The sequence below is a fragment of the Bombina bombina genome, chromosome 1 (genome assembly GCF_027579735.1).
Source record: "Bombina bombina isolate aBomBom1 chromosome 1, aBomBom1.pri, whole genome shotgun sequence".
Taxonomy (NCBI): Eukaryota; Metazoa; Chordata; class Amphibia; order Anura; family Bombinatoridae; genus Bombina; species Bombina bombina.
This window is the reverse complement of record NC_069499.1, coordinates 1461288451-1461360539: the sequence shown is the minus strand read 5'-3', so window position 1 is coordinate 1461360539 and position 72089 is coordinate 1461288451. Positions and strand designations below refer to the sequence as shown.

General features: G+C 38.8%; 1 protein-coding gene across 1 annotated transcript; it reads right to left on the bottom strand.

The window, feature by feature from the left end:
• Window positions 1-39922: 39922 nt before the first annotated feature.
• On the bottom strand, window positions 39923-63867 carry CBX2 (chromobox 2). The gene is made up of 5 exons (XM_053706389.1): window positions 63729-63867; window positions 63600-63643; window positions 62101-62166; window positions 61949-62018; window positions 39923-46962 (listed from the first exon to the last, which is right to left on the bottom strand). Exons 1-5 carry the CDS (start codon window positions 63798-63800, stop codon window positions 45790-45792), a joined length of 1425 nt encoding a protein of 474 aa, XP_053562364.1. The 5' UTR covers window positions 63801-63867; the 3' UTR covers window positions 39923-45789.
• Window positions 63868-72089: the final 8222 nt, after the last annotated feature.

The window sequence follows — 72089 nt, the reverse complement described above, 5'->3', positions numbered from 1 at the left end:
GGCATCTTCTATCTTCATCCGATGAGGACCGGCTCCATCCTGAAGACCTCCACCGCGGACCCATCTTCATCCGGCGACGTCCAACTGAAGAATGATGGTTCATTTAAGGGACGTCATCCAAGATGGCGTCCCTCGATTTCCAATTGGCTGATAGGATTCTATCAGCCAATCAGAATTAAGGTAGGAATATTCTGATTGGCTGATGGAATCAGCCAATCAGAATCAAGTTCAATCCGATTGAATCAGATTGAGCTCGCATTCTATTGGCTGTTACGATCAGCCAATCGGATTGAACTTGATTCTGATTGGCTGATTCCATCAGCCAATCAGAATATTCCTACCTTAATTCCGATTGGCTGATAGAATCCTATCAGCCAATCGGAATTCGAGGGACGCCATCTTGGATGACGTCATTTAAAGGAACCGTCATTCTTCAGTTGGACGTCGCCGGATGAAGATGGGTCCGCGGTGGAGGTCTTCAGGATGGAGCCCGTCCTCATCGGATGAAGATAGAAGATGCCGCTTGGAAGATGATGGTTGCTGGTCCGGATCTACTCTTCTTCCCGGATAGGATGAAGACTTTGGAGCCTCTTCTGGACCTCTTCAGCCACCGGATGATGGATCGCCAGCCCCCGCTTGGGTTGGATGAAGATTTTGGAGCCAGGACCGATCGGTGATACCCGGTGAGGTGAAGACAAGGTAGGATGATCTTCAGGGGCTTAGTGTTAGGTTTATTTAAGGGGGGTTTGGGTTAGATTAGGGGTATGTGGGTGGTGGGTTGTAATGTTGGGGGGGTATTGTATGGTTTTTTTTACAGGCAAAAGAGCTGAACGTCTTGGGGCATGCCCCGCAAAGGGCCCTGTTCAGGGCTGGTAAGGTAAAAGAGCTTTGAACTTTAGTAATTTAGAATAGGGTAGGGCATTTTTTTATTTTGGGGGGCTTTGTTATTTTATTAAGGGGCTTAGAGTAGGTGTAATTAGTTTAAAATTGTTGTAATATTTTTCTTGTTTGTAAATATTTTTTTATTTTTTGTAACTTAGTTCTTTTTTATTTTTTGTACTTTAGTTAGTTTATTTCATTGTAGTTATTTGTAGGTATTGTATTTAATTTATTTATTGATAGTGTAGTGTTAGGTTTAATTGTAACTTAGGTTAGGATTTATTTTACAGGTAAATTTGTAATTATTTTAACTATTTTAGCTATTAAATAGTTCTTAACTATTTAATAGCTATTGTACCTGGTTAAAATAAATACAAAGTTACCTGTAAAATAAATATTAATCTTAAAATAGCTATAATATAATTATAATTTATGTTGTAGCTATATTAGGATTTATTTTACAGGTAAGTATTTAGCTTTAAATAGGAATAATTTATTTAATAAGAGTGAATTAATTTCGTTAGATTAAAATTATATTTAACTTAGGGGGGTGTTAGTGTTAGGGTTAGACTTAGCTTTAGGGGTTAATACATTTATTAGAATAGCGGCGAGATTCAGTCGGCAGATTAGGGGTTAATAATTGAAGTTAGGTGTCGGCGATGTTAGGGAGGGCAGGTTAGGGGTTAATAAATATAATATAGGGGTCGGCGGTGTTAGGGGCAGCAAATTAGGGGTACATAGCTATAATGTAGCTGGCAGCGGCGTGCGGACGGCAGATTAGGGGTTAATAAGTGTAGGTAGCTGGCGGCGACGTTGTGGGGGGCAGATTAGGGGTTAATAAATATAATATAGGGGTCGGCGGTGTTAGGGGCAGCAGATTAGGGGTACATAAGGATAACGTAGGTGGCGGTCGGCAGATTAGGGGTTAAAAAAATGTAATCGAGTTGCGGCGATGTGGGGGGACCTCGGTTTAGGGGTACATAGGTAGTTTATGGGGGTTAGTGTACTTTAGAGTACAGTAGTTAAGAGCTTTATGAACCGGCGTTAGCCCAGAAAGCTCTTAACTACTGACTTTTTTCTGCGGCTGGAGTTTTGTCGTTAGATTTCTAACGCTCACTTCAGACACGACTCTAAATACCGGAGTTAGAAAAATCCCATTGAAAAGATAGGATACGCAATTTACGTAAGGGGATCTGCGGTATGGAAAAGTCGCGGCTGAAAAGTGAGCGTTAGACCCTTTTTTGAGTGACTCCAAATACCGGAGGTAGCCTAAAACCAGCGTTAGGAGCCTCTAACGCTGGTTTTCACGGCTAACGCCAAACTCTAAATCTAGGCCTTAGTTTGTAATCATAAGGGCCTATTTTAATACCACAACTTTTTTCATTTTCTCGAATATGTGCCGCCAAACCTTCCATGGAAAGTGCAAACAAGAGCGGGGACAATGGACATCCCTGCCTCGTCCCGTTATGTATCTGAAAACTATCTGACATGGAACCGTTAGCCTTCACTCTCGCTGTGGGGTTATTATAAACACTGAAGATTCTATCTATTATTTTATTACCAAATCCAAATCTCACCAAACATGCTCTAAGGAACCTCCAATCTAAGCGATCAAACGCCTTCTCAGCATCTGTTGATATAAGAATTGTAGGCTCCTTAGTCCTATTTACGTGTTCAATAAGGTGTAATGTCCGTATAGTATTGTCCCTAGCTTCCCTGCCTGGGACAAAACCGGATTGGTCGACATGTATAAGCTTAGGCAATATAGCATTTATTCTTTTAGCTAAGATCTTCGTAAAAATCTTAATATCTGAATTGAGTAAAGATATAGGCCTATAATTTTCTACCATAGTGTTGTCTTTACCAGGTTTTGGTATAATCGATATATGGGCTTCTAAAATATGCTTAGGCCAATCAGCACCTTCATCTACTGCAGCAAATAGTTCTGTGAGGTGTGGGGCCAGTATCTGTTTAAACTGCTTATAATAGGCATTGGAGAAGCCATCCGGCCCAGGGCTCTTATGGAGCGGTAGGCTGTTGATTGCAGACAATACTTCTTGTTGTGTGATAGGATTTTCTAATTCTTTAGCGATTTCCAATGGTATAGTGGGGAGGTCTACCTCGTTTAAGTAAACTATATGGTCCTCAGCGCTGTTCGGGGGAGTTGTTGGTAGAAGATTATACAGACTTTGATAGTATGTTTTAAAACAATCAACTATACTAACTGAGTCTTGGAAGTATCCTCCTCCAGGAGAGCGAATTGTATGTATATACAAATTATTTCTTTTTGTGCGCAGCACAAGAGTACCTGCTTTGTTTGACTCCGTATAATATAATTTTTTTAGAAAAAATGCCTTATCCTGTGCTTCCTTATATAGTAAGTGATTAAGGTTTCCCCTAGCTTGTTGCAGTTGCTGACTAAGTATAAGATCTCGAGGGTTTTGTTTATGTTGAGCTTCATATAATTGTAATATGTTTATAGCTTCCATGTAGGCAGTTCGGTATTGTTTTTTGAGTATAGCTTTTTGCTTGATTAATTCACCCCTCATTACCGCTTTATGTGTTTCCCACATATTAATGGAGGATGTTTGGTGAGAGTGGTTAAAGCTAAAGAACTCCCTCAAAGATACAGTGAGTTTATCCAATATTATCGGTTTATGAAGGAGTGTTTCATCTAGCCTCCACATGTAAGGTGTGTATGATCTCTCTAGCCACTTTAAATCAACACTTACTGCTGCATGGTCAGACTAGCTGGTATGTTCTATGTTTGAGTCTGCAATTAAACTGTATGTAAGTTGGTCAATGAAGATATAATCAATGCGGGAGTAACTTTTATGAGGATAAGAGTAAAAGGTGAAATTTATTTGTCCTGGATGGTTAGTTCTCCATACATCTATCAATGATAATTTCCTTAAATTCGCGCAAATTCTACGGATTGACACAGGGGATACTTGGCTACGCCCAGTTGAGCAGTCTTTGTCTGGTTCTAAAGCAACATTGAGATCCCCCGCCAGAATCAGTGCACCCTTTTGAACTGCCAACACTGAGTTTGTGAGTTTCTGGAAAAATCTTGACTGTCTATTGTTTGGAGCCTATACATTAACTAATGTAATAAAACTATGGTACAATTTGCCTACCAATATAATCCATCTACCTTCAGTATCCTCAACTTTGTGCTGTAACTGAAAAGGAATCTTTCTGTGAAATAATATGCCTACTCCATTTTTCTTTTTCATATGTGACGCAAAATACCCTATGGGAAACTCCTTATTATGAAAAAGGGGTACCTTATCTCTGGCAAAATGTGTCTCTTGGACGAACACTATTTCTCCCAATAATTTTTTAAAACTAGATAAGGCTACAGACCTCTTAGTAGAGTTTACCCTTTTGCATTCTGAGAAATTAGTTTAATCTTAGTGTTAGCCATCAGCGCTGAAGGGGATGCGGAATTGCACTATCAATTCTATCAGGCATTCATACCAAGTAGTCACATACCTGCATGTCATTGCTTCACTTATCAGTCTGTACCCAACTGTCGAAATTGTGGTTTGTGGTAGGGAAAGAAGAAAAAAGACGGAAAAGGGTAAAGGGGGAAAGAAGAGAAGAGAGATAAGGCATTCATATTGCTCGCAAGGTCTTTGTAGAAACTGCAAGAACAGAAGAACATTAATATTCATAAAAACTTTCTGATTAATATACAAAAGCATATCAAGAGATAAGTAATTTGTAAGAAACCTCCCACACTTGGGGATCTCATACTGAACTACATCAACAAAAGAGGGGTTCATGTCACACAGTTTTGGTGACATAACAACCTATGGATTTAGAATAAAACTATCTAAGCAAATTTGCAACCATAAACAACCTTTAAACTTAAATGTAGCGATACATCTGGGAATCTGATAAACATATAAGTTTACTAAGTATAGCATATAACTTCATGAATGTAATTTTTGTAGTACCCCTATTAACAAGGGACTTAAAATACAAAGATACTGTAACCTCCTTTTAAGCTTTCCGACTTCAGGTAGGATCTCCTATTATAGTGGATGGAACAGGTCCCACCGCTTGGTTCTTATTTTTTCTCTTCTTGGCGACTTTGTTCCAGCCGGCGTAGGATGGTCTTGACAGCTTTTCCAGAGTATCTTCGTTATGTGCTATTCCATCTTTCAGGCTCGGTAGAGTAGGTTTTGATATTCCCAATTGTTCACAAAAGTGGTCAATGTCCTCCTGTGACTTGTATATGGCAACAGCGCTTCCTTTGATTACCTTCAGGCAAAATGGAAATCCCCATCTATATGGGATCCTCAAGTCTATAAAGTGTAGAGTGAGGTACCTTGCCTCCTTTCTTTTGGAAAGCTTCATGGGACTGAGGTCAGCAAAGAATAGGATAGCATTATCTTCAAATAAGACCGGGTGTTTTTTCCTAGCCGCAGACAATATATTTTCTTTATCTTTAAAGCTAGTAAACTTAATGACTATATCACGAGGCGGTGCATTCTCTTTTGGGACCGATCGTAAGGCCCTATGATATCTGTCCATAGGAAACTCAATCTATTCCTTATCATCTGAAATAAAATTGAACAGTCTCTGTAAATATGGGAGAAGTTGTCCTGTCTGGACCGTTTCAGGGACGCCTCGCAGTCTGACATTCTGGCGCCGGCCCCTATTGTCCAGGTCCTCAACCTGATCCTATAGCTGTTCTATTAAGGTTTGGTGATGGGAGGACTGCCTGGCGTGTTGGTCAAGATATTTGTTAGTCAGTTCAGCATCTTCTTCCAGCGCAGCTATTCTATTACCAATTTCATTGACATCTTTTTTAACCTCTGCTATGCTGGATTTGATTATCTGACTCATTTGTGCGATTAGGGCCGTGAAATCTTCTTTAGATGGTAGTAGTCGGAGATCCGCCTTTGTCAATGGGGCCTGCGCCTCAGTTTCCATATCTGAGTCTATGGTGTCATGTGCAGTATCCTCCTCTCCCCTAGACTCCATAGTTGTAGTGTCGTTAAGCTTAAAAAAAATTATGCATCTTAGGGTTAGGAGTACCCACACTTTTGGCAGATTTGTCTGCTCTAGGGAGTTGCTTAGATGCCATATTTAGCGCTTTAATATCAGGGTGCTTATTAGTATGTATTCACATAGGGCATGTATTATTGTTGTAAAAGCAAGTGCCGATTGTTCCAGCTATGCCACAATGCACTTTATTATTTTTGAACCAGTCTCATTATATTCAGACTCTTAAAGGGTGAGCCTGTTTGTTTGCAGCCTGGTGTCAATATACAAGGTAACACTCTGTCTGGTTAAGTTTGCATTACTAACAGATAATAAAAAGTACCTCTCACATATTCCGGCATCAGGGCAGTTTGTATAGTTTATTTATACATCCGGCATCCCCGCCGAGCAGACCAATATGGCGTCTTTTGCGCCCTTTAAATACAGCGTTATTGCAATGCTATGCCTTAGTACCTGCTCGAGCGGTCCTTGCATGAGCCGTCTATGGGACAGATTGCGGTCTTTAGGGTAGTGATCGGAGGTAAGGCATCCAAGGTGCTAGCATCCACCTCTGAGTTTCCCGGCACCTACATGCTTTGTCAGGAGTAGCGCGAGTAGGCCATGGCTAGGAGTCTGTGCAAATAAAGTAAAAAGTCCACGGCAGCCTCTCCCTCCGCTCCACTTCACAGTCCTCTATGCCCAATGTGTCTTTCGATTGTGGTTTATGCTTGTAACTGGCATTTAGGTCGCAAAAACCATATGGTATGGTTGTTAGTCTCACAGAGCTCTCCTTTCACATGACCATCTTAGACGCTGGTCGGCTCCGCCCCCCAGAATTAGTTCACTTTTATAGCACAACTCACCTTCGCCATCTTATGGCCAGTCAGTAAAAGTACAACCAGCTATACTTAACATTGGGTGAATTATTCCCAAAAGTTAATTAGTATTCATCCAATCACAGCATTGCAGATCCTCAAACATCTGTGAATGGCTGTTAGAGATTAGGGTGGAGTTATAGTTCAGGATAAATTGGGTCACTGAGCATTCACAAGGGACTCTGGGTTGCATAAAAGTGAGCGGGAAGCGTTGTCCAATTTTCCCCTGAAAAAGAATTTTGAATCCTAGTGGCACCCATTCTATATTTTTGATATCCTTGGGAACTTTTTGCCTGTTTTTCCTGTGGATTAAGAGATTCTGGGAGACCGGATGCAGAGGAAATACACAATTTGACTAGTGATAACCCAGGGCTTGGGGGAGCAAACATTTGGGGAAGTATAAAAAGTCTTTACTTATATTTAAGCAGTTATTGCATTTAAGGTCCTTATTAAGATTCGTATTAGGTAATAATAGGCCCCATTTCTATATGTACTTACCCCTATAGCCCGATTTATATTGTCTAGGAATCTAATTCACCTAACAATACAAGAAATCTTGTTATAGATAGTGTTCATTTAATTCAGCTTATTGTAAGGAAATCTCAGGGAATATAATATAGCTAAATTAAATATATTTAAATATAATACCCAAAGGCTGAGACCTGTTGAGGCATCAGAAAGGGTTTTATTGCATAATGGTTAGACATACCTTCTGAATCTGATTAATTGCTATAAATTGCTAAATATCCAGATATAATTCTAATGGTAATATTTGGCTAAGATTGTATTTAATAAACGTTGTTAGTAACACATATTGCATAATTGGTTCATGCTGATTTATTATACCTTGTTATAGACTTCACTGTTAGATTTGTACTCATAGGATCAAAACGAAGTGTGGTAGCATATTTAATTTCATAGTGTATCAGAGAGTTTGTTTTGTGTATAATTAAATGGTATATCGCTTGTTAGTATCTTGTTTAATGTTTAATAAATTTGTATATATTTTTCCAAACTGAATCCTATTTTCTCCACAAATATAATTCGACCTTGTTTAAAAAGATATTGCATGGCTAGAACTACAGAAAAATAATACAAATATATTGGAAGTTACCGCTGAGATAGTCTTAATTATATCTGTAACTATATATATATATATATATATATAAACACGTTGGAGGTTACTGCTGAGATAGTCATAATTAATATTGTAATCTAAAATATATAACAATTCAGTGATTGGCAGTTGTGTGGACGAAAATGCCTTGTTGATGTCAGAGGAGAATGGGCAGACGTGTTCGAGATGATAGAAAGGCAACAGTAACTCAAATAACCACACATTACAACCAAGGTGTGCAGAATATCATCTCTGAATGCACAACACGTCAAACCTTGAAGCAGATGGGCTACAGCAGCAGAACACCTTACTGGATGCCACTCCTGTCAGCTAAGAACAGGAAACTGAGGCTAAAATTCGTACAGGCTCACCATAATTGGACAATAGAAGATTGGAAAAATGTTGACTGGTCTGATGAGTCTTGATTTCAGCTGCAACATTTAGATGGTATGGTCAGAATTTGGAGTAAACGAACTGAAAGCATGGATCCATCCTGCCTTGTATCAACGGTTCAGGCTTGTGGCGGTAGTGTAACGGTGTGGGAGATCTTTTCTTGGCATACTTTGGGCCCCTTAGTACCAACTGAGCATCGTTTAAATGCCACTGCCTACCTGAGTATTGTTGCTGACCATGTCCATCCCTTTATGACTACAGTGTACTCATCTTCTGATGGCTACTTCCAACAGGATAATGCACCATGTCACAAAGCTCAAATAGTCTCAAACTGGATTCTTGAACATGACAATGAGTTCACTGTACTCCAATGGCCTTCACAGTCACCAGATATCAAACCAATAGAGCACCTTTGGGATGTGGTGGAACGGGAGATTTGCATCATGGATGTGCAGCCGACAAATCTGCAACTGGAACAAAATCTTTGAGTAATGTTTCAAACACCTTGCTGAATCTATGCCACAAAGAATTAAGGCAGTTCTGAAGCCAAAAGGGGGGTCTAACCCGGTAGTAGCAAGGTGTACCTAATAAAGTGTACCATCAGATATATGTAGAAATAAAATAGTAAATTATAACAAAGAGGCAAAATAAATAATTCATGTATATTGCATTTCCCCCCCCCCTAATTTTGCATCATGCCTTTTACTGCTAACCAACAATAGAAATCTCTCTTAACTGACAACAAGCAGTTAAATAAATGAGTGAAAATAGCTATTTAGGATTTGTTTGTTCCCTGTTTGTGTGAAATCAATGAGGACGCTGTGTCGAAAAATAGCAATAGAAAGTGTGTCCAGTCTTAAAACCAAAGGGGCTGCCTCCAATATGCAAACGACACCAGCTGATATTACTATTTATATTTTGCCTGCTTTAATACTTCGTTTAAATGGATAGTCTACTATAATATATTGTTTTTTTTTAAAAAATAGATAATCCCTTTATTGCCCATTCCCTAGGGCATGCACTTTTAAACAACTTCCCAACTTACTTTTATCATTAAATTGGCTTTTTTCTCTTGGTATTCTTTGTTTAAAGCTAAACCTAGGTAAGTTCATATGCTAATTTCTAAGCTGTTGAAGGCTGCCTCTTATTTGGACAGTTTTGCAGCTAGATGGTGCTAGTTCATGTGTGCCATAAATATATATATAAAACACTGCTCACTTCCGTGGAGTTACTTATGAGACATCACTGATTGGCTAAAATGCAGGTCTGTCAAAAGAACTGAAATAAGGGGGCAGTCTGCAGAGGCTTAGATACAAGGTAAGTACAGACGTAAAAAGGTATATTAATATAACCGTGTAGGTTATGCAAAACTGGGGAATGGGTAATAAAGGGATTTTCTACCTTTTTAAACAATAACAATGCTGGAGTAGACTGAAAAAGGGGTAAAATAAATGATGAAAATATATTGAAAACTTTCATTATGAATAGCTAAACATTTTATATACAATGCAACCAGATACACACTGAACTTCTGGAGACAAATATGACTAACAAAAACCTGTCTTTTTGTGAATTTTATATGATTATATGTTCAGTAAGATTTCACCTCAAATTTCTGATTGAAAAGCTTTTCCATTGATGCGTCTAAAAAAAACTTATATGATTTGAAGTATATTGGTGCTGAACCAACTCAAGGTTTGTCAACTCACCCCCAATGAATATTAATACTAGTGCAGATTTTGTCTTTGCCAGCTTGCCAATACTAACACAGCAATATCATTTAAGCACATGTTTTCTGCAAGTTTAAACATTTTTTTTAAAATAAATATTTTGCAATATTTCCTTTCTGGCCTTTAAAAAAAAAACAGAAAAAAATGAGAGATCCCCATATGTGTGTGTCCTTTTATGGAATTCCCTCTGCAAAGGAAAGCGGTTTACAAGGTGTTATAGGCAGACTTTGCCCAAGTAAAGCAGACTGTTTTCTTCCAGCACTGAAGGGGTTATACTCTGGAGCTCAGAGCTTGGACTGTAGCCACCTCCGGAGTCTGGCCAGACAGCTATAAATTGTACAAATCAGGAAGCCCAGGAAAAAGGCAGTAGACTTTACCCCCTGGCCTCTCCACAGTTAATCCTTGCAAGCCCAGAAACTCTTAAGAGAGACAAACCATATTTTTCTCTAAAGTGTCATGATGGAAAAATGTTATATATACACACTAAATATATATTATATAGATCAATGTGATACATTATGGATTAAAATTAAAAAAAAAATATTCAGACTTATGAAGCCTGGTAAGCTCCTTTTTATTTATTTGTTACTATTTAAAGGGACATTAAACACTTCTTGCCTTTGTAATAGCAAGCACCAAAGTGCACCAAACAAACTGAACACTCTATTACTTAAATTGTAAGTTAAACGCACATTGACAGTACCCAATATAATATAAACCACAGTTGAATATTGGTATCTAGAAACCCAACTTAAAGGGACAGTCTAGTCAAAAAAAATTGCAATTGGATTCAAATGACAAAAAACAAAATAATGCAAATCCCTGGCTGTAAGGGACATTTCCCACTGAAGCTGGTTTACTTATTACAGGAACATTCTTCAAACATATACAGTGTGTATGTATATATATATATATATATATATATATATATATATATTTATTTATTTTGCATATCGTGTCCCTTTAAGTAAAACATACAGGCATAAAATAAATGCCACTTTATGTTCAGAAGCTTTCCACTGCTAATCAGATAGGGCATGCAATTTTAAACAACTTTCCAATTTACATTTATCATCACATTTGCTTTATTCTATTGGTATTCTTTGTTAAAAGCTAAACCTAGGAAGGCTCATATGCAAATTGTCAAGTCCTTGAACGCTGCCTCTTATCTTACTTTCTGACAGTATTTCACAGCTAGACAGCACTAGTTTATGTGTGCCCATGGAGTTATTTATGAGTCAGCACTGATTGGCTTAAATGCAAGTCTGTCAAAAGAACTGAGATAAGGGGGCAGTCTGCAGAGGCTTAGGTACAAATTAATCACAGAGGTAAGAAGTGTATTAATATAAGTGTTAGTTATGCAAAACTGGGGAATGGGTAATAAATAAATTTATGTGGTAAGCATACATTTTGTTATTTCTTGACACGGTGAGTCCACGGATCATCAATTACTGTTGGGGAATATCACTCCTGGCCAGCAGGAGGAGGCAAAGAGCACCACAGCAAAGCTGTTAAAGTATCACTTCCCTTCACACAACCCCCAGTCATTTGACCGAAGGAAAAGGAGAGAAAGAAAATAACACAAGGTGCAGAGGTGCCTGAGGTTTATATTAAAAAACGTCTGAAAAACAGGGAGGGCCGTGGACTCACCGTGTCAAGAAATAAATAAATTCATCAGGTAAGCATAAATTTTGTTTTCTTTCTTAAGACACGGTGAGTCCACGGATCATCAATTACTGTTCTGTTGGGAATCAATACCCAAGCTAGAGGACACATGATACGAGAGGGCAAGACAGGTAACCTAAACAGAAGGCACCACAGCTCGCAAAACCTTTCTCCCAAAAGAAGCCCCAGCCGAGGCAAAAGTATCAAATTTATAGAATTTGGAAAAAGTGTGCAAAGAAGACCAAGTCGCAGCCCTACAAATCTGTTCAACAGAGGCCTGATTCTTGAAGGCGCAAGAAGAAGACACCGCCCTGGTGGAATGAGCTGTAATTCTCTCAGGAGGCTGCTGTTCAGCAGTCTCATAAACCATATGAATAATACTTCTCAACTAGAGAGAGAAAGAGAAGTGGCTGTAGCTTTCTGGCCTTTACGTTTACCAGAAAAGCAAACAAACAGGGCAGAAGACTGACGAAATTCCTTCGTAGCCTGCAGATAGAATTTAAGAGCCCGCACAACTTCTAAGTTGTGCAACAAATGTTATTTATGAGAAGGATTAGGACAGAGAGAAGGAACAACAATTTCCTGATTAATATTTCTATCCAAAACAACCTTAGGAATAAAACCAAACTTGATACGGAGAACTGCCTTATCTGCATGATATATGAGATAAGGAGAATCACACTGCAAAGCAGAGAGTTTAGAAACCCTCCGAGCAGAAGAAATAGCAATAAGAAACAAAACTTTCCAAGATAACAACTTAATATCTATGGAATGCATAGGCTCAAACGGAGCCTGTTGTAAAACTTTAAGAACCAAGGTGGAGCAACTAATTTAAACACAGGCCTGATTCTGGCAAGAGCCTGACAAAAGGATTGGACATCCGGCACGTCCACCAGGCGCTTGTGCAACAGAATAGATAAAGCAGAAATCTGACCTTTAAAAGGTACTGACAGATAACCTCTTCTCAAGGCCTTCCTGGAGAAAAGACAAGATCCTTGGGATCCCAACCTTACTCAAAGAATATCCCTCACACCAATAAAGATATTTACGCCATATCTTATGGTAAATATGAATATCATGGTCTCAATGACAGACTCAGAAAATACACGCTTAGCTAAAATCAAACGTTCAATCTCTAGTCAGCTTCGGAGAAACTAGGTTTGGATGACGGAAGGGCCCCTAATGAAGAAGGTCCTTCCTCAGCGGAAGTCTCCACGGAGGTAGAGATGACATTTCTACTAGATCCGCATACCAGATCCTGCGAGGCAACGCAGGAGCTATAAGAATCACTGATGCTCTCTCTTGCTTGATCCGAGCAATGACTCATGGAAGGAGAGCAAACAGAGAAAATAGATATGCCAACCTGAAGCTCCAAGCAACTGCCAGAGCATCCATCAGAAAAGTTTAAGGGTCTCTCAACCTTGAGCCGTACTTTGGGAGCTTGGTGATCTGACGAGACGCCATCAGATCCAATTCCGGTAATCCCCATATGGTTGTTAACCTGAAGAACACTTCCGGTTGGAGTTCCCACTCCCCGGAATGGAAAGTCTGTCTGCTCAGGAAGTCCGCTTCCCAATTGTCCACTCCTGGAATGTGGATGGCAGACAGACAGTAATTGTGAACCTCCACCCACTGGATGATCCGTGCCACCTCCTTCATGGCTAAGGAACTCTGAGTTCCCCCTTGTTGGTTGATGTAAGCCCCTGAGGTTATGTTGTCTGTCTGGAACCTGATAAACCAAGCTAGGGCCAGCTGAGGCCAAGCCATCAAGGCATTGAAGATCACTCTCAACTCCAGAATGTTTATGGGGAGAGCAGATTCCTCCTGAGACCAAAGTCCCTGCGCCTTCAATGAGTCCCAGACTGCTTCCCAACCCAACAGGATGGCATCCGTGGTCACAATTACCCAAGAGGGACTCTGAAAACACGTCTCCTGGGACAGATTTTCTTGCGACAGCCACCATGATAGGGAGTCCCTTGTTGATTGAGCCAGAACTATTCTCTGAGATAGATCTGCATAATCCCCGTTCCACTGAGCGAGCATGCATAGCTGCAGAGGTCTCAAATGGAATCGAGCAAATGGAACTATGTCCATGGAAGCCACCATCAACCCGATTACCTCCATGCATTGGGCCACTGATGGTCGGACCGCTGACTGTAAGGACAGGCAAGCAGACAGAATCTTGGCTCTTCATTACTAGAGAATCTATAATGGTCCCTAAGGTCACTCTTGTAGCCGGAAAAAGAGAACTTTTCTCCAAATTGATCTACCAACCGTGGGAACGAAGGAATGCCAACAAAATCTTCGTATTAGATTCTGCTAGATGTAAGGATAGTGCCTGAACTAGAATGTCGTCCAGATAAGGCGCCACTGCAATTCCCTAAGACCAAATTACCACCAAAAGGGGCTCCCAGGACCTTTGAGAAAATTCTGGGAGCTGTAGCGAGGCCAAATGGCAGCGCTACAAAGATAGGTAAACCTGTCAGGATATCTGAGTATTATTAAATAATACATATATGTATGTATGTATTTTTATTACACCCTGTTCCAAATTATTATGCCAATGATATCTTTCTCATTTACCTAAATAATTGATGTAAACAACAGTCAGCATAATTCTCATGTTATCAACTATTAAGAGTACAATTCAAATTTTATTGAACAAACCTCCAAATGATAACAGTATTTTTTACAATGCACTGTTCCAAATTATTACGCACAGTAAGTTTCAAAACACTTTATAGGTTGTAAAGAACTGAAAATTGTCATTTGTTGTGTGTGAACAGGTCACGTTACATTTTAACATAGGACCCCGTATTTGATAGCAGCTTCACAAGTCTTGCATCCATTGAACTTGTGAGTTTATGGACAGTTTCTGTTTGAATTTGTTTGCAAGATGTCAGAATAGCCTGCCAGAGCTGCTGTTTGGATGTAAACTGCCTCCCACCCTCATAGATCTATTGCTTGAGGATGCTCCAAAGGTTCTCAATAGGATTGAGGTCAGGGGAGGATGGAGGCCACACCATGACTTTCTCTCCTTTTATCCCCAATGGCAGCCATTGATGCAGAGGTATTCTTTGCAGCATGAGATGGTGCATTGTCATGCATGAAGATGATTTTATTACGGAAAGCATAGTTCTTCCTTCTGTACCAGGGAACAAAGTGGTCAGTCAGGAACTCCACATACTTTGCAGAGGTCATTTTTACACCTTCGGGGACCCTAAAGGGGCCAACCAGCTCTCCTCCCATGATTCCGGCCCAAAACATGACTCCACCACCGCCTTGCTGATGTTGCAGCCTTGTTGGAACAGGGTGGCCATCCACTACTCCATCCATCTGGACCATCCAGGGTTGCACAGCACTCATCAGTGAACAGGACTGTTTGAAAATTAGTCTTTGTGTATTTTTCTGCCCAATGCAGCCGTTTCTGCTTGTGAGCATTGGTTAGTGGTGGCCGAATGGAAGGTTTATGCACAGTTGCAAGACTCTGGAGGACTCTACACCTTGATGTTTGTGGGACTCCAGAGGCACCAGCAGCTTCAAATATCTGTTTGCTGCTATGTAATGGTATTTTAGCAGCTGCTCTCTTGATCCGATGCATGGATCTGGCAGAAATCTTCCTCAATGTGCCTTTATCTGCATGAACCCATCTGTGCTCTGAATCAGCCACAAATCTCTTAAAAGTGCAAAGATCACGCTTAAGTTTTCGTGAAATATCTCATTTTTTCATACCTCGTCCAAGGCATTGAACTATTACACTCTTTTCGGCAGCAGAGAGATGCTTTTTCTTCCCCATATTGCTTGAAAGTGGTGCTCTGCTACATAATGTGGAACACCCTCCTTTAGTAGTTTTTCCTTTAACTGGGCTCACCTGGCAATCTAATTATCACAGGTGTCCGAGATTGTTTTCAGTGATCAAAAGAGCCCTGAGACACAATGCCATCCATGAGTTAAACTGAAGAAAGAAATATTTAATCTTTGTGACACTGAAATAGAATTTGCATAATAATTTGGAACAGGTTGTAGATTCCTGACTGGCCACCATTCAATCCTCCCCCACTCAATATGCAAAATTACAATGCATCCAGGTGAGGACAAAGGGAAGACATTTGGTCTAGTTAAGTTCAGGTAGTCATATTAAAGAAAGGCAAGTTATTTCAAAGAGAAGCATAGACATGATAATTTGACATGAGGCACTGAAATTCCTTTGAAGCATAATGAGATTCGTAGAGCAAGTTCTTAGCTGAACAAATGTTTTCAAAGGAAATAGTCTTATGCACATAGGTGCTAAATTGATACCTGCTGTGTATTGAATCCACGAGTTCTAGACGGCATGTCTAGATGAAAGATGGCTAAACAGAGACAAATGTGGCATTGCAACTGAAATTCATTTTAAAATACAACCTATATAATTTTAAATACTATATTAAATGTCTATATAGGGATCTGGAGAAATGCCATTCAGATTGTAATAAATTAAATGAATAACTGCATTAGTATATATAAAATGCTTAAGTTATTTCAAAATAAATACAGTTTCTCTGTGTTCCAGGAAGCTAATGGAAAATGACAGGAAGAACATTAATGTTTTTACACAGCAGGTAAAAATGAATATGTATAACTATAGATTTAACATATCCAAGTTATTTCAAGAATTACTAACATATTTCTTTATATTTTTCCAGGCATCCAATAAGTACATAGATAATATGATGTTAGAAATAATACTGATGTTTCATATTAAAATAGTAAGGATGAATAATATGACATAGTCCAATACTTAGAACACGTGACTTGTTAATATAAAGAAATAATAGTATTTTAAATAAACATTTTTAAAGAAATGTTTTTACTGTATAGAAATAATGGAATGAAACCGTTTTTAACAGTTTGTTAAAAATGAAATATCCCAGTAGCCAATCGAATGTTTCGACTCGAAGGGTCAATCCATGCTCAGCTTCCGTTGTGCGTTTCCAATTTCACCAATGATTAGAATATATAAGCTGAATGCAAGAGGAGAGAAAGAACGCTGATTGAACTTTTTGCTGAAACCCTGGACTGATAACTGCTGTGTAGGGACACAGTTATTATAAGCAAGATTGGGCTACCTTTTATTATCCATATTGCAAATACCCTTATTTTCATATGAGGTGAAAAAAGGAATATTGGAAGCTGTATATCGATTTGTTTATTTTTGGAGAAGTATACACAATTGATAAATATATATATAATATTTAAATCAAACTGCAGTTAATAGATTTAAAAGAGCATATTGTATTTTAGTTTGCATTTATAGTCCTGTATAGTGTTAAGCTTGTCTTTTGTATGCTAAGTAATTTATCTTTGCAAATATATATATATATATATATATATATATATATATATATATATATATATATATATATATATATATATATATATTAGAATTGTCTTAATTGTAGATAACTAAGAATTTATTTCAGCTTAGATAAATTGGAATAGGAGTTGGTTGTTTGCACAAATAATATATACAATTTCTGATGTTTTAAATTGGAATTATATAGGATAAATTGTGGCTATATAGCTGATTGTACTGTCTGAATGTTAGTGGCTCATATCTTGGTATCTCACTGTGGTATTTTAATGAAATTCAATTGTGAATAAGGTAAATTTTATGATCTTTGCATAGCATATTATAATAGTTTAAATGTGTATATAGTTTGATTCAGGTCTGGCTTTCTACAAATATATGTGTCTATAAATTTTAACTAATATAAAGAATTTACATTAATTTTATTGTTTTGTATATGCATTTTTATTGGGGGTTTGTTTTAAAGAATAAAAATTAAATATATTGTATTATAACCCTGCCATATACTGACAAACCTCATATATTTGTGATGGTCCCTGTGAATGGGAATGTGCAGGTACGCATCCTACAGGTCTATGGTTGTCATGAATTGACCCTCTTCTACTAGGGGCAGAAAGGAGGGGATAGTCTCCATCTTGAATGACGGCACTCTAAGGAATTTGCTTTCTAACTTTAGATCTAGAATGGGCCTGAAAGTTCCCTCTTTTTTGGGAACCACAAACAGGTTTGAGTAAAACCCGAGACCCTGTTCCTGACTTAGAACAGGCACTATTACTCCCAAGAAGAAAAGGTCTTGAATACATTTCAAGAACGGCTCTCTTTTTATTTGGTCTACAGATAATCTTGAGAGGTGAAACCTGCCCCTGGGAGGAAAGGTCTTGAATTCTAAAACTCTAACTTCTACCACTGGGAAACTATGTACACTGCCCATGGGTCTGGAACATCTCGTTCCCAGGCTTGCGTGAACTGAGAAAGTCTGCCCCCCACTTGATCTGCTCCCAGATCAGGGGCAAACCCTTCATGCTGACTTGGAATCTGCTGCGGGTTTCTTGGATTGCATCCCTTTGTTCCAAGACTGACCGGGCTTCCAAGAAGGCTTGAATTGTTCCTCCTTGATAGATGCACGGGAAGACTTACCTCTGAAGTTACGAAAGGAACGAAAATTATTCTGACGTCCCTTTGATTTATTCTTTTTGTCTTGAGGCAGAAAGTATCCTTTACCACCTGCAATATTGGAGATAATCTTGGCCAAGGGTATAGCCAAAAGCTTAGATTTAGAAGAAACGTCTGCAGACCAAGACTTAAGCCATATCGCTCTACGCACTAAAATAGCAAAGACAGATATTTTAGCTCCCAACTTAATAACTTGCAAGGAAAGACATTTCCCACTGAAGCTGGTTTACTTATTACAGGAACATTCTTCAAACATATACAGTGTGTATGTATATATATATATATATATATATATATATATATATATATATATATATATATATATTTATTTATTTTGCATATCGTGTCCCTTTAAGTAAAACATACAGGCATAAAATAAATGCCACTTTATGTTCAGAAGCTTTCCACTGCTAATCAGATAGGGCATGCAATTTTAAACAACTTTCCAATTTACATTTATCATCACATTTGCTTTATTCTATTGGTATTCTTTGTTAAAAGCTAAACCTAGGAAGGCTCATATGCAAATTGTCAAGTCCTTGAACGCTGCCTCTTATCTTACTTTCTGACAGTATTTCACAGCTAGACAGCACTAGTTTATGTGTGCCCATGGAGTTATTTATGAGTCAGCACTGATTGGCTTAAATGCAAGTCTGTCAAAAGAACTGAGATAAGGGGGCAGTCTGCAGAGGCTTAGGTACAAATTAATCACAGAGGTAAGAAGTGTATTAATATAAGTGTTAGTTATGCAAAACTGGGGAATGGGTAATAAATAAATTTATGTGGTAAGCATACATTTTGTTATTTCTTGACACGGTGAGTCCACGGATCATCAATTACTGTTGGGGAATATCACTCCTGGCCAGCAGGAGGAGGCAAAGAGCACCACAGCAAAGCTGTTAAAGTATCACTTCCCTTCACACAACCCCCAGTCATTTGACCGAAGGAAAAGGAGAGAAAGAAAATAACACAAGGTGCAGAGGTGCCTGAGGTTTATATTAAAAAACGTCTGAAAAACAGGGAGGGCCGTGGACTCACCGTGTCAAGAAATAAATAAATTCATCAGGTAAGCATAAATTTTGTTTTCTTTCTTAAGACACGGTGAGTCCACGGATCATCAATTACTGTTCTGTTGGGAATCAATACCCAAGCTAGAGGACACATGATACGAGAGGGCAAGACAGGTAACCTAAACAGAAGGCACCACAGCTCGCAAAACCTTTCTCCCAAAAGAAGCCCCAGCCGAGGCAAAAGTATCAAATTTATAGAATTTGGAAAAAGTGTGCAAAGAAGACCAAGTCGCAGCCCCAAGTAAAGGCATATCTATTTTCTCAATTGTGAATAAGGTAAATTTTATGATCTTTGCATAGCATATTATAATAGTTTAAATGTGTATATAGTTTGATTCAGGTCTGGCTTTCTACAAATATATGTGTCTATAAATTTTAACTAATATAAAGAATTTACATTAATTTTATTGTTTTGTATATGCATTTTTATTGGGGGTTTGTTTTAAAGAATAAAAATTAAATATATTGTATTATAACCCTGCCATATACTGACAAACCTCATATATTTGTGATGGTCCCTGTGAATGGGAATGTGCAGGTACGCATCCTACAGGTCTATGGTTGTCATGAATTGACCCTCTTCTACTAGGGGCAGAAAGGAGGGGATAGTCTCCATCTTGAATGACGGCACTCTAAGGAATTTGCTTTCTAACTTTAGATCTAGAATGGGCCTGAAAGTTCCCTCTTTTTTGGGAACCACAAACAGGTTTGAGTAAAACCCGAGACCCTGTTCCTGACTTAGAACAGGCACTATTACTCCCAAGAAGAAAAGGTCTTGAATACATTTCAAGAACGGCTCTCTTTTTATTTGGTCTACAGATAATCTTGAGAGGTGAAACCTGCCCCTGGGAGGAAAGGTCTTGAATTCTAAAACTCTAACTTCTACCACTGGGAAACTATGTACACTGCCCATGGGTCTGGAACATCTCGTTCCCAGGCTTGCGTGAACTGAGAAAGTCTGCCCCCCACTTGATCTGCTCCCAGATCAGGGGCAAACCCTTCATGCTGACTTGGAATCTGCTGCGGGTTTCTTGGATTGCATCCCTTTGTTCCAAGACTGACCGGGCTTCCAAGAAGGCTTGAATTGTTCCTCCTTGATAGATGCACGGGAAGACTTACCTCTGAAGTTACGAAAGGAACGAAAATTATTCTGACGTCCCTTTGATTTATTCTTTTTGTCTTGAGGCAGAAAGTATCCTTTACCACCTGCAATATTGGAGATAATCTTGGCCAAGGGTATAGCCAAAAGCTTAGATTTAGAAGAAACGTCTGCAGACCAAGACTTAAGCCATATCGCTCTACGCACTAAAATAGCAAAGACAGATATTTTAGCTCCCAACTTAATAACTTGCAAGGAAGTGTCAGTTATAAAGGAGTTGGCTAACGTGAGAGCCTTAATCCTATCCTGAATTTCCTCCAAGGGAGTTTCAGCTTGCAAGGACTAAGACAAAGCTTGAAACCAATAAGCTGCCGCACTGGTTACTGTAGCAATGCACACCGCCAGTTGCCATTGTAAGCCCTGATGAACATATATCTTCTTTAAAAAGGCATCCATCTTTTTATCCATAGGATCCTTTTTTTTTTAAATAATTTTTTCTTTTTATTTAATTCCAGAAAAATATAACAAAAATCAAATCAACAGATAAGGACAAGAACATAAATTAAGACTTTCTCATATTATCTTTTGCACCACGCAGGGTCAAAACACATTTTTTCTTTTCCCTCCTCCTCCTCTCCCTCCCTCCTCTCCCCTCTCTTCCCCTTTTCTTTTTGAGTCATACAATATTATATTAACAAAAAATGACAAAATTCCAGACTAAATAATTTCCTCAAAAATCAGTTTCAAAGCTGAATTTTAGATTCTTCCTTCCCCCAGAAAGGGGAAGACGACACAGGTACAAAAGAATAAAGAAACAAATACCACAGTAAGAGCTGGAGAAAGGATAAAAGAAAAGTGGAGAAAGAAGAGGGAGAGAAAAAAAAAAAAAAAAGGGGAACCCCGACCCCCCCATCCCCAACCCCCGATACCCAACCAGCACACTTTTCTCAAAGATCCTCAATCCATGAGTGAGGAAACACATTTAAAATTGTCAATTCAGCAAAACTAATTGACTGCAAGTAAGGATAAAGAATCCGCTTTTGGAGTGGTCTTGAATAAGTCAAAATAACTGGGGCCCAATTCCATAAGAAATTGTTAATCCTAATTTCTGACGCGTTCTTAAGATGATATGATTCATAAACTATTTGTTCCTGAATAGCTTTAAATATCACAGTTAGCCCTGGTATATGATTAGCCTTCCAGTTTTTAAGCAGGCAACCTCTAACCAGGAGTATAATAGTGTTAAGACTATTTCTAGAACTGTTGCTAAGAGCATCTTGTGAGGAGACTAAGAGAAGGATTTCCTCTAGGGAAAGTCCTATCGATACTTTATATAGTTTATTAAACCAAAAAATTATCTTTAGCCAGAGCTGTCTCACTCTAGGACAGCTCCAGAACATGTGAGCTATATCCGCTGAATTAAAATAACAGCGTGGACATCTACTAGTCCTTATTATATAAAACTTAGATAACCTAAGTGGAGATAGATAGAAATTATTAATTAGCTTCATGTGGGATTCCTTATAGCCATTGATACTTTACATTTATGGAGAGAGTCAAAACTGTTTTATTTTTTTGTGATCCAATGTGGGCACTAATGAGGACCAGACATTACAGATATAGCAAGCTTTGTTTATTCAACATAATGTCATATAACAGTGAGATCGATGAATCCCCTGCCAACAATTTTTTAATGGAGAGTCTAATATCTGACCATGCAGTTGATAGGGGGAACAGCCAATTTTGTGAGAAAACAAAATGGCGTACTTGAAAGTATGCAAACAGGTTCGTCTTGGGCAGCTCATATTTATTAAACAATACTCGATACGTATGTATTAGCCCGTTTCTGTCTAATAATTGATTCACGAAAATTAGCCCTTTTTGAGCCCATTCTCTAAATACTTCCTGATACATCCCTGGTAAAAAGTTAGGATTCCCAATAATCGGTAAAAATTCAGAGATTGTATAATCTATATCCAGGGATTTGCAGAGCTTTTGCCAGGCAATAATTATATTTTTAACAGTAGAAAGTACACAGATGTTCTGAGGTAACTTGCGTACCGGGAGATGCAAAATAGCCTTTAAAGAAAATGGCGTAATTAAAAAAGTTTCCAAATCTCCTGAAGAGATAATATCAGTTCCAGCAAGCCAATCTACTGCTGTTTTAACCATAGCCACTATATTATATAGTTTGAGGTTAGGGAGGGCCAAACCAGCAGATTTAACTTTTTGCATTAATCTATAGAGTGAAATATGGGGTTTTTTATTATTCCAGATAAATCTTGAAAACTGTGTATAGATCTTCTTTAGGTCTTTATTAAGGATAAATAACGGAAGATTCTGAAGAGGATAAAGAAGACGAGGAAATATAATAGATTTTATTAAGTTAATCTTAGCTGTAATTGAGAGTGGAAATACCGCCCATATCTGAAGATCTCTTTCAATTTTTTGGAATAAGATTTCGAAATTAGCTTTATACCACTGAGTCGGATTTTTGTGTAAAACTAAACCCAGGTACTTAATAGTATCGACCACTTTAAATGGTATACTGGATATAGGAGGAACATTAACTACGCACATTAACTCGCTTTTTTCTAAATTGATCTTATATCCTGAAAAGGAACTAAAGTCATTGAGAGCTTGTAAAAGGGCCGGTATTGATTGCTGGTAATCGGCTAAGAAAATTAGCACGTCATCGGCATAAAGTAATGTTTTGAGTTTCTGCGAACCCATCTGGACTCCAGTCAAGATATCCCTACAGAGAACTGCCAGGGGCTCAAGCGCAATATTAAATAATAATGGCGATAGAGGACAGCCCTGTCTGGTACCTCTCTGCAGAACTATCCCAGGAGACAAATGACCATTAATAAGAAGAAAAGATATTGGTTTCGAATAAAGTTTAGATATAAATTTTACAAAGTTACCTTTAAATCCAAAATTATCTAATGCCCTGAATAAGTACTGCCAAACAATTGAGTCAAATGCCTTGACTGCGTCCAAAGAAAGAATAGCAACATCTCGGAACAGGGGTTTCTTCCTGTTTTGATCTATATTCCAGGCATAATCTAGGAAATTTATAAGCTTGCGAATATTTTTTGTGGAATTTCTAGTTGCCATAAATCCTGTCTGATCAGGATGAATAATTTTATGAAGACTCTTTGAGAGTCTAGCAGCGATAATAGACATCAAAATCTTGTAATCTGAATTGAGCACAGAGATTGGCCTGTACGATGCTGGGTCTTCCGCATTCTTGCCTTTCTTTAATATCAAAGAAATATTAGCTGCAGAAAAAAGACTTGAAATAGTACCCTTAGCCGAGAAATATTGATTAAACAACTTTTCCAAAAGTAGCAAGAGAGAAGGGAATTCCTGGTCTCTCCCATTCCCAGGTGATTATGCTAGACTTTTTAGTGTTGACAACGATAGGCTTATTGGAGTCGTCCAAGGTAGCTAAAACCTCCTTGAATAAGACACAGAGATGCTCAAGCTTGAATCTGAAGGAAACCACTTCAGCATCAGATGAAGGAATTACACTATCTGAATCTAAGATTTCACCCTCAGAGGCTACCGAAGTATCTTCCTCCTCCGACTTGTGCGAAGAGGTAGTCCGGTCAGCTTGAACAGGATCTGATACCTTGTCTGATTCTAAAATTTTCCTCTTACACTTCCCCTGCAGCATGGGAATGGCTGCTAGTGCCTCAGATACTGCCAAAGATACCTGGGTAGCAATCTCAGCCTTTAAAAATACTCCATCTGGAGATTGAAAGGAACCACATGGCTTTGCATGTGACGTCGCTGCAGATTGGGCTTTAATAGAGAGAGGCTGTGATAACGTCTGGACAGCCTCATCCTGAAGGAACGGTGGCTCAGAATCAAAAAGTTTGTCCATATATAACAGTTCTATCTATACAAGAACTACAAAAAGGTAAAGGTGGCTCTACTTAGGTATCTAAACAGAGCTTGCACAAACTAGGAGGATTAGACTCTAGGTCATTTTGCACAGAAATAATACACAAATACTTTGTCAAAATTCTGATATAAATAACATTACTGTATCTTTAAAAATAAAACTAAAAAAAACCTTAAGAATTTTTTTCCTGTTTATTTTTGAGCAAGAAATTTCTCTAAAGTTATATTAACGTTCCCAGCACCTCTACACCTCAGTATTATGCTGAGGTGCCTATCTGCTCCTAACAACACGGATTGAGAACCGTTTCCTTCGATCCCCAGCAGAAACGAGATGCAACAGAGGCTGAAGCTAATAAAACAGACAGGCAACTGATTTTCTTCCTACTCCACTCAACAAAACGGCGCCAATCGGAAATGGCGCATAGCAAGTATAAGACAGTCCCCCTTAATGGCGTCACACCAGGATAAACGGCAATGAAACATCTAGCCACAAAATAAAGCTGTTACCAAACTAACAGCCTCTGCAAAAGAACTACTGCATAAGTAAGCAGTCCACTCTGAGCAACCAATAAAAGAAAAGAAAATCTTACTTCTATTCCCTTACTCTACTGCAACACAGTACCCTGCCCTGCCATGAAAACAATCCTGCTCCTTAGGATAAAACCCATATAAGTGCAGATATGTGTAAAAGTGCCATAAGTATTCATATAATAAAAATGGCATTCCTGACTGTCTAGCAGGGGGCAGTCCACCTGGTATGAGAGGAAGCCACTCCTCACAGAGACCTAGGATTAAAGACATGGACAGAGTAAGCCTACTCTGGCATTCTGACATAGGGCAGCAATCTGTTAGCAAAATGCAGTGGGGCCCACCTCACAAGTTCCTAACTGCTTTAAAGCTACCACAGCCCAACCTCCCTTTTGGCAGCACTATGTGATCGTCTGGACATGCACCATGCTGCACTTGTGGACACCCTGAGGAATATGAGCGGCGCTCCTTACGCTATAGTCTTTTCTGAAGTCACACACGCCAACACAGCAGATACCTCATCAGATGGTGGTGACTTTACCCTACATAAATTAGCTAGCTAGCCAGCAGCACCTACGCCATTGAGAACCTGAGCCTGTTGAGAGACCGGAGCGGAGAGTGCTGGAATCAACAGGAAACCTTGAACCTGCACAAGTAGTGGGTCTAGATTCAGATTTTGTGCGGAGACAGCGGACCGTTAGCCTTCTATACATCAAGGGAGGGATTTTCAGCGCATCCCTCCAGAGACCCCTGACATACCTACTACAAAGGCCTGAGGGTAGTTCTCCTTACGTTAGCGTAGCTAGATCAACGCAAATGACTTTTGCCAAAATAACGCCTTTGAAGCATCAGTTATCTCAACACCGGCTTCATCCATTTTGGCTTCCCTATGCTAAACAGCCAGATAGCTACTGGCCATTTGAGCCTGCACACTCTCCTCTCACTTCTGAGACAGCCTATGAACTGAACTATGCAAGAACTGGAATCAGGTAATCTGGAGAAGGCATGGGAGCATTTACAGTGGGCTATTACTCGAAACTATTGACTGCTACATAGTGTATAGCCCCTGGTGTTCTAGTTCTAAAGTCTAGTATATAAGCTGTTCTGCTTATTTTATCCTTCATTAGGCTTTGTACCGTTCACTCAGTTTTATTTGGAGACTTGGTTTATTTCTGTTTAAATGTGCTATGTTTCTGTTTACTACTAATTGACATAAAGAGGTACCGTTTTAGTATCTCAACATGGTCATTACTGTTTGCACTAAGAATCTCAAAGGTTGGATATTAGTGTAGCTTACATAGAGCATATTTATATCCCTGTCACTGAGTTATATGTCTATAGAATCTGGTTCCTACTTAATGCATAAGATATGAAAGTTGCTGGCTGGTGTGCATATCTTACTGAAGAAACCCCTAATACTGTTAAAGCCACCTACTTCAACACATCACACTATACGGCCGGTCCTATTATGTACCCATAGATGTTTATACTACACTAATGCTGCTACAAGTAGAGGCTTAGCATACTGAAGGTTTTATAGACTATCCACTTTATTGCAACTGGGCACTAATATTATACACAGCTAAGGGCTAGACTCCTACACTACCTAATACTATACTAGTTTTCAGTAACCTAGCTCTTTACAAAGATTTCCTCAATCACCCTGAAGCTGGGGTATGTTGATGCAATAGCTTCTATATAGCAGTGTACAGGAGACTCACTAACGTAGTATCCTATTCACAGGAGCCAGCTTTTGATTACCTTATACAAAGTTTTACTGAAGAATCACTATCACATACTCCTTTATTTTTCTAGAATATGACTCTCTAGATACAGTAATACTTTTTTACCTTATAGTGCCCATATATCAAATACCACTTAACTATTATTTAGTGTTTTTACCATTTTAGAGGTCTATTATATTCGGGAGAGAGGGATTTCCAGCTATGCACCAGTAAGCTCCCCCGTCCTCACATCCCAAACAGATATTCAGAGTACCTCCCAGACACCTCTTCCCCTTCTTTACACAGGCTCTGTCTCATTTAGCGCAATCTATAATGGCTTCGCCCCCCCCCCCTATAGTTGGTCCTATACCCATTTTCTTTTTAACCCAAGCGGCTCTTGCCCGCTGTAACCTTTCTCTTCTTCCTCAACATTTTTATTAGCTATATCTCTTCATGGACACAGACCCCTTGACCAATCAAAAAGCTCCATATTGTTATCTGATAAACATTTCCCTCACCACAAGTGGATTTACTGATCTTTGACTATAGTCTTACTATGTCATCACTTCAGTTTGCAAAGCGTGGTCTACATAGTCCAACTCTTCATAAAATAGAGATATAACTACGTTAACTCATACGCACAAAACTCCTCATAATACTAAAAAGAGACCCTTTGTTTATTTTTGTGAAATTCCACCTCTATGCTCACCAGCACATATAGTATTGTGTATGTTTTAAGTGCGAGATAATGATTATTACACCACTGTTGAAGACGTATTGTTTCATTTTTATGTTTGTTTCTACTCACATACCCATGTTGAATTGTATTCTTGTATTTCCTTTTGTGTGTCTCAATAAAAAATATTTAAAAAAAAAAAAAAGCTACCACAGCCCTGCTGAATAAACTAACATGGAGTACAACTATACCCAAATTGTGATGGAAGATCAGAGCAATCCTACCCCAGCTTCAAAAAAAAAAACTTGATACAAGAAATTTACACAGACACTTATAACTTCACCTCCTCCTTGCACTGAAGGCAAAGAGAATGACTGGGGGTTGTGGGAAGGGAAGTGATACTTAACAGATTTGCTGTGCTGTTCTTTGCCTCCTCCTGCTGGCCAGGAGTGATATTCCCCAACAGTAATTGATGATCCGTGGACTCACCGTGTCTTAAAGAAAAAGGGATTATCTAGCTTTATAAACAATAGACATTTTCAAGTAGACTGTCCCTTTAAAATGATAGATGATGGGGAACTTCCGGGCGGCGGCCATGATAGGTCGCAGTTTTGTGTGCTGCTCCAGCCTAGATAGAATTTGTTTGATAAAACTGGAATAAGTCACCATTTGGCAAGAAACAATACTTGTTACAGTCAAGCTAATCATCATCTACCTGACGATCTTAAACTTGTTGTAATTGCTGTCAGCACTAGAGCACCGGAGCTTATACTGAGGTTGCGGCCTCCAACTAAACCCCCCGGTAGAGATTCCTTAGTGCTCTGCCGTCGCGCAACGCCGTGGTTTCGTTGCAAAAACTTAACATAAAGATCTTCAAGAACTTTCTCTCACTAACTAGTCATAACTATCAATAGCATCAATTCCCTGAACACTCAGCTGATTGCTACTAAGTGTCCCCTAACATGGATGTATCTTGCATGGAGGATGCGCATTTTATCGGAAAGTTCAGCAACTTGCTCTCCTACTATCAAGAGGTCTTCTCAAGTGCTCTTAGAAATATACTCCGGCCCCCTCCTGAAACTTTCACTTCGAGTGTATCACCAACCTCTTCTGCCGGTAAACCTTGTGAGAGCGATGAAGCTACAGAGCCGGATGGCCATCTAGCACCCTTCCAGGCAACCACACGCAGGAGACCCACATCTTTGCTCGTTATGGAAGGAAAATTGGATGGTGTTGCAGAGAACAAAGTACCCCATGCAGTGCTTACCTCCTGCTGTGCCGATGATCCCGAGCGCTTGAGCGGATGCCCAGCGGCCTCTGTGCCGCTCCACAGTGGTGTGGCGATCCAGGAGTGCCATGCCCCGTTCCGGAAATTTGCCATGAGGGAGCCGGGTCTGTTGCTGTGCGATCAGATCGCCACAGCTGAGTCTACAAGAAGGGATCCTGCAGTGTACATGCGGCCCTGTCAAACCGCGAGGGGTCACCAACTACTCATGACTCGGCCTCTTGCCGGCGATCAGGCTGGTCCGCTGACTTTGAGGATGTGCAGCTGGAGCGTGCGGTGGTTGCGCTGGGCCAGCCATGATTTCCTCTTTGGGAACAAAGAACACCTCAGGAATGATCACCTCTGTAGGTACAAGGGGACCTGTGGGAAAATTCACCTCAGGGCAGGTGGTGTAGCCCTACGCTCCGGAATAGGCTGACAGTCTTGCAATATGATAGCTAGGGGCCCAACGACTACGTGCCTTGCAATCTGCATGGGCAGTTTTTCATCAACTGGTCTATGTACTGCTTTCAAGTTTCACAGTGGCCCCCAATAGACATACCTGCCATACCTATACTGTCAACCTTCTTTATGAGGACTTCCTATGAAGGCTTTTACTGCCTGAACAACCATGTCCCCCATTGTGAGGTTTGCCCAATATTAGAATTTTCAATATGGTCAGTGACTCTGAATAAGAATGTTTTACTTATTGGACAACTGCTAGTCTTAGTCAGTGTTGTGGACTATGGAGACAACTCAGATAATTTAGTTTTGAGCTCACCCTCTGTTAGTATGTAAATATCATTACATTTCATCCATATGTTTAGATATTACTGCCTGTGTAGATTAATATGTGAGGTTCATTATTGCGCCAGCTATAAATTAATAAGTCACCTTCCTACCACTGGCATTTTCAATATTGTATTTCCACACTGGGACTGCCCTCTATTATTCTGATAAGTGTATGGTTGATTCTAGCTCAATACCATAACAATGTAAGTAAATACACCGTTTCTATTTATTTAGTTTTTACCTAACGTGCATTAGTACCATACTGTATTTTTACAACTCTAAAGGATTACTTAATATCATAGGTATTCGGTTGTAACTCTTTAAGTCCCCCCCATATAGTCCCTCTATACAACTTTAGCCCCTTTGAAGGGACTGTGCCTCCTGGTTGGAAGCATCTCCTGTGCTATTATTGATGTATATGTAATGGGAGATCCTGGGTTGCATTCCTTTTGATTTCAGTTAAGTATAAAATATAGGTTTGTCTAGTTTGAGGCCCAAAAGTGGTCCCCTGAGCACCCTTGAAGATCCCCAATATTATAATTCCTCCTATGAGTCAGTTTTTATGGGCCCATGAGTGGCCCTTTGAAGCTATGGAGGCACATACTGTATATCCCTAAAAATAATTAAAAATGAGGTTCCATTCACATTGTACATTTATGCTAAAGTACTACTCTGATTTTCAGATGCTTTACAATTTTGCTTGTTTTCCTTTAGTATATTACATTAGCTTGTACCAACAAAACTATTGATGTACTCACTGTATATGATATTTACAAATTGTGTAATGTTGTTTTTCTTTTCTCTGGAATAACCTTAATAAAAAGATTTAAATGAAAAAAGAAAAAAAAATGATAGATGATACAACACTGTCAATATATTGATCTCTTGATGTAATTTACAAGTCTTCTCTCCAAAAGGTTACACCAAAAATGCTCTTAACTGGAGCAATTGGATGTTATCTATTCTGATAAACAAAATTGGGGATGCCACATAGCTGATCCTAGGATGTCTCAAAAGCACTCCAATAAGTGATATGGTATCACACTTCCCTGATGAAAAGGCCACAAAATGCATTTCAAGGTTAAGAAACACATTGCTAAAGCTTAGAAATTGTATGTTTTAATCTTCATGTGCCACATGTATTACACATTTTTTTAAATAAACGTTTGGAAAGTTAATCTGTTTGCTGGTGTGCAGAGTGAGTTCAATGGGAAACTCAGAAATTCTAGCTTGTTTATAGACACCATTAGTTGGTTTGGTGTATCCTTAAATTTTAGTTACTAACAGGTGCTTTTGAGACATCTCAGGATACACTATGTGGTGCCCCCAATTTTGTTTTTCAGGATACCTCTTGCTTTGTGTAAAAATTGTGCTTGCCCAGAATTTAGGGATTGGTCTAAGGCACTGGTTTTCAAACCCATCCTCAGACCTCCCTAACAGGCCACATTTTGCTGACATCTGAACTGGAGCACAGGTGACGTAATCAGCTGATTAGTAAACATGGTTATTTTACCTGCTCCCATCCTAGGTAATACAGAAAACCTGGTCTGTTGGGGAGGCCTGAGGACAGGGTTGAAAACCAGTGGTCTAAGGAAAACAATATCATGGTGGAGGTAGATCCAGACTGTCAAAATGACAACCTTACTATGAATTCTATATTTGATGCAAGCAAATCCCATTCCACTTTCCTTTACATACCTTAGAAACCTACAATCCTATAAATGGGGTCAGGTGAAACCCTGTATAGACAGACGAGGGTGGGTTGTGAGTGCCAAACATATCTTTATAATACCAAGCTATAAAGCTTCAAAAGGGTTTTGGATTGGCACAATCAGCACTGGGATTGGATGATCATACATACCAAAAAGGACTCTCCCCTTCCAGATCACGACTTACAATATCTCTTAATGCAGAAATCCCTGAGGGCTTAGATGTCAAAATGAGTATCAGAAGAGAGATAGGAGCCTCAGTTCCTATATATTTGCTCTCCGATAAGAATAGGCTGAAACCCAGACAATACCTTAGTGGGGTGGTGGGATCCTTTCACAACATGGCTCAAATACACACATTTGACACACCTACTACAGACCTCATCTCATAAGAAAGGCCTACTTAGAGATACAACTGACTTTGAACCGTTATGTTGACTCCCCAATGAAAGGGACATTATCCACAGCCAGGCAACTATAAATGGGATAGTAAAGTCCAAATTAAACTTTCATGATTCAGATAGATAGGGTATGTAATTTTAAACAACTTTTGAATTTACTTGTATAATCAAATTTGCTTTGTTCTTTTGTTATTCTTAGCATATGAGAGTAACTATGTTTAGTTTTCAACTAATTTCTAAGCGCTTGAAGACTGCCTCTCAAATGAATGCATTTGACAGTTTTTATCAGCTAGAGTGCGTTAGTTCATGTGTTTCATATAGACAACACTGTGCTCATGCACGTGAAGTTATTTAAGAGTCAGCACTAATATCCTGAAATGCAAGTCTGTCAAAACATCTGAGATAAGGAAGCAGTCAGCAGAAGCTTAGATACAAGGTAATTACAGAGGTAAAACGTATATTTCTATAACAGTGTTGGTTATGTAAAACTGGGGAATGGGTAATAAAGGGATTATCTTTTAAAACAATATTTTTGGAGTTTACTATCCCTTTAAGCAAATTGCTTAGCGAATAACCAACATACAACATCCGTTGGACACAGTAACTGGGAGAGCCTATGGAGACAACTGTTCTGTAGAACACATTGGTCCTCAGATGTAGGAGTTGAACTTTAAAAATCTTGACAAGATGGTACCTTACACCTTCCCGATTGAAAGGTGTATATATAAACCATAGCATACTTGTTTAAACATCCAAACTTGGGCTAATACCCCTCCCCCCGAATGGTGACACTGGGGATACCCGCAGGACCCTCCACCCCCTCCCTTTTAGTTTTACATCTTAGAACCTGACATTGCTCTGAGGAGTTGCTCTCAAAGAGATTTCAAATAGCCCACAGATACTAAAAAGGGAATAGAACAGGGAGGAGTACGCAATTACTTGAGTCTATAACGGTTGTAAAGTGGAATTAACATTTAGCTACTATTGCTTGTTTAGTCGTTTGAAGTCTGGTTTAAAATTTTGTTTGTCAACGTGTAAGTTAATGCTTATATTTATTGGAAAATTCAATAAATAAAATTTTAAAAACATCTGTGCATGCTCACTGGAGACAACGAATTCTGTAAGCTAGGCTTGTTTTTTGCCTCTTGGGGGAGCATAGGGACACATTTTATAAGCATAGTATTGAGGATATTATCTGCTTCCCATAAGCAATGGGTGCCGCCGTACTGAAGTCTGTATTTCACTACATTCCAGTGCTGACCTGTTATGCACATGTGCAGTAACTCTCCTTCAGCTACCTGCAGTGTAACCTAAATCCCATAATGGCAGCATCCATTATTACAGGGAGGTGCATGAAATTTATTTAGTGTCCCTTAAAAGGGACATGAAACCCAAAATTGTTCTCATGATTCAGACAGAGCATACAATTTTAAACAACTTTCCAATGTACTTGTATTATCTAATTTGAGTCATTCTCTTTGTACCCTTTGCTGAAGAAGCAGCAAAGCACTACTGGGAGATAGTTAACACATTGGGTGAGACAATAACATGAGGCATATATGTGGAGCCACCAATCAGCAGCTCCTGAGCCTACTAAAAAGGTATCATTTTCAACAAAGAATACCAAGAACAAACAAATTAGATAGAAGTAAATTGGAAAGTTATTTCAAATCACGTGCTATATCAGAATCATGAAAGAAAGAAAGAAAGAAAGAAAGAAAATTGTGTTTCATGTCTATTTAAATTTCTCGAGACAAAAATCTAAGAAAACAATTTCCCACAATAAAAAGAAAATGTATGCTTACCTGATAATTATTTTTTTTTTTTTTGACACAATGAGTCCACAGATCATCTTAATTACTAATGGGATATTCACCTCCTGGTCAGCAGGAGGCGGCAAAGAGCACCACAGCAAAGTTGTTAAATAGCCCCTGCCTTCCACTCCAGTCATTCGACTGAAGTTAAGGAAAGAAAGGAAAAACCAAGGTGCAGAGGTGACTGAAGTTTAAAATAACCAACCCCATGTGTTACAAAAAAAGGGCGGGCCGTGGACTCATCGTGTCAAAAAAGAAAGAAATTTATCAGGTAAGCATAAATTTTCTTTTCTATGACACGATGAGTCCGGATCATCTTAATTACTAATGGGATTCAATACCCAAGCTAGAGTACACAGATGATACGGGAAGGACAAGACAGGGAACCTAAACGGAAGGCACCACTGCTTGAAGAACCTTTCTCCCAAAAGGAGGCCTCAGCCGAGGCAAAAAAGTGTCAAATTTGTAGAATTTAGAAAAAGTATGAAGAGAGGACCAAGTTGCATGAGGAAGCAACAGCCCTTGTGGAATGAGCCGTAACTCTCAGGAGGCTGCTGTCCAGCAGTCTCATATGCAAAACGCATGATACTCTTTAGCCAAAAAGAAAGATAAGTTGCCGTAGCTTTCTGTCCCTTACGTTTTCCTGAAAAAAAATCACAAACAAGGAAGACGACTGACGAAAATCCTTAGTCGCCTGCAGGTAAAACTTTAAAGCCCGGACCACATCCAAATTGTGCAAAAGACGTTCCTTCTGAGAAGAAGGATTAGGGCACAAGGAAGGAACAACAATTTCCTGATTAATGTTCCGATCAGAAACAACTTTAGGAAGGAATCCTAATTTGGTACGTAAAACTACCTTATCTGAATGGAAAATCAGATAAGGAGACTCAAACTGCAACGCAGAGAGCTCTGACACTCTCAGAGCGGAAGAAATAGCAACAAGAAATAAATCTTCCCAAGTTAACAACTTAATATCTAAAGAATGCATGGGCTCAAATGGAACCCCTTGCAGAACTTTGAGAACTAAATTAAGACTCCATGGAGAAGTAACTGGTTTGAATACAGGCCTGATCCTGACCAAGACCTGACAAAAGGATTGTACATTTGGGACATCCGCCAGACGTTTGTGTAACAAACTAGATAAGGCCGAGATTTGACCCTTTAGAGAACTTGTCGACAATCCCTTCTCCAAACCCTCTTGGAGAAAAGACAACATTCGAGGAATTCTAACTCTACTCCATGAGTAGCCCTTGGATTCACACCAATAAAGATATTTACGCCATATCTTATGGTAAATTTTTCTAGTTACAGGCTTACGAGCCTGAATCATGGTCTCAATGACTGAGTCAGAAAAACCCCGCTTGGATAATATTAAGCGTTCAATCTCCAAGCAGTCAGCTTCAGAGAAACTAGATTTGGGTGAAGGAAGGGCCCTTGAATTAGAAGGTCCTTCCTCAACGGATGTCTCCAAGGTGGTAGAGATGACATGTCCACCAGATCTGCATACCAAATCCTGCAAGGCCAAGCCAGTGCTATGAGGATCACCAAGGCCCTCTCCTGTTTTATTCGAGCAATTACCCGAGGGAGAAGAGCAAGCGGAGGAAATAGGTATTCTAGACTGAAAGTCCAAGGGATCGCCAGAGCATCTATCAGTCCCTGGACCTTGACCCGTTTTTCTGGAGTTTGGCTTTCTGTCGGGATGCCATGAGATCCAATTCCGGCTGACCCCACTTGAGAATCAAGCTGAGGAACAATTCCGGGTGGAGTTTCCACTTCCCCGGATGAAAGGTCTGCCTGTTCAAGAAATCCACCTCCCAATTGTCTACCCCTGGGATGTGGATCACTGACAGACAGCAAGAGTGGGTTTCTGCCCACTGGATTATTTTGGTTACTTCAGTCATCGCTAAGGAACTCATCGTTCCTCCCTGATGATTGATGTAAGCCACAGAAGTTATGTTGTCTGACTGGAACCGGATAAACCGGACCGTGACTAACTGGGGCCAGGCCAGAAGAGCATTGAAAATCGCTCTCAGTTCCAGAATGTTTATAGGAAGAACAGACTCTGACCGAGTCCAAACTCCATGAGCTTTAAGAGAGCCCCAGACTGCTCCCCAACCTACAGTGGATATAACAAGTCTACACACCCCTGTTAAAATGTCAGGTTTCTGTGAAGTAAAAAAAAAAAAAAAAAAAAAAAAAAAAAAGATCATTTCACCCTTAAACTAGTACTTTATTGAAGCATCTTTTGATTTTATTATAGCACTCAGTCTTTTTAGGTATGAGTTTTTCAGTATGGCACATCTTGACTTGGCAAGATTTGCCCACTCTTCTTTGCAAAAACACTCTAAATCTGTCAGAATGCGAGGGCATCTCCTGTACACAGCCCTCTTCAGATCACCCCACAGATTTTGAATTGGATTCAGGTCTGGGCTCTGGCTGGGCCATCCCAAAACTTTCATCTTCTTCTGGTGAAGCCATTCCTTTGTTGATTTGGATGTATGCTTTGGGTCCTTTGTCATGCTGAAAGATGAAGTTCATGTTCAGCTTTCTAGCAGAAGCCTGAAGGTTTTGTGCCAATATTGTCTGGTATTTGGAACTGTTCATTATTCCCTCTACCTTGACTAAGGCCCCAGTTCCAGCTGAAGAAAACCAGCCCCAAAGCATTATGCCGACACCACCATGCTTCACTGTGGGTATGGTGTTCTATTGGTGATATGCAGTGTTTTTGCGCCAAACATATCTTTTGGAATCATGGCCAAAATGTTTAACTTTGGTTTCATCAGACCAGAACACCTTTTGCAACATGCTTTTGCAAAATTTAGCCGGGCTTGGGTGGGTTTTTTTTTTGTAAAAAAAGACTTCCGTCTTGCCACTCTACCCCATAGCCCAGACATATGAAGAATATGGGCGATTGTTGTCACATGTACCACACCGCCAGTACTTGCCAGATATTCCTATAGGCCTCTTGGCAGCCTCCCAAACCAGTTTTCTTCTCGTCTTTTCATCAATTTTGGAGGGACATCCAGTTCTTGGTAATGTTACTGTTGCACCATATTTTCTTCACTTGATGAGGACTGTCTTCTCTGTGTTCCATGGTATATCTAATGCCTTGGAAATTCTTTTGTACCCTTCTCCTGACTGATACCTTTTAACAATGAGATCCCTCTGATGCTTTAGAAGCTCTCTGCAGACCATGGCTTTTGCTGTAGGATGCGACTAACAAAATGTCAGGAAAGACCTACTAAACAGCTGAACTTTATTTGGGGTTAATCAGAGGCACTTTAAAATGATGGCAGGTGTATGCTGACTCCTATTTAACATGATTTTGAACGTGATTGCTTAATTCTGAACACAGCTACAACCCCAGTTATAAAAGGGTGTTCACACTTATGCAACCATATTTTAGTTTTATTTCCCTTTACCTAAAAGATTTCAGTTTGTTTTTCAATTGAGTTGTACAGTTTATAGGTCACATTAAAAGGTGGAAAAAGTTCTGAAATGATTTATCTTTGTCTCATTTTTTTACATCACAGAAACAAGGCATTTTAACAGTGGTGTATAGACTTTTTATATCCACTGTAGAAGGCTGACATATGTTGTCAAAATCACCCAAGATGGTCTGCGAAAGCAGGTTCCCTGGGAGAGATGCTCCAGCGACAACCACCATTGAAGAGAATACCTTGGAACTAAGGAACTCTTTTCCAAATTTAACTTCCACCCGTGAGATCGTAGGAAGGACAACACCTAGTCCGTGTGGGATCTTGCTAGTTGAAAGGATGGCGCCTGGACTAGGATGTCGTCCAGATAGGGCGCCACTGCAATGCCAACGGCACCACCAACAGATCCCAGAACCTTTGTGAAAATTCTGGGAGCTCTGGCAAGACCGAAAGGAAGAGCCATGAACTGGAAGTTTCTGTCAAGAACGGCAAACCTTAGAAACTTGTGATGATCCCTGTGAATGGGAACATGTAGGAACGCGTCCTTTAAAGCCACTGTTGTCATAAATTGCCCCTCTTGGATCAAGGGAAGAATGGTACGAATAGTTTCCATCTTGAAGGACGGTACCCTGAGAAATTTGTTTAGACGCTTGAGGTCTAAAATTGGTCTGAAGGTTCCCTCCTTTTTAGGAACCACGAACAGATTGGAATAAAACCCCAGACCCTGTTCCTGTACTGGAACGGAGGTTTCCTACACAGTGTAAGAACGCCTCTCTCTTTGTCTGGTCTGCAGATAATCTTGAAAGAAGAAACCTGCCTCTGGGAGAAAAACTTTTGAACTCCAATTTGTATGCCTGAGACACTATTTCTATTACTGAACATCCCGAACCAAAGCCTGAGCGAAGAAGGAAAGTCGGCCCCCTACCAGATCCGGTCCCAGATCGGGGGCATGCCCTTCATGCTGTCTTGGATTCAATAGCAGGCTTCTTGGATTGTTTACCCTTATTCCAAGACTGGTTGGGTCTCCATGCAGGCTTAGATTGCTCCTGCTTAGAGGAGGAAGAGAAAGAATTTCCCTTGAAATTTCGAAAGGAACAAAAATTACTCTGTCGTCCTTTTTGTTTGTTTCTCTTATCCTGAGGGAGATGATGACCCTTACCTCCCGTGATAGAGAATTTCCCGTCAGGCCAGGTCCAAACAAGGTCTTCCCCTTGTAAGGAATCGCTAGAAGCTTAGACTTAGATGACACATCCGCAGACCAAAGGCTTTAACCATTAGGCTCTGCAAGCAAGAATAGAGAAACCCAAAACCTTAGCTCCCAGTTGGATAACTTGAAGGGAAGCGTCCGTAATAAAGGCATTAGCTAGTTTAAGAGCCTTTATCCTATCTTGGATTTCATCCAAAGAAGATTCTGTCCTGAGGGCCTTAGACAGAGCATCAAACCAATACGCCGCCACACTAGTGACGGTGGCAATGCATACAGCTGGTTGCCATTGCAGACCCTGGTGTACATATATCTTGAGTAAACCCTCAAACTTTTTATCCATAGGATCTTTGAAGGCACAACTAATCTCTATGGGAATAGTAGTTCTCTTAGCTAAGGTGGAAACGGCCCCTTCCACCTTAGGTACCGTTTGCCAAGCCTCTTTGATAGAGTCTGTTATGGGAAACATCTTCTTAAAAATAGGCGAGGGGAAAAAAAAAGGAATACCCGGTCTCTCCCACTCCTTAGCAATGATCTCGGAAGCTCGTTGAGGAACTGGAAATAAGTCTGTGTAAGAAGGAACCTCAAAATATCTGTCCAGTTTACTAGACTTCTTAGGGACAACCACAACTGTGGAGACACTGTCATCCAAGGTAACTAAAACCTCCCTGAGCAACATACGAAGGTGTTCTAGTTTAAACCTAAAAGAAACCACCTCTGAGTCCGTCAGAGGTAATAAACTCTCTGAATCTGAAATTTCCCCTTCAGATGCTACGGCAGTACCCTCCTCTTCAGGTCGTTGGGAGGATACCGCCTAAATTGCAACAATTGCGTCAAAAACCTTGCTAACTGAATGTCTGACTTTCCTCTTACGTTTGCCCTGCAACATTGGAAAAGCAGACAAAGCATCAGAAATAGAAGACATGAGATAAGCTAGGTCTTTTAAAGTAATCCCAGAAGGGACTATAGCGGAAGCGCAGGACACTGCTTGTGAGGGCGGTAAAATTTGGGACGCTTGGGGAGAAAGCTGCGGCATATATTGACCTCATCATTAGACTCTTGGACAACATCCGCCTTAGGAGATTGGCTGTGCAAAAAATCTTTGCCATATAATTCAAAGTCCTCTCAATACATGAGGGACAGAAAGGGATTGGTGGTTCCACATTGGCGTCAAAACATAAAGGAGCAAGTGACATCGTGCAAGTCCCCTTGGGCCATGCTTGTTCACAATTGGCCAAATAGTAAATAAAAAAAAATTAAATTTATCTGCAAATATTAAATCGATTCGTAATGTCGCTCCCTCAGAACTGAAGTGCAACGAAAGTGGCCTGCAAACAGGAAGGACCGCCCATCGTGGGCATTAACCTATGCCGAAACTATCCCACTCGTCAGTCAGTAAATAGTGTGCAACCACCAGAGCCATAACATTCCAGCCTTACTCCAGCCCCAGTGCCTGCCAAGTAACGCTGCCAAAATACTCTCCACCCCAGGAAAGATTGTAGTGTCCCTAACAAAGAGCCACCTTCCCTTCAGTGTCCCTTATGTTCAGAGTGTGCTTACTTTTTTTTCCTGAGTCTCCTTACTATTTCAATGTGCCCCAGAAAATTAAAGTAGCACTTACCTTAGCTTCTGCCTGTCAGCAAGGCAGCTCTCAGGCTTGAGAGGTCCTCTCCCTCACATCAACCTGAGGAGAATAAAATGCTGAGTAAATGTTTACCTCAGACTGAAGGATATAGGGCAGCAGAAAACATGAGAGGCTCAGTGAGAATTATGTCCCGCAAGTTCCCAATGCTCTACTGAACAGACTGATATGGACTATGGCTACACCCTAGAACAAAGCAGCACAATCTTGCACTACTTTAAAAATAATAAACTCTTGAAGAATCTATACTAACACTTCACTTTACCACTTCCTATCACTAACATAGGCAAAGAGAATGACTGGAGTGGGAGGGAAGCGAGGAGCTATTTAACAGCTTTGCTGTGGTGCTCTTTGCAGCCTCCTGCTGACCAGGAGGTGAATATCCCATTAGTAATTAAGATGATCCATGGACTCATCGTGTCATCAAAACTAAAAATAAATATGAAATGCAAAAAAATTAAATAAAATTCAACACATTTGAAAAGATTACAAAAATATTTATTGATATGCTACACAGTACAAAATACATATAGAAAAATCTTTTCAAATACACAACCTGTTTCTAGTGTCTGTATGCAAGTAATAAATTAAGAGGTTGCCTAGAGCTAGAAGCATTGTATCCAAACCACAGTTGAGTTAAAAATATATAAAAAAAAAAAAAAGTTAATATAAAACAAAAGGACTAACAAAAACACAATTAAGCTGAACCCTCTGAATAAGGTCAGTGCCGAAAGTCTTATAACAAATACATTACTTAAAAAAAAAAAAAAAAAAAAAAAAGAAATAAAATGTATACAACCAAATCTAATGCTTGTGACTGAGATGAAATGCAGGAACACTATATTCCAAAATATTAAAATATGGCAGTTTAGGGATCACACCCAAGAGGTGCTAAATAGACAGCAGTTACCCTCTGTGGTCAGAAAGTTCATGATGTATTGGAGTTCCATATGCCAATCAAACAGCAAAATATTTAATTTAACATTCAGATTGTATTTCCAGTACTTTGGATGTGAAATAAACAGAATAACCCTAACTCAGAGAATGATAGAACATATTTCTTAACCCCCAGAATCACATATGTAAACACATCAAATAGCAAGATGGTCCCTGCTCCTGTAAGTCTCTAGGGAAGGGCATTTTTATAGAAAAGCAGTTAAAGGGATGTTAGTCAGTTTCATTGTTGCCATAAAAAAAGCACTAAGCAGTGTCTTATACTTAATAGAAATCATTGCAATTTTAATCATTCTAAATGGATTTTACTATTTTTTTTATATACACTACATTTGTGCAGTGTACATTACTTTCTGTCACAGCCTTACAATGAGGAGGGGGCCTCTGCAGGAAGGTTTATCTTAGCCAGATGTCAAAACTTCTAGGCTGGTTACTATTAAGTGAATAGACTAGATAACAGGGAGCCAGACTTATACCTAGATCAGTCAGAATGTAACCTAAGTTTCAAAGATGTCAACTCCCATATAACACTGGGGGCAGGGATACGATAACTTTCTTAAGTGCTAATTTTGCAAAAAAAACAAGTTGCTTTTGATTTTTTTACAAAACCTGTTTCTTTTTAGTTTTACTTTGATTTAAAGGGACAGTTTACTCAAACTTTTTCTCCATTTTAATTTGTTCCCAATGATCCACTTTACTGGCTGGAGTGTATTAAATTGTTTACAAGTATTTCCATTACACTTAGAGGCATTTGAAAACAGTTGATTTAGTCTACGGTATTAGCAGAAGAAATTACACTCCCAGTGGGGTATAGAAGAGATACAGTAATACAATTTAAATGTTTCCATTGTTCTCTCCAAGTATTGGTGATTGGTTTACGGCAGATGTGAAAGTAATTAAATCTGATTATACCTACAAGCTCAACCTATTTTATTAGGTTGTGGCTTCAAAACACAAAATCAGCTAATTCATATACACAAATAAACCTTAAAGGGACAGTCTACACCAGAATTTTTATTGTTTTAAAAAGATAAATAATCCCTTTATTACCCATTCCCCAGTTTTGCATAACCAACAGTTATAATATACTTTTAACCTCTGTGATTATCTTTTATCTAAGCCTCTGCAAACTGCCCCTTTATTTCAGTTCTTTTGACAGACTTTCAGTCTAGCCAAATCAGTGCCTGCTCCCAGATAACTTCACATGCACGAGCACAGTGTTATCTATATGAAATACGTGAACTAACAGCCTCTAGAGGTGAAAAACTGTTAAAATGCATTCTGAAAAGAGGTGGCCTTCAAGGTCTAAGAAATTAGCATATGAACCTCCTAGGTTAAGCTTTCAACTAAGAAAACCAAGAGAACAAAGCAAAATTGGTGATAAAAGTAAATTGGATAATTGTTTAAAATTACATGCTCTATCTGAATCATGAAAGTTTATTTTGGGCTAGACTGTCCCTTTAAAAACCAATTCTCATGCATGTTATATTCTGCAGTTGGTAAAAAAAAAAAAATGTCACTGGAAACACATTAAGGGAAAAACAATTTTATAGTATACTGTCCCTTTAACATTTGTTTTTACTAAAAGAACCATTTAATGTCCTTTTCTCTCCAACTTGTCTTTAAATTTTGGGCTATTATGGTCTGTACGTATTTTGAAGGTCACTTAAAAGGACAACAAATTTGGGTTTTGTCTTTCCTGATTCAGATAGAAAGTTGTTTAAAATTGCATGCTCTAATTTACTCCTATTCGTTTTAGTCCTATTGCTATCTTTATTTGAAAAAGGAGGAATGTAGGCTTAGGAGCTGGCCCATTTTTTGGTTCAGAACCCTGGATAGCGCTTGCCGATTGGTGGCTGCATTTAGCCCCCAATCAGCAACCGCTACCCAGGTGCTGTACCAAAAATGGGCCAGCTCCTAAGCTTACATTCCTCCTTTTTCAAATAAAGATAGCACAAGAATGAAGAAAAATTGATAATAGGAGTAAATTAGATTGTTGCTGTTTTTGCTCTCTCAATCATGAAAGAAAAAAAAAATTGGGTTTCATATCCCTTTAATCACTGTGCAGAAACTAGTAGTCCACTTATAGTATACCACTTGGTTTGGTCTTGTGCCTCATTAAAAAGGATAGACATATAAAAATAAACAGTTGAATATTACTAGAGCAGGGCTATTGACTACTTCAATAAATTCTGTGCCACTACCACAATGGTACCGGTTATAGCCATTAATTGAAAAACTTATGTGGGCTGCACCGAGTGCTAATTTTGTTCTTTTATATTATCATTTAGAAACTAAATAGGACAAGGGTTGGATAGACGAAAAACAAATGCTTGGCAATTCATTGGAAAGGATGTCAAACAGAAAAAGTGTTTTTTGCAAAATTACATTTCCCTTAAAGAGCATGCAGTTTATCTGATTTTGTTTTTTAGATACTTTCCAATATTATATTGTGCACAATCTATTTATATGCAAAATTGGGGGCACCAGCTACTACTGAGCATGTGCAGGAGTTCAGTGTATATGTTTATCAGTCTGGTTACCGTCACATGATACAGGTTCTGGAAATGTAGGTACATTTTGAAGTTTGTCAGAAAAAGTGCTGTTGCATTTATTGAATTTTTATTATGCACCCAATTATGCTGTTTTTAATGGTCCTTTATTGCAATATTCAGCTATCAAATTTAACTTTCAAAATGTGAATTATCAGGCTTCAGTGTAAGTTTATTGGGGTACTGTATTCTAATTTTTATTTTAAAGAAACATTCTAATGACAGAATTCATGTTAGTAGTCATTGTTTTACAATGAATATTCTACTTAAGTAGGTCCCTTCCCTTGATAACGGGGCTCATCTCTTGCATTTGTCTATTTCTATATGCAGTGTTTCTGATCTCACATACAGCATAACAAGTCAATGTTTTCAAAACAAATTAACATCCTTTTTATTGCATTTTTATTCAACTGCTAAACTTTACCCACTATTTGGCTTATTCGGAGGAATCAATCTAGGCTTTAGAGCACGGTTAAGTGCATTGCTTATCATTAATTATCAGCTAAAGCTAATTAGGGAGAACTATGTAGAAGAGTTAGCCTTAAGAAGTCAGCAGGGTACAGTTTAAGTTCTGGGAATTAGACATTGTTCAGTTTTCAGAGATACACAACATGAAAAGGGGGCAAAATAAACATATATTGCAAAGTTGTTTCATTACACACAAGTAAACCATAACTTAAAAAAGTAAAGATTAGGCAGCACAATTTCTGCATATGGCAATGTGATTCATTGCCTCCTAGGCACAGCACCCTGTCACCGCGAGCACCTTTGCCAATACAGCCGAAGTCACGGCAACGTCTATGACGTCATTTGTTTGAGCCACAGTCGACGCCGACCAGAGAGTTTGGAGCGGCCGCTCACACATCACCTGCATCTGATAAAACCATAACTTTTATATACAAAACTCAAGGTGTTTACTGTCCTTTTAAAGCAGTTCCTTTTCTGACCTGTTCAGTAGATAATTTATTGTGATTGGTGTTCATGTAGACACAGTTCCTTTATATATCTGACCTGATAAGGGAATGACTTGAGAAGCACAGTGTTACATGTTCATCCCCCCCCCTCCCCCCATATTGGAGTCTTGTTTTAAACAAGATCCCATCCTCCTGATCAGCCTTTTTTTAAATAGATCTCCAACTCTAGCAATAACCTCTCTTCCATGTGAATGGGATCCTTCACCACAGATGTTATCTAACATTGAACTTACATAGGGCTGAAAGGCACTCGAGTTCAGACCTCGAAATAGCCGTCAACCCTTATTGCTTAATCTGTCATTATCTGGGAACTCAAACACAGACTTTATCCTTAGAGGTATACAAGACAGATGAAATCACAGTGTAGGGAAACAGGTAACTGACAATGATTTGTTCAGTCTGTTGCATATTTACAGGGCTAGCCTTTTAGATTTCTCAACACTGTGCTTCCACGTCACATTTTAATAAAGCTTAACCCTAGAGAATCATACAGTCTACGTTTTGGCAACCTGTTGCTTGTGTCACAGCACTCCCAGTGTACAGAGAAAATGCTCAGACAGACAGGAAACACTGTCATATTTTAGTTAAAGCGAGGTTCCAATGCAAAACCAAAAAAATATTTTAATTTCCTCAAAAGCATTTTTGTTTTTGCACTAAGCCCCCTTGTTGTACTTAGCTATGTGTTTAAACCCTTTCCGAGGGTTAAAGTCTCACACAGAAACATTGTACAGATCCTACTTGCAATCTGATATGACTTCCGTACAGGACAAATGTTCAGTCAAGTATGGGCACCCTTGTTATAAACTGTACTACAAGTATGAAATTGCTGTCAGTTACAACAAATTCACAGGATTACATATTCGTTCTGAATGCACCCAAAAACGTGTCCTAAATTTTATTGTCAATTTAGCATAAGAAAAAAAAAAAAAAAGGAACACAATAGGTAATAATCCTGCTTTCATGCAGTTTTTAAAGATAGCAGTTATAATTGTTAAAAGTTAACCATTTAAATAACGCAGTTCTAATCTCGGACCCTTTCATTATGAGGCTTCCAATGATTCATAGAAAACTACTACACATTGCCATAAAGCGTAACAATAGAAATCTAAAAAAGGCACAAACATTGTGGATAACAACATCACAACCCTTATAGCTTGGAAAGCCCTGGGATTTAACATGACCCAACGTTACTCTACAATATGAGACACACCCAAGGCACATCTACTTCTGTAAGGAGAAGTCTTGATCCAGTCACATAGGCTTTCGGGCCATTTCAGTGCTGCATGTGACAATAATGTCTAGGCACAGCTCTTCCTGTAGTTAAGGCTTGACCAGTATTTTGGTTTAATGTGAATAAATCTAACCAAGATTCTGATTTAAGTGAAGTATTTCCATCTATTCACGCTACTCTCAAAACGACCTAATGCAGCTGAAATATAGCTACTTGGTTTGACAAACCACAGTCCCAACTTCTTCTTAAGCTGCTAATATTAAAGCACATAGCATCCTCAGGTAGAGACACATAGCATCTTTGAAAAAGCCAGCAACCATTACTTAAAAAAATAAAATAAAAATAGAATAAATTGAGAATTTCCATAAACATCATACCATAAAATATTTTAACAAAAAAAAAAAAAAAAAAAAAGAAGATGCTTTGCATAATCCTAATGGACAGGCACAATTGTAACCTGCAATTAGGAATTAGTCTATTGGGCAACTTAAACACTTGTTATTGAGAGGTTTAAGCAACTAAACAGTAAAAAAAATAAGTCTTGGAGCAGAAATGTTATTTTCTGCAAGGAGGCAGAAGTGTGATTGAAAAGCAAATCTCTGAACATCGCTTGGTTTATATCCTCAATGCCTTCAGAAGTGGCGCATGTTAAAGAAGCCAACACTGGTGGGAGATTCCTTAACAGTGACAGTTATAAGGTTGGCTGTGACATCTGTCACAAATACATGCTCCAACAAGCTACGGGCTGGCTTCCAGTCCTGGCCAGCCTGAACTGACATATCTTGACTGGAAAGAGACGAATCGTGGTCGGAGTCCAGGCTGCTGTCCTCTCCAGTACTTAGTTCTGCCAGCTCCCCAGGTCTCTCAATCTGCGGCCCTCTATCCCCTGCAGGTTTACTTCCTGGGGGTGCTGTAGCTCCTTGCCTGGAATCCCCAATTCCTCCAGCTTTCCGGGTCACTTTTTCTCCTTTGCCAATTGCATTTCCAGTTTGGGAGGACCCATTATTTTTCGTTAGCTGGGACCCAGCCTGGTTTCCTGTATGAGCTGCCAATCCCTGTGTCTTACTCTGAATAGTTACAGTCTGACTACTGCTTTCTCTGTTGTTGGCTCCACCATTTGTCGCAGTTTGGGCCACTGGACTTGAATGAGACTGCTCCTCTGTTTCATGAGGTTTGTGTGGTTTTGGAGTAGGAGGGTTAATTCCAACATCTGGCCGAATTTTGGAAGCACTCTTTGGGTCTGGACAGGTCCTCTTTGCACCAAATGTGGAGCTGGTCATTTTTGTGTTGGACTGTGTGTTGCTTTGAGTTAAACGGTTCATATAATGTACAATAGAGCTTTGCCAGCTAAGCCCCCGAGGAGAATTTCCATTTGGTTGGCTAGGGGAATTCTTGGCAATGCTGGACAATAGCTCTGCAGATAATCCCCCAGGTCTATTGTTGCTGGGCAAAGATGTCTCCTTGGATTGAGTTTTGAGGGCAGAGAAGCTTTGAGGACTATGCACTGGCTGCAGCTTGCTCAATGTACCCTTTGGTCCCGGTTTTGCCCTCCTGGCAGCCTTTTCCTCAGGAGGCAGGGGTTTTCTTCCACGCTTTTTGCGCACAGGCTCCTTAAGATCTGGCCTGGCCACCACAGCCTGTGCCTTCTTTTGTGGCACAGGGTGAGATTCTCTAGGACGAGGAGCTTTCTTTGTTTCTGTGTCACTGTCATCAGAGGACGACGATGAGGAAGAAGAGGATGAAGATGATGAGGAGGACGATGAAGAGGAGCTGCTGGATTTTGGCTTTGGTGGAATATCCAACTCCTTGAGAAAACAGAGAGAAAAGAGAAAAAAAAAATCAACACAAGCAAAACTTGCCAAAGGGCAGTTATTAATGGAATTATATATGCACAGAATCAATCCCTTACTAAGTTTTAAAAAGCTGTTTGAGGAGTGAGGGTCAGGCAGTTAAAATGAAAGTAAAACAAATATTGTTTTACAATACTATGTAAAATTGTTATGGTATTAGTAATGATTATTTTCTCCTTCCAATAAACTACACCTGAAAAGTTGATCAAATATGAATGATTAACGTATTAAACTGGAGATAGTTCACCTCCCAATAATTTCATTCATTTCAATGATCTCTCTCAAATGGTAGATAACCAAATTGTAATTGTCTGCTATAACTGGAAAAATAAATCTGAAGTTATTTTAAAAAGAGAAACCTTTATGTAGAAAACCACGATTTAAAATAAAAGTATTCCGACTAGTGATTTAAAATTGTGACTGAAATCAACTTGATCTAAATCAAATCCACCCTGCCCTTAAGTAGGGTGATATTGATTTAATCATTAAAAATTCTTTACAATGACAAGCTCATTTACTTAGGACTGGAATTGGCCACAACAGGGGAAAAAAAAAAAAAAAAGCGTATGTGGATTCCACCATACTTTAAGGGAGTGTATGCCTGAAATGAGTAATCTGCAAAAACCCCGTAAATTGTAGTAAGAAAATAAAGTATTTTTGCGTACAGCCCTTGCTGCAATGTGGTAGTTTATTGCTGATATTTACAAGTGGCACTGTCATAGGATGCCACAAATCAGTTTGTGAAAGTTCTGCCATACTACATCTGCCCTGGTCAATTGTAAGTACTATGGTGAAGTGGAAGTAACAAGGAGCAGAAACAACGCAGCCAAGAACGCATAGGGGTCCATTTATTAATGCGCGAGCGGACATGATACAATGTAGCGTATCATGTCCGCTGCACATCGATAAATGCTGACAGCATACCGCCTCCTGCAGATTTGCGGCCACTAGCAGGGGGTGTCAACCCTATCATATTCAATCGGGTTGATTTCTGTCCGCTGCTTCAGAGGCGGACAGATTATGGAGCAGCGGTCTTTAGACCGCTGCTTCATAACTTCTGTTTCCAGCGAACCTAAACACGGGGCATCAAGCTCCGTACGGAGCTTGATAAATTGACCCCATAGCGTCTACCAAAAATGGTCCTGCTCCTTCTCTTGGTATCTTTGACAAAGAAGGAATAAGCTAAGTAGCTTTTTTTAGTTTCAGCACCCTGGCTAGCACTTGTGATTGGTGGCTTGGTAGCAAACCAATAAGCAAGTTCAACCCAGGTTCTCAATCAAAAATGGGCTGGCTCTTAAGCTAATTACTTATTTTTAAATAAAGATACCAAGAGAACGAAGAAAAATTGATATGTAAAATTAGAAAGTTGCTTAAATTTGCATGCTCTATCTGAATCATGAAAGACATTTTAGACAATTGGCTGCTTCCAACTTTGTGGTTACATTTAAGGGATGGCCCTTTCCTGTTCCAGCACGAGTGTGCCCCTGTGTATAAAGTGAGGTCCATAAAAACCATAGTTTGAACAGTTGTGTTGAGGAACTTGATCTGCCTGACCTCAACCCCATTGGGGTGAGGCAGTCCAGTGAAACCCAAAATAGTGCCCCTTGGTCAAGTGATCACATCAAAAATGACAAGCAATTGTTAACCCCTTCCATTAAGCAAGTATGTCAATAAAAGTGTATTATAAGTAGGTTTGATTTTGCAACCAGTAGAGAGCAAATTAAAATGACTAAGGTGACCCCCTGACACGGTCGCGTTTCACCAAGTGCAAAATCAAACCTACTTATAATGATTTAATACTTGTAAATTACCTACTCCACCACATTCCTGGCGCAAAGCCATGGTGGTGGATAGTTATAGGGATAATATATTTGCTTAAATACATACAATACTGTCGTATACTGAGACGCTAACATGCACATATGTATTATAGCTAAGTGTAGATATTAAGATACCACTTATATTATTCTTTATTTATAAAGCGCCAACAGATTCCGCAGCGCTGCCCATGGGTACAAGGATAACAATACAATGGAGAAACAATACGATAAGACAACATTTTACAGACAAATACAGGGGGAATTGAGGGCCCTATTCCCGTGGGAACTTATAATCTAGATGGGTCACTTATATGCCATACAATACAAATTATAATTACATCAACTTAAAGGGACATTCCGGTCAAAAATTTAAATGCACATAGATTACATCTTTGAATAGAGACATATTTGCAAAATACATGTATTGGCAAAAATGCTTCTAATAAAAGTTATCACTGTTTTAGTGTTAACATTTTTCTCGGCACATGCATGTGAAGTTTTGCTAGATATTGTCAGTTCACCAGCATTTTAAATACTGCAGCTGCTCTGAATGCCAGTGGGGCTTGAATTATATTAGCAATTAAGAAATGTAGTCATTACCAGATGATACAAGCACCTTAGGCTCTCTGAGCAAGTGCTGTGTTTAAATGCTGGTGCACGGTGCATACTTAAAGGGACACTGAACCCAAATGTTTTCTTTCGCGATTCAGACAGAACATGCAATTATAAGCAACTTTCTAATTTACTCCTATTGTCAATTTTTCTTCGTTCTCTTGCTATCTTTATTTGAAAAAGAAGGAATCTAAGCTTTTCTTTTATTCAGAACTCTAGACAGCACTTTATTGGTGGATGAATTTATCCACCAATCAGCAAGAATAACCCAGGTTGTTCACCAAAAATGGGCCGGCATCTAAACTTACATTCCAAATAAAGACACCAAGAGAATGAAGAAAATTTGATAATAGGAGTAAATTAGAAAGTTGCTTAAAATGTCATGCTCTATCTGAATCACAAAAGAAATTTTTTGTTCAGTGTCCCTTTAAATACACTTTTCAAAAAGCTATAGCTATTATTAAAAGCATTTTTGCTAGGTCATGTATATTACAAAAATCCTCCTACTCAAAACTGAAATGCATCTATGTGGATTCCGATTTTGGCTGGAATGTCCCTTTAAGGTCAGACTAATAGCAATTTAGAAGGGACATAATCTTGGTGTGCAGCCATGCTGCATTTATCTCTCTAATTGGTATTACTTACTCAGAAGAAAATATACCTTGTAGGTTCTGAGTCCTTTTATATACTGGACTTTTTTTATTTCAATTTACTTTTATTGGCATAACGTACTGTGTGATTTCTACATTACTAGCATAACAGTGCAGTGATTTAACCTCACACTAAGATTTGTATACCTAAAACCATTCTGTCCCTGCTATTTAAAAAAAGGGACAGTCTACAATAGAATTGTTATTGTTTTAAAAGAGATAATGCCTTTATCACCCATTCCCCAGTTTTGCATAACCAACGTGGTTATATTAATATACCTTTTACCTCCGATTACCTTGTATCTAAGCATCTTCTGACATGACCCTGATCACATGACTTTATTATCTATTGACTTGCATTTAGTACTGTGTTGTACTGAATCTTAAATAACTCCTCTGGCGTGAACACATTGTTATATGGCTCGCATGAACTAGCAGTATCCTGTTGTGAAAAGCAAATAAAAAAGCATGCGATTAAGAGGCTGTCTATAGAGCATTTGAAACAGGCAAAAATTTAGAGGTTTAAATGTTATAAAGTGTATTAATATAACAATGTTGGTTGTGCAGAGCTGGGGAATGGGTAGTAAAGGCGTTATCTTTTTAAACAACAACAATTTTAGTGTAGACTGCACCTTTAAGCATATCACTATTTACTACTTAGGCCAATCCTTCCAAGTATCTTATTTAATCTATTTATTCCATTAATGTGCAACTAGTATTGAAGTGTTTTTAATAATAAAAGGATACTAAACCCATATTCTCTCTCTCATGATTCAGATAGAGCATGCAATTTTAAGCAACTTTCTAATTTGCGCCTATTGTTAATTTTCTCTTGGTATCTTTAAGAGCTGGATAACGAAGAAAATTTGTTGTCAATAGGAGTAAGTTAGAAAGTTGCATGCTCTATCTGAATCATGAAAGAGAAAATTTGGGTTTAGTATCCCTTTAAGTAGGGCAGCAAACTTTATCTCGTTCTGTTGTCTTTTTTAGCAAGTAACAATAAAAAGTTAGTTTACGTTTCAGCCTTTGTTACTTATTAAAACTTTAATTTTGTTTGTGCCCAAATGCATCCTTTTCTACCTATCATCATGGGTTTTAAATGTTGAATAAAATTTACTATATGCCTAAGCACAACTACCTGTTATGACCTAGGGCACTACTAATTTAATAAGTTCTACTTATAGTCAATATTTGTTCATATTTAAAAATATAATAATTTCTCAATCTCACAATACTAAAGTGTATTAATATAACTGCGTTGGTTATACAAAACTGGGGAATAGGTAATAAAGAGATTTTCTATCCTTTTAAAACAAACATTTTCAAGTAGACTGTCCCCTTAAAAAAAAATAAACTTTCATTATTAAAATATGTAATTTTAAACAACTTTCCAATTTACTTTTATCACCAAATGCGCTTTGTTCTCTTGGTATTCTTAGTTGAAAGCTAAACCCAAGTAGGTTCATATGCTAATTTCTAAGCCCTTGAAGGCTTCCTCATATCTGAATGCTTTTTTATTTGCTTTTCACAACAGGGGAGTGCAAGTTCATGTGAGCCATATAGATAACATTGTGCTCAGTCACGCTCAAAGTTATTTAAAAAAAAGTTAGCCCAACACAGCACTAATGGGCTAAAATGCAAGTCAATAGATAATAAATAAAAAAAAGTCATGTGACCAGGGGCTGTCAGAAGATGCAGAGATTCAAGGTAATCACAGAGGAAAACTTATGTAAAACTAGGGGAATGGGTAATAAAGGGATTATCTATTTTAAAACAATAAGAATTCTGGTGTAGACTGCCCCTTTAAGAATGAAAAAAACAACAACATTTGAGCTGCAATTGTGTCCCCAATAGCCAAACTCCACCCACTTTCCTTATTTGGAAAAGTAAATCTGTGTTAGTATAAAGTGCATTGTTTTGTAGTTATCTACTAAAGCCAATTAGCCATAGGTAGCAGGGTTAGCCTTAGGTAGATTTCAGAGCTAAATTACACACAAAACTCTATTCGCATGTTGCAAATGGATTTAACCCCTTTGTGACAGCTGCCACAAGGGCTTCTAGGGCTGCAGATCTCACCAACAGTAGCAAGACCTGCCAACTAACGAAAGATTTTGGGATATAACCTCAATTCCCCCCCCCGCGATTCAGATAAAACATGCAATAAAAAAAAATTAAAATTTACTTTTAATCACATTATCTTAATTTTCTTATCTTTTGTTGGAAAGCAGGAGGGCAAGTTCCAGAGCACGCATGCGTCTTCAGCACTATATAGCCGCAGTTTTGCAACTTTATACATTTGGAAGTGCACTAGATGGCAGCATGTTGTGCTCCAGACGTGCACGCTACCTATATAGATATCTCGTCAACAAAGAACAAGAAGTGAACAATGCAAATGTGATTAAAGTAAATTGGAAACTTTTACACAATTGTATTCTCTATCTGAACCATGAAAGATTTTTTTTTTTAGATTTCATGTCCCTTTAAATTAGGGCTGCACAAGCATGGTGGTTTTGTGATAAGATTTAGTTTAAGTCTGTGGGATATGCAAGCCATGGAGGGTAAAGAGGTTGATTTTAGAAAATATTTCATTTAATATTCTTAGTCATATTCTTCCAGGCTCACACTCCAACAGTAGCTCAAATTGGTCTGAGGACCCCCCCTCATAAGAGCATCTGCAACAGTTCCTCCTGCGGTGGCAAAGACAAGACTAGTTTCCAGCAGGGTGGATTAAAATCAATGATATAAAAAAAATTAAATAGTAATAATGAAAAATATAATAAAGTCCTGGCGAGTGCACTCTCTTTTGTTTCTATTTGCCCATCTGTTGCAACCTGGACACCTGTGACTTTATTTCTGGAGTGCTTGTCTACTTTGAACATTATAGATAAATAGATGATATAGATAGATGATATAGATACAGATGAGCATGTAGCTGTATATTCATGTATGTAATGTTTAATTTTTTTGTAAATTAATTCCATTAATCCGTTTCACATCATGTTCTCCCAGAGGTTTCTGTAAGATTATTGTAAACACTTTGTCTAGAAGATAAATACATATTCCTAGTTTTGTAGTTCTCAGAACTGTGAAACTTGTGCCTACAGAAATATCATGCTTCTTCAAATCAAATGTTATAAACAGGAGTTAAGATAGACACATTAAAGGGACACACAAAATATTCTTCCGTGAATCAGATAGCATTAAAAAAAAAAAGAAAAAAAAAAAAGTCAAATGTACTTCAATCTCTTGGTATCCTTTGCTGAAGGAGAGCAATGCTCTACTGGGAGCTAGGTGAACACATTGGGTGAGCCAGTGACAAGCAGCTAGCTCACAGTAGTGTATTGCTCTTGAGACTTCCTATTTATGCTTTTCAACAATGGATTCTAAGTGAACAAAGCAAATGAGATAATAGAAGTAAAATAGAAAGTTAACACTGCATGTTCTATGTGAATCATGGAAGTTTCATTTTGACTTTACTGTCCCTGTAATGCCATTGCTCCCTGCAAATCTATGTACACAGAATCAACTCTTACTAAGTCTCAAGAAGCTCAATTAGTGGAACAATGGGTGAGCCAATCACATGAAGCATCTATGTGCAGCCACCAATCAGCAGCTATTGAGGCTAATTAGTGGAATAGATGCGCACAAGGAGCCAAGTGTGAGGATGGAGAGGCAAGCAGTAAAAATGAAATGTTATGGTTTTAGTTAGTTATTTAAAATTGTGATTATTAAGGTAATCATTTTTCCCATCTTCAAATAAAGCACAGCTGAAAGGTTGATAAAATATGAACCTATTAAAAACTGGAGATAGTTCACCTCCCAATGATTTTGTTCCATTTCAATGTGTTCTGATATAACTGGAAAATAATCTGAATTATTCTTCTAAAAAACTTAAAATTTATGCAGAAAATAATGGCAGTGGTTTTCAATAAGGTGGAAGGGGATCTTTGCCTCCTCCTGGTGGTCAGGAGTAATGGATTGTGGACTCTCCATTTATGAAATTTAAAAAAAAAAAAAAAAACACATCATCATCATAGAACACTGAAGTTCTTGGAAAAGTATTTCCACGGACGAAGAGGCCTCTTATAAAAGCATTCTTGTATATGTTTTCCGCATTCAGTCTAGAAAATGTTCAGCTTGTAAAAAGTATGTTAAGAGAAGATATAAATTATTTTTTGTAGTGAAAAACAAAATGCATTATATATTTAATATAGTTTCCTGGATAACTATTTATATGCCTTAAAGGGACACTAAACCCATGTATGTAGAGAATACAATTTTAAACATTCCAATTTGCTTCTATTTAAATTTGTTTCATTCTTTAGATATCATCTGTTAAAGAAACAACAATGAATATAGCGCTGCGGAATCTGTTGGCGAGTGAGCCAATCACATGAAGCATCTATGTGCAGCCACCAGTGAGCAGCTATTGAGGCCATCTAGATATGCTTTTCAGCAAAGGATAAAGAGAATGAAACAAATTAGATAATAGAAGTAAATTAGAAAGTCGTTTAAAATCACATGCTCTTTCTAACTCATGAAAGAAAGAAAATAAATGTGGGTTTTATGTCCCTTTAAGACCTAATCTAGATTTTTATACTGATTGAAAAGTGGTACTTTTAGAAAACATACTTTTCGTGGGATTAATTCAGGTCTGTGCCTCAGAAAATGCTTATTATATCAATCCACTCACTAAAAGTAAAGTTTTGGTAAAACTTTAAAAGCCCTAGCTCCTTTGACTATTTTAGAACCAATTATATATTTATAGTCATAATTTTAAAGAATAATGGCATCATATATAAAAGTGGTCCCTTTCAATGTAGTTGTATAAACCTTACATACACGTTATATTAAATATTTTCTAAAAACAGAACACCCCCTTACTTACCCTCACTTACCTTAGATGCCATTCTCAGCGCATGAAACAGAGGTTGCACACTCACGCTGCCTTCTGTCTCAGCACACACTAAAGGCAGTGCGAGTGTGCCTTCAAGTTAGACAGAAGCAATCATATTGATTTGGCTATAAAAACTCTGCTTGTGGAACAAGTTGCTAAGTGAGGTGGTGACACCTAAGGTAAGGGGAGGTTGATTTTATAAAAATATTCCATTTAATATTCTTATATTCATATTCTTCTATGCTCACATTCCATAAGCTCTGCTCCTACTACCTGCAAATGATTATATAGACACAGATGATGACGTCTGTGCAACAGTTTCAACACCTACACCACTTAGTATCCCCATTACTACTACAAACAATGATTTTGCTTGCCATGATAATCCACCTTAAGAAAATACATAGGGGGGAAAAAAAAAAAATTAAAACCAATTTGAGCTCCAGCCTCTGTGAGAGGAAGTACAAAGCAGTTGGGTGTGGCGAAAACAACGTCCTTTACTTTCCCTCTCATAAACATCCACTGTATTCACATTCATCTAGTGTGAAGGGATGAAGACCTCTCACTCTATGCCTTTCTTGTTCATATTTCTGGAAATCTCTACAGCTAGGAGCAAGGCTCATGTGAGGCACCTTCCGAAGCCCCCACACTGTTTACTGTGGCATATGACCTTGCATTTTCAAAAAGGGGAGTTGACTTGCAGCTCTAAGACTCCAGTGATAGCAATAAGGAAATGTGATCATTACATTAAACACCAGACCAACCTCTCCCCATAAACCCTAAAGGGACATGCAGAAATTTTTGCAGAATTTTTCTCTCTCTTTCTCAGCAGAAAGAAAAATCACCAAGGGGAATCACCTGCAACACTGGACACGTATGATTCATCTAATACAATAGATTTTACACAGATCTGATCAACCCCCTATTTTAACTTAAAAGGAACAGTAAACTCACAACCAGAGCAGAAGCAAGCTACATTCAGTTCAATGGCGCGATTGGGCTTTTGAAAAACAAGACCTGCTTAGTAGGGCCTGGAGTGGAGACCAGGTAAATCCAACTTTAGAAGAAAAAAAAAAAAAAAAAAAAACAACACACACACTTGCATTGCTTTTGATTTATAAAGCTGCCGCTAAGATAATGTTATATAACTCTGCACATAGTGCAGATTTATATAACATTGTCAGTTTACTGTCCCTTTAAAAGAAGGGCATGAGCCCATCAAATAAGAGGGGGGAAATCCTCTTTTTAAATGAGGTAAAATGCAACCACCATATAGCAACTGTGATCTCAAACTATTAAAGGGATATGAAACAGTGCTCCTTTATTATAACAAAAATATGTTAAAGTAAACATAAAAAGAAACCTATTGTTTTAAACCAAACTTGTTTTCTTGATAAATAAGCACTTAGAAATTCGCAGCGTAGCTACTTCTACATAAGCAGACATTACAGAACTTAGGTTCTATTGCCACATGATTTTTTTACCCTGTACAGACCATGGGAAATCAACTGACTGCACCTAGATTAGATGTCTCCTAGCAACACTTAAAAGGAAATAACTGCTTTTTAAGTATAAACCACTGCTTTGTGCTTTTTTCATTGCTCTGAAACTGTGCCATCTCCAGCTATGATTCATACACAAAAGCAAGATACCTAATTATGGAAAGCTATATGTCACAAAGTGAGGGTTCTCATAACCCACTTATTTGTCTGTAATTTTTATGACTCATATACACAAACACACATATATAGAGCAATATTATCCAGATTCATTTATTATTATTCTAGGGTACTTTAACAGTGCAAATCTTACTTGTGACCTGCCTAAATTTAAGCAGCACATTAAGTGTCCTACCAAAGGAATCTACTAGACCATTGTTACACCATAATAAAAGCTGCATATCGCTCTGATCCTAGAGCTGCGCTGGGTGTCTGACCATTGCCCGGTACATCTTATTCCTACCTAGAAGCAGAAACTTAAATCTGCTAAGCCTGCAGTTAGATCTGTTTAAAGATGGACAAGTGGAGCAAAGCAAGAATTACAAGTATGCTTTGACTGTACAGATTGGAGCGTTTTTGAAGCTGCAGCAACAGGATGAGCTCACTGACACCAACATCCTAAAATAGTTTCTGCGAGAACATGTGTTACCACAAGGTCCTATGTAACCTATAATGATAAACTAGTGTTTACAGCCAAACTTAAACAGCTTTGTCTGGCTAAAGAAATTGCCTACAAGAGTGGTAACAAAACTGTTTAACCAGGCCAAAAACACACTGACAAAGGAAATAAGAGCATCTAAAAAGAAATTACTCTGAAAACCTGGTTTTCCTCCAATGATCCTGCATACAGTGTGGAAATGCCTGAAATATATCACCAATAACAAGATGTCTCCTTAATCTAAAGAGAACCTACAATTAGCTAATGATCTAAAATAGTTATATTGCAGATTTGAAGAGAGCAGTCTCACATCCTTCAACTGCTCTGATATTTTTTCAACACATCCATCAACAACGTATGTTACTCCGTCTCTCTTCTCCTCTGCTATTAAACCTGTAATAAAGATCTGCGAGAAGGCGGTGCCTGCTATTCCAGAGTAAAAAAAAGGATCAGGAAAGCTTCAGGACCAGACAATGTTACACCCACCTCTCTGAATGTATGTGCAGCTAAGTTATCATCCAACTTTACCAGACCCCTAGAGCAGTGCATAGTCCCTTCTTGCTTTAAACGATCTACCATTATTCCTGAACCAAAAAAAAAAAACCCTAAGATCACAGCTCTGAATGACTACTGATCTGTTGCTTTGATGTCCGTAGTCATGAAATAATTTGAGAGATTAGTGTTAGTCCACTTGAAATATATCATTGGTCCCTCATTAGAGCCATTGCAGTTTACTTATTATGCAAAAAGGTCAGTAAATGATGCAGTCAACATGGGACAGCATTACCTCGACAGTCCAGGGAGGATCCTGTTTGTGGACTTCAGTTCAGCTTTAAATACCATCATACCAGAACTCCTCTAGTCCAAATTAACTAAACTCTGTTCCCACTTCCACCTGTCAGTGGATATTCAATTTCCTAAAAGACAGGCAGCAATTAGTTTAGTTGGGTAAATTCACACCCAGCACCTGTACAATCAGCACTGGCGCTTCTCAAGGCTTCTGAGGTTCGCAGAAGAGACCACTGCCATTGACCTCATTAAAAATAAATAGGAGACTACTTACAGACATGAAGTTCATCAGTTGTCTGTCTGGTGAAGTCAAAACTACTTAGAGATAAACACACTTAAAACAGTGGAGAGGATAGTGGACTTCCTCCCCTCTACATTCTGAATAGTACTGTAGCCACTGTAGAGTCCTTAAGGTTCTTTTACTCTACCATCTTACAAGACCTAAAAGTGGAAGCCTCACATTGATTCTGTACTGAAAAAGGCCCAACTGAGGCTGCATTTTCTTCGCCATTTGAAGAAGTTTAATCTGTCACAGGAGATGCTGACTCAGTTTCACAGAGCTGTAATTAAATCCATTCTGTGCACTTCACCAATTGTCTGGTTTGGTTGGGCTAGTAAATCTGATATTAGAAGATTACAAAAAACAGTTTGGGCTGCTGAGAGGATCATTGGTGTTCTCCTGCCCTCCCTTCAGACCAGTGTCCACATCTTTACATCGTTGCCTTCTGGAAGGCGTCTTAAAACACTGAGTACTAGAACACCAACGCACAGGAGCAGCTATTTTTCCACAAGCCATTTATTTGCTGAATGAACAGTTTAGTCTACCACTATGGTTCTTTCAGTTGAACACAACCATTGCTAGTGCAATCCTTACTGTTGGTGAAATTCTCTATGGTACTACAGTCTCTTGCATATTTTACATTGTTTGCACATAAGTGTACTAACTCCCAGAAAATATGCGATTCTGTCTTAGTAAATGTATCTTTTTACTAATGTATCTGTAGTGATACTGTAGGTATAACATGGAAGCTCATTCACCATGAAAGATTATTTGTATGTGCATGCACATGTTGCCAAAAAACAATATATATATTCTGATGAGACCGAACAGAAAGTACAATCAAACCAGGTATGAGAGGGGATCCCTATTTTCATATGACAACTATCTTGCTCTCTGCACAGCTCAACAAAACAAAAGTGAAATGGAGCCTCCGATGGCAACGATTAAAAAGTCTTTATTTCATAAAATCACACATTTTGGCAGGTATATAGTAGGTTGTGGCTGTGAGATCCGCTGATGCGTTTCGGCTTTTAAGCCGTTGTCATAGCTAATGATCTCACTGTCACTTCCTACCTAAGTTAACACACAAGGACTACTATTGGTTAAAAGTAGTAAAACAAAAAAAAAGTGTAGATGTTAGGGCTAGAAATCTCTGCACAGCTGCCAACAGCTATAGAAATATAAATCAGCTGTACACTAGACGCTCTGAATGTTAGTCTCAATCAAAACACCAAAATCAGGCAAGTAGAAAGAGGTGGTAACCCCTTGCTCTGCTACTTTAGGGAAGAAAATACTTAAAAGGGACACTGTACCCAAATGTTTTCTTTTGTAATTCAGAAAGAGCATGCAATTTTAAGCAACTTTCTAATTTACTCCTATTATCAATTTTTCTTCGTTCTCTTGCTATCATTATTTGAAAAAGGCATCTAAGCTTTTTTTGGTTTTAGTACTCTGGACAGCACTTTTTTATTGGTAGATGGATTTATCCACCAATCAGCAAGGACAACCCAGGTTGTTCACCAAAAATGGGCCGGCATCTAAACTTACATTCTTGCATTTCAAATAAAGATACCAAGAGAATGAAGAAAATGTGATAATAGAAGTAAATTAAAAAGTTGCTTAAAATTTCATGCTCAATCTGAATCACGAAAGAAAAATTTTGGGTACAGTGTCCCTTTAACATGAATAGTTGCATAATATTTATATGGGACCAGAAAACAACAAGCTTAGCAATGTAATACCCACATATCCTCTCATATAAACATCCCTACACTGCAAACCCCCATCTGACCTTGAAAAATAACCCTTCTAAAAATCCAACTCCCCCCTTACCTGTCTTTTACCCCCGCTCCGTCCTCTCTTCTAAATTGACTACCAAAAATCATTAATGTTCTGGTAAAAAATAATATGCTTTCTTCATAAGTCATACTGAAACTCCCAAAAGCGAGAGACTGTTTTCCCCAATTATTGTATGACTTTCTATTAATGTTATAATGGTATTTGGAAACTCAAAAATACATAAATGAAAAAAATAAATAAATAAAATAGTCGCTACCAGGTGAACAAACATTCCCAATACTGATCTTATTTATGTGGTGCGGTGACTTTCACCAAAACAAAGAAATTGATGTTAATTCTCTGTTTGTTAAGATGATCATGTCACAACTGATAGGCTGCATCTCAAACTTCAAATCAAGACTAAGGATCCCGACACCTAAATATTTACAAATTTTAAAAAAAACAAAAAAAAAATGGATGTGAAGTTGAGTGTCAATAAGGTTAAAATTTATGGAAGGACTATAAAGGATAAATGTATTAGTACTATGTTTAGTAGAGGTTAAACACGCATACAAACTTACAATTAGTTATCACTTTCTAAACACGAGAATTGAGCACTTTTTAAAAATATTGCCGATATTTTATTTGTACAGGATTTCAGCAAAAATAGTGGAATATGGTGCAAAATAAAATAAATAAATGGTATTTTCATATACAAACTTACTAGAAAGCATCAGTATAGAATCATATTTTGAGGTTTTGGGAAGGTGAATCGATGCTAGCATCTAAACCATAAAGCATTGGAGGCGACATTTAGATTAAAAAACAGGAAGTATATAGCCTGCTTGAAAACAATGAATCTGTGTGGGTAGAACCGAAAGAGATGTTTAATTACAATGACTGCTATGTGTCAGAAATGGTTCAGCAGTGAAGAGGTTAAAGGGACAGCAATTTAAAAAATAATGTTATATAATTCTACACATAGTGCAGAACTATATAACATTATTTTTTAAGTTTACTGTCCCTTTAAACCAATCCATTTGTATAACAGAATAAACATTTATAAACGAATGAAGGGGGAATTTAAAGGGACACGATAATCAGATTTTGTCTTTCATAATTTAGATAAAGCAAACAATTGTAAACTTTCAGCAAAGGATACCAAGAGAATTAAGCAAATTAGATCAAAGACATAAATGGGAAAGTGGTTTAAAAATGTATGCTCTATCTAAATCATTAAAGTGAAGGTAAAGTTTGAACTATCTATAAACACTATTCAATTGTTAACATCATAAATAATCTAATCGCTAACTTCTTTTCTACATGTCATCTATTTCCCCAATAAACATGATTTATATTATCCCTACCGTGGTGTAACGGACTCCTCCCATCAGCCATTTCCTGATGTCTGACGTATAGAGCGGTCCCACTCGCTCAATACGTCTCTCTTAGGCTCGTTTACGTGGATCACAATAAGTACGCATGCGCATAAAGGGATTTCAGCCTCTGATCTTGGTTCCCATTTGGAGAAAGAAGCCTACGTATTGCAACAATTGCAATAGGCATGTGCAAAACAGGAGCGCTTTTCTTCCAAGGAAGAGAAAAGAATAGGAACGCATGCGCATATTGTCAAACAGGGCAATGACGTTGAATGACGGCTGCCTAACGGCCAGAATCTCAATTGGCTGCTGGAAAAACGTGACCAGCAAGTAAAAAAAAATTACATGAACGGGTTGAATTTACATATTGAAATAAAGTAAGTAAAAACAGCGAAAACAGACTTTAGAATACAATTTAAAAAAATTGATGAATGAAAGTGCCATTCATTTAGGCTGGGCTGTATAATGCAATAATGAGATATAACGAACTTTACCTTCACTTTAATTTTGGTTTTCATGTCCCTTTAACTTTCAAATTCCAAAAATGGTGGTAAAGCAGCCCACCACTGTAAACGTACCACATTTTTGCGGGGTCTTCCTCGTGGCCTCTTCCCTCTCTTTCTATTTCGCAGCTCCTTCTCTTGTTCCCTGAAAGAAAGAAAAAGCGTAGCTTGCTATAATGTTCATCAAGACTGCAGTACATTTCCACAATGGCTAGTTATATTGTCACCTCTTCTGGAATGCCAGGAGCAGCCTTGGATCCAGAATATTCTCCTCTGGCTCCCAGCTGTTATGCCTGTAACAAGCCAAAAGCCAGACTGTTAAACCAGATTCATAAAAGTACTCATCACAGAAAAGCACATGCACAGTAACAGAGAATGAGTAGAGAGCTTAAAACACAAAAAAAGTATGTTACGGTGAGTAGCTGCCTCTAAGCAGCAGAAGAAAAAAAAAAAAAAGGTTTTGTTAGCCGTTTTCCTCCAGTGCAGAGATTGCCACAATGTGCATCCACTAGGTGGTAATCTCAGACAAGCATCCTGATGGAATGTTTAAAATGCCTCAGCATTTAACAGCTGCTCTTTGTCAGCATGTAAGAAATGTCCCTTTAAAAGTTCACAAAACAGAAATAAAATCTTTACTGGGGGGGGGGTCAGTGATGAGTCAAATGCCCTACAAGAAAAAGGAAGAAGTAGTCACCTCTTCTGAGATTATGTAACAGTCAGAAATACAAAGAAGCAATCGCTTGTCAAAAAGGGGGGTCGAGTACATGGTGAAAGGATAGATAGTTTTGAAATTAAAATGAGAACAGAATATGTAGAACATTGCAAAGATGCAGACAGGGAACTTGACAAGTCCAAAATACTACATGGTGACAGATATGATGGTTTGCCAAAGTTTGCTGCTAGGGTTTGTTTTTGCTTCCAACGGCAAAGGAAGCTGGTCTTGGCGAATTCCTTGGATGTCTGGGATAGTAAAGTCAAAACTAAACTAACAATTCAGACAGAGCATGCAATGTTTAACACCTTACCAATTTACTTCTATTATCCAATTTGTGTCACTCATGGTATCCTTTGTTGAAAAGCACACCTAGGTAGTCTCAGGAGCAGCAATACAATAACTGGAGCTAGCTGAGCCAATAACAAGAGGTATTTATTGCTGCTCCTGAGACTACCCATGTATGCTTTTCAACAAAGGATACCATGAGAATTACATTAAAAAAATTACACAAATTAGATAACAGAAGTAAATTGGTAAGTTGATAAACATTGCATGCTGTCTGAATCGTTAAAGTTTAGTTTTGACTTTACTATCCCCTTCAGGGAGTACATTGCTGTCACACAAAAGAGGAAAGAGAAGGCTGCATACTAACATATCATGATAAGAGAGGTTGATATAAAGCTACAGTAACGTGGGGGTTTTGGTACATATTAAATGGCACACTAGTATGGTAAAGATAGGCGGTAGAGCAGTGCAGGGTGACAGGGCATTTTATATATATTAAAATAGAAACAGGTACATGGTGACAGGTTGCGACAGGTGGGGGGCACAGGGTAACTTTAAAGTGGGTGGGTCACAGTTAATAGGTGTGGCTGATGGTGGGATGGGTACAGGGTGTATGACAGTTGGGGACAAGAAAGTCGACGGGACACAAATAGTTAATACCAGAATTGAGCAACACGTGATCTAAGTTAAACCTCTTTGGCAACAAACCCTGCATCCCAGACTTACTTGGAGGACCAACCTCTCCACTTCACTAGGTACTCCACGGAGCCCTAAGGGAGAGAGAGAACGATAAGTATGGCGGGTAGATGTGGGGGAGGGGTAGAATCACTTGTTATCACCGGTGTATCTGCCTACCTTACGTAGCCTCTTGTTCAGGATACACTCCGCCGCGAACACCTGCTCCCCGACCGCGCTCAGCTCCTCCATGGTACCCGAGGCGGTATGGGGGTATCTTCCGGGTCACTTCCCGAACACGAGTCCCAACACAAAGCCAGCGCGGGAGCGAGCTGAAGGCGCGCCCCCGCCGCGTTACACCCCTTGCACTATAGCCAATAGGAGATTCATTTCGGAAAGAGGCTGGACTTCCAAACGTAACAACATACCGTGTTGACGAAAGGTACTCATTTACATAACCACGCCCACTGTGTGAATGGGGCGCTTATCAACCGGTGTTCTGTATTATTCTCCGACTTTCGTAGTTACGTTTCCCTACCTCCGACCACGCCTATAAAATACTTGCAAATACTTTGGGTGTTGCTTGGAATTGATTTTGCTTCCAACGCCAAAGGAAGTTGGTCTCGAAGAATTCCTAATTTCCTTGGATGTCTGGGATGCATAAATAATGCTCAACCCCAGTGCTTTTCTTTCTGGCAACAGGAAGTGTCCCCAACATGGACTTGTGCTTCAGGAAGCTGGATCATTTTTCGTTTTTCACCATTGAAAGTTTACTGGAAATGTTTATGCTAAATTAAAACACAAAATAATATAAACATCAAGCTTTGCATCACATAGTGGCTGTTGTCCTAACAAACCAATCTCCCAAACCAATGACTCAATAATCTAGTGCATAGGTCTATACACTGCTCCAGAGCAAATCCAGATATTTGCATGTTGCACTGTTACAAGAAAAAAAATGGCATTACAACTGCTCAATGCTGCTGCTGTTCACCATATTCAGCATTCGAAAACCCGAATAGACGTGCAACTAATTAATGCCTTTTATAAGCATAAGGCTATCCTACAAAATAATACCTGAAATAAGAATAAGGCTTTCCTACAAAATAATGCCTGGGATAAGCATAAGGCTATCCTACAAAATAATGCCTGGGATAAGAATAAGGCTATCCTACAAAATAATGCCTGGGATAAGAATAAGGCTATCCTACAAAATAATACCTGAAATAAGAATAAGGCTATCCTACAAAATAATGCCTGGGATAAGCATAAGACTATCCTACAAAATAATGCCTGGGATAAGCATAATGCTATCCTACAAAATAATGCCTGGGATAAGCATAATGCTATCCTACATAATAATGCCTAGGATAAGCATATGGCTATCCTAATTAATGCCAGGGATAAACACAAGGTTATCCTACAAAATAATGCCAGGGGTAAGCATAAGGCTATCCAACAAAATAATTAATGCCCGGGATAAGCATAAGGATATCTTACCAACTTTTTAGTGCCTGGGATACGCATATGGCTATCCTACTAACTAATTAATCCTTGTGATAACCATAAGGCTATCATATCAATTAATTAATTTCTGAGATAATAATAATTTGCGATTTATATAGCGCTTTTCTCCCTGTGAGACTCAAAGCACTTTACAAATATACCAGCATAAGACATAAAAGTTAGGAGTTTCTGAAGATCAGATAAGCGGACTGAATGCCTGATGGAAGAGGTGGGTCTTTAGCTTTTTTTTTAAAAGTCTGTAAGGACGGTGCCTCTCTGATTGCGCATGGTAAAGAGTTCCAGAAAGTAGGGGCAGCATGGCAGAATGCTCTGGAGCCTGAGTTTGTCCTTATTCTTGGCACTGAGAGGAGGGATGTGTTGGCTGACCTAAGTGAACGGGATGGGATGTAGGGTGTCAGGAGCTCTTTCAGGTACTGTGGGCCTTGGTTCTTTAAGGCTTTCAAAGTCAGCAGGCCAATTTTAAAATATGTTCGCCATTTAATTGGAAGCCAATGCAGGGAGTGGAGAACATGTGTTATGTGGCAGGAGCGAGTTTTATTGGTCAATAGTCTGGCTGCTGCGTTTTGTACTGTCTGAAGGCGATGGAGTTCTTTTTTTGGGAGGCCCAAGTAAAGTGCATTGCAGTAATCTAGCCTAGAGGATACAAATGCATGGATTAATGTTGGCATATCATCCGGGGGAATTAAGTGTTGTATCCTGGCTATGTTTTTCAGATGAAAGTAGGCAAATTTTATTACGGAGAAAATCTGCTGTTTAAAAGATAGTCCAGCGTCAATCAGCACTCCGAGGTTTCGTACCTTTGCTGAACTAACGAGTTCAGAGCCTCCAAGCTCCAGGCCAGTTGGGTGATCGTGGGATATTTTTGATGCTCGTGGTCCCCTCACCAAGAGTAACTCTGTTTTGTCCGGGTTCACTTTGAGACAGCTAGCATTCATCCATTCGATGAGGTCTGTTAAGCAACTGTTTATGCGGCATGCTGGGTCTGTATTATCTGGAGCAAAGGAGAAGTAGAATTGTGTGTCATCAGCGTAACAATGATACCTTAGGCCATGTCGGTTAATGATGTCCCTCAGTGGTAGTAAGTAAATTGCAAATAGCATGGGAGACAGGATAGATCCTTGTGGAACTCCGCAGGAAAGTTCTGTTCGTGCTGATGAGCTTGATCCTGATATTACTCTCTGTGATCTACCAGCGAGGAAAGATTTAAACCAGTTAAGGACTGTGCCTCCTAGACCACAGATGTACTGCAAGCGCTCTATTAGAATCCTATGGTCAATGGTGTCAAATGCAGCTGAGAGATCCAGGAGGATTAGAATGGAGTAATCGCCTTTGTCTCTTGCCATGAGGAGATCATTTAGCACTCGGACTAGCGCTGTTTCAGTGCTGTGACGGCATCTGAAGCCTGAGTGGAAAGGATCGAATATGTTTAGGTGTGATAGATGGGCTTCCAGTTGGATACTGGTCTGTAATTAGTCATGCAGTCTCGGTCTATTAAAGGTTTCTTTAGGAGTGGTTTTACCACAGCTTCTTTTAGAGGATCTGGGAAGTCTCCTGTTTTTAGTGAACACTGCACTATTTTTGTGAGGACTGGGGCGAGTGTTTCAATGCATCCAGATATGAGCTGAATTGGAGCGGGGTCTAAGTCACACGTAGTAGGGTGCAACTTTTGTATGGTGTTTTTAACTTCTTTTATATCCACATTTGTAAAAGTGGACCATAAACTGGGGCAATCTGGCATTCGATTGTAGTGGTTCTGGTGTGTAACTGTTTGGCCTGCTGTGATAGCGGTTCGGATTGAGGAAATCTTGTCTATGAAGAAGTTCGCAAATGCTTCACATTTATCCTGAGAAAAGTTGGTGGGGCTAATCATGTATGCTGGTTTGCAGAGCCTTTCTACTGTGCGAAACAGTTGCCTGGGTCTATTGTGGGAGAGTGCAATTTCGCGTGATAAAAATGAAGATCTTTTCTGAGTTATCTTGGATTAATATTTTTTTTAGATGTTTGGTAAGAGCGGCTTTATCCTCTGGATCATGTGTTCTGCGCCACTTTCTCTCGAGCTTAAGTCCTGCTCTTTTCATTTTTCTGATGGAGCTATCAAACCATGGTGCATTGTTGTGGGTTTGGACAGTGCATATGCGAGATGGTGCAATGCTTTCTAGGGTGTCTCTCATGGTTTTGTTGTAGAGTTGGACTAAGGAGCTGGGGTCTTCGCAGGTGCCCATTAGTTCACTTAGATCCATATGTGATGCTACATCTAGTGGTGTCACCCCTTTTAATGAGCGGTGTTTGACCAGGTTCTGAGGCTGGTGTCTGGTTGATTGTGATACAATGGAGAAGTGAATGGAGTGGTGGTCTGACCAGGTAACTGGGTTTACAGTTACTGGTGACACTTCTAGTCCAGACTGAAACACTAGATCAAGTGTATGACCTTTTCTGTGGGTGGGAGTGGTGACGATTTGTGTAAAGCCGCGTGTACTCATCAAGCTGAGGAGATCCTGCCCAAGCAGGGATAGAGTGTTGTCAATCCAAGTGTTGACGTCTCCTAATATAAGCCATCTGGGGTGTTCAAGGATTAAGCCAGCCAAAAGGTCTGGGAGTTCCTGAAGAAATCTCTTCCCATCTCCTGGGGGTCTGTATATTAGCAGTATTCGGAATCCTCTATTGAGATAATGCTACAAACTAATGCCTGCGATAAGCATAATGCTATCCAACAAAATAAATAAGCTTACACTTTTAGGAAATTTTGGTCAGACTTGTAGACCTATAGTTCGTATCTGCTGTCAATTCTATGGGGCCCATTTATCAAGGTCCGAATGGCCCCTGATGACCCTGTTTCCGTGCGAGCCTTCAGGCTTGCCGGAAACAGCAGTTATGAAGCAGCGGTCTTAAGACTCGTTCGCCACCTCTGAGGCTGCGGACATAAATCCGCCCGATCCTATACGATCAGGCTGATTGGCATCGGCATTCAGCGATCTCTGTCGGACACATGATACGCTACAGCGTGTCATGATGAACAGACATTGATAAATCGACCCCAATGTTTCTATTCCACTGCACAATACTTGTGCATAATGAATACTAAACATGCATTTGGATTCAGACTAATCAAAAAAAATCGCTAATTTTGTTGTAATGTTTGTATTAGTTTCAAAACAAAAACAAGTGTTCTCTTTATGCCTTTTGACGCTTCATGCTGTCTTAACAGTGCCGGGCTTTAACGCTCCTCAGGATGGCATGGAACGTCTTAACTTTTGCGGCGTCTTGTTCAAAATCCAGAAGATCTGACTGGGGAACATGCCTAGCAATGCAGGAGGTAATCGGCGCCCTTGGAGTCACATGATCACAGTGATGATCACGTGACTTCCTAGAGGTCCTATTTGGGATATATGAGAAATAAGGAGTTTCATCATGACCATGTAGCTGTCTTGTGATCATCATAGTAATACTGATCACCCAATATCAATTGCTAGGCTTATTTTGTTGCATTGTTAATGTCAGGGCTCGTATATCCTTGTTTCTTTGCCATATTTTATGGGGGGTTTTTACAATGCTAATTTAATTTAGACTGCATACACTGTGAAAATAAGATTCTGCCTCTCCTACAAATTTTAAATATATTATTTTAATATACACATTTTTCCCTTTTGTGTGTTGGCACCTCAGAGCAGTGAAATTGTCCATTAAATCAGAGAGATACCTAAGTGAATATAATCACATAATTCAGTGGTGCTTTTTCTTATATTTTTCTTACTGGTTAAAATTAACAGGACATGATTGAAATATATATATATCACATCATTGGTATTTATTTCCAGATTTTTAAGGAATTTGATCACATCTCCATAATTACTATAGCACCTCCCTTGTCTTGTCGGCCCTTCTCACCACTATAGTATTATTCCCAGTCAGTTTTTTCATAGCTGTTCTTTTATACACTCACCGGCCACTTTATTAGGTACACCTGTTCAATTGCTTGGTAACACAAATTGCTAATCAGCAGCAACTCAATGCATTTAGGCATCTAGACGTGGTGAAGACGAATTGCTGAAGTTCAAACCGAGCATCAGAATGGGGAAGGGGATTTAAGTGACTTTGAACGTGGCATGGTTGTTGGTGCCAGAGAGGCTGGTCTGAGTATTTAAAAAACTGCTGATCTACTGGGATTTTCATGCACAACCATCTCTAGGGTTTACAGAGAATGATCAGAAAAAGAGAAAATATCCAGTGAGCGGCAGTTTTGTGGATGATAATGCCTTGTTGATGTCAGAGGTCAGAGGAGAATGGGCAGACTGGCTCGAGACACTAACTCAAATAACCACTTGTTACAACCAAGGTATGCAGATATACCATAACTTAAATGCAGTAAGGACTGCACAAAAAAGATTGCCTTACTCTAAGTATATAAGGAACAAAGGTAGAAATTTTTACAAAAAAAGGGATAATATCTTCCAAACATTTATACAAATTTTATTAGGGGATATATAGAAAAACAGCCAGACGATACACACACACACACACCACATTAAAATAGATTGAACTCTGAGTTAAATAAAGAATAACCTATTGTGATACAATGTATACCAGAGGAGCAAAATTAATGCAATAAGCAGCAAAATGGCAACATCGGTTATAAAGATATATATCGACTGATCTGCGACTAAGCGCCTTCTAAAGCGGGAGCTATAATTATTATTACTCTATCTGGTAAGTAAAATTCAAATACAAAAAGGCTATTATGTGTATCAAAAACTGCAGAGTAAGCAATATTAAAAGGAGGGACTATGTCCACGTCAGAGTATCCCTATTTTTCTATATATCCCCCAATAAAATGTTTGGAAGATATCCCTTTTTTGTATACATTTCCACCTTTGTTCCTTATATACTTAGATTAAGGCAATCTTTCTTTGTGCAGTTCTTACTGCATTTCAGTAAATGACTTTATACTTTATTGCCAAAATACTCTAAATTCAGAGGCTTGTTATTATTATTATTATTATTATCGGTTATTTGTAGAGCGCCAACAGATTCCGCAGCGCTATAAAATGTTGTTAAATTGATGTCTCTGAATTTAATACATCTTAAAGGTGTACTTACCCTCACCAAACTACAGTTTAATGCAGAATATCATCTCTGAATGCGCAACACATCAAACCTTGAAGCAGATGGACTACAGCGGCAGAAGACCACACTGAGTCCTGATTTTAGCTGCAACATTCAGATGGTAGGGTCAGGATTTGGTGTAAACAACATGAAAGCATGGATCCATCCTGCCTTGTATCAACGGTTCAGGCTGGTGGTGGTAGTGTAATGGTGTGGGTGATATTTTATTGGCACACTTTGGGTCCCTTAGAACCAATTGAGCATTGTTTAAATTAGGGTTGCACTGATACTAGTATCGGTACCGATACTAAGTTGTCAGGATTTCACACTGTCCCTTTAAGTTTTAGAAACAATCTGATTGGTAGCAACGCCTTTAAATCCTTACCACTTCCTTTACTCAGTGCTTAGTAATTTTCTTACAGCTACCTGAATTCATTTGGAAGTAATTAAGCCTACTAAACGAAATTCTTTCAAATAAGGATTTGTTATTTCTTTTAATCCACAAAGCATTGATACCTTCTCAAACAATTATTAAGGAAACATAATATCAACTTACAATTCTGCTGTAATTTTACAAATCCCATCTAAAGATTCATTCTTACTTCAACAATCCGGAATTTGTTTGGCAAACCCTCCTCTCAATACTTTGCCTAATACCTTGTCAGTAAGAAAACAGACCGGACCGGAGCAACGGCTTTCCATTCTCCTCCCCTCTGTGACGTCAGACGCCACCGGACCGCGGTAAGAGTTACATCTCTTTCTCTCCTCTCACACAGCCTCCGCTACAGCTCATACCTGACTACCGAAGCAGTTTATTTCCAGAGGCAACAAACTACGAACTAACACAGCCTCCTGCTGAAAGTAAAAGCCACGATACCGCAGCATTTACAGCCGGAAATAAAAGTACAAGCAAGGTAAAAATTAAGTCAATTTATTCAGAAGCTGTCCTTATTGTTTAATTAATACAAAGACTGTTTATCAAGTTTGGGGTTTTGCTGACACATATATTCAAGACTGAATACCACAAGTTTGTTTCCTAAGTTGAAGTTATTCAAATACCTAAGTGATACTTTAATTTTACTTACTCTGGAATACTTAGGATTCTGATAATACCTTTAAGTTAACACCATTAACTTGAGTTATTGTATATGAAGTAATATACAGAATTAACCTTTATTAAACTTCACTAAATACTTATTGAATCCTTTTTTTTAACCAATAGAGGATTCACATTTATTCAGTGAGACACTATAACATTTAAAGGTACAGCATTTGTGTTCCTTTAAAGGAGTTTGTTCCTTATATAATTACTAAGCCATAAATTATGGAACCAGCTGACCTCCCACAAATCGTCTACAATCTTTCTCAAAAGGTAGACCAACTCACTCAAGCAGTTCGAGATGTACAGATTGAAAATCAATCATTAAGAACCATTATAAGAGACTCAATTACAGTAAGAGCTTCACAACATGAGAATTCCCCTGAACCGCAAGTTTCCTTGCCTGAGACTTTTTCAGGAAACAGAAAACTATATAGACAGTTCAAAAACTCCTGTCAGTTATTGTTTAATCTTAGACCCAGGACATACCCCACAGACAGAGTAAAAGTTTTAAGCACCATCTCTTTTCTCAGAGGGGAACCCAGGACCTGGGCTGATAACCTCTGTGAGAATGATGACCCTTTGTTAGAGTCCTTAGAAGATTTTTTTACATCATTGGATGAGCTATATCAAGACTCTGATGTACAGATTACAGCAGAATCCTCCATGAGGAATTTAAGACAAGGGAAAAGACCTGTGGAGGATTACATCACAGAGTTCAAGATGTATGCAGCCGACTCTCAATGGAATCAAGTCTCTTTAAGGAATCAATTCCGTCTTGGATTAGCTGAAAATCTTAAAGATGAATTAGCACG

Bases quoted from the DNA above. Each gene is read 5' to 3' on its own strand.
- CBX2 (XM_053706389.1), bottom strand. From the start codon at position 63,800: ATGGAGGAGCTGAGCGCGGTCGGGGAGCAGGTGTTCGCGGCGGAGTGT. The intron at 62,167-63,599 runs GTAAGTCTGGGA...GGCTTGTTACAG, and splicing joins TGGAGAGGTTGGTCCTCCAA to GCATAACAGCTGGGAGCCAG. The intron at 62,019-62,100 runs GTGACAATATAA...TCTTTCTTTCAG, and splicing joins CTCCTGGCATTCCAGAAGAG to GGAACAAGAGAAGGAGCTGC.